Source organism: Mytilus edulis, chromosome 7 (assembly GCF_963676685.1).
Source record: "Mytilus edulis chromosome 7, xbMytEdul2.2, whole genome shotgun sequence".
Classification (NCBI taxonomy): domain Eukaryota; kingdom Metazoa; phylum Mollusca; class Bivalvia; order Mytilida; family Mytilidae; genus Mytilus; species Mytilus edulis.
The window spans coordinates 67,845,593-67,917,681 of record NC_092350.1 but is presented as its reverse complement, the minus strand read 5'-3'; the positions used below and the strand labels follow the sequence as shown (position 1 = coordinate 67,917,681).

At 31.7% G+C, this 72,089-nt stretch overlaps 2 protein-coding genes and 1 long non-coding RNA gene across 3 annotated transcripts; 2 read left to right on the top strand and 1 right to left on the bottom strand.

Annotated features, from left to right (window-relative positions):
- Nucleotides 1–23,271: 23,271 nt before the first annotated feature.
- Nucleotides 23,272–37,701, bottom strand: LOC139482056 (very low-density lipoprotein receptor-like). Its single transcript, XM_071265700.1, has 5 exons — nucleotides 37,589–37,701; nucleotides 29,847–30,021; nucleotides 28,365–28,583; nucleotides 26,427–26,548; nucleotides 23,272–23,781 (listed from the first exon to the last, which is right to left on the bottom strand). The coding sequence occupies exons 1-5, from the start codon at nucleotides 37,647–37,649 to the stop codon at nucleotides 23,444–23,446; spliced, it is 915 nt and encodes a 304-aa protein (XP_071121801.1). The 5' UTR covers nucleotides 37,650–37,701; the 3' UTR covers nucleotides 23,272–23,443.
- A 24,285-nt stretch (nucleotides 37,702–61,986) lies between these two features.
- On the top strand, nucleotides 61,987–65,955 carry LOC139483362 (uncharacterized). The gene is made up of 4 exons (XM_071267385.1): nucleotides 61,987–62,020; nucleotides 62,819–63,313; nucleotides 64,732–64,914; nucleotides 65,942–65,955. Exons 1-4 carry the CDS (start codon nucleotides 61,987–61,989, stop codon nucleotides 65,953–65,955), a joined length of 726 nt encoding a protein of 241 aa, XP_071123486.1.
- A 1,714-nt stretch (nucleotides 65,956–67,669) lies between these two features.
- LOC139482055 (uncharacterized) lies at nucleotides 67,670–70,792 on the top strand. Its single transcript, XR_011654758.1, has 3 exons — nucleotides 67,670–67,756; nucleotides 69,110–69,225; nucleotides 70,250–70,792. It is a non-coding gene; the product is annotated as an uncharacterized lncRNA (long non-coding RNA).
- Nucleotides 70,793–72,089: the final 1,297 nt, after the last annotated feature.

Genomic DNA, 72,089 nt, shown 5'->3' with positions numbered 1-72,089 from the left:
TTACTGCCAGGCTGTTACAACATTGTGTCGCAGGCATAATATTTAAACCTTGATATTTGCTGATTTTTCACAAAAGAGTAGGAGTAGAGTTTGATCAGTGCGGATTCAGAGTAATGTCTCAAGAAAAAGACATATTTGCCTGTCAATAGCACACCTGCGCTCTAGCTGGTTAAACTATTGCGTCGATTTAGTTCAAGGACGAGTCTTAATCATAACAAAACATGTTCATGTCCTAATAATGCATGTAGTATTTGATATAAGTCTTTCCTCAATTCGTACTGATGGTTATTCTCTCAAAAAGTATGCACAACATTTGAAAAATTATCACACTACATATCTACAATTACGTGTTAACAGTTGCTGAACTAATTGGCTATTATATATTTTAGTTGAGGATAACTTCACTGGGTATTTCAACAATTGTCAAGATCCTGACAAAAGAGCTGTACTTATGAGCCTGGGTGTTGTCTCTTCAACAAAATTCCGCTGTACTATGTTGTGTTCAAAACTAAAGACTTGTGCAGTTTTTAGTTACCATGATCAGAATAAGAGGTAAAATCCCTTTCAAATGTATATAGTGTTTAAACAAGTATTGGTTTATGTTTAATAACCTGCTAAGTTAAATAATTGTTTAAGGAGCTATTGCTCATATAGATATAATGTGTCAAAGATGAATACACCATATCCTTTATTTTTTTTCATATAGAGTTGTTGGTTGTTACTTTTAATTCAATTAAAGAAAAACAATTGTGAAGCATTAATATAAAACAATATGATACAGTATATTGACATTCGAGACATACTTAAAAATACAATCATAAAGAATTCGGAATTTTACTAATTTACAAACATGTTATCTGACACGTTAACCTTTTTTTGATAAGAAACACCATTCATACTGCTGTGACTTCATGCCTCAAAAATGTTAAAGGGCTGAATATATTATTCCTGAATATTTTATTTTACAGTTGTGAACTTCTGTCGTTTGGAATGGACCTTCTTACAGATTTCCCAACTGTCATTGCAACAGCATGGGAATACTTCACCAAATGTTATGAGGGAAGCGAGACATGTGTTGGTTGTTTCTTCTGACTTTATCAAGTTTCTTACCAATGTTAGAGTTCATATTGATTGTATTTAAAGCATGAATCCGGTTAAAGCTTTTGTACATGTATAATATTTATTTATAGCGTGTCTTTCTGTGTTGTGATGTTACACTATTGTTTCGGATAAGGGTGAAGGTTGGTACATAACAATTTTTCAAACCCGCTGTAAGTGTTTGCATCTGTTCTTAGTCATGAGTGTGATTTTCAGTAATTGTTGTTTGTTTATTACGTTTATGAGTGTTTCTCGATTCTCATTTTAAAACAGATTAGAACGTTGGTTTTACCGTTTGAATGGTTTTAAACTGGTAATTTTGGAGGTCCTTATAGCTGTCTTTGCGATGTCAGCCAAGGCTCCGTCTTGACCTATAATAGTTTAGTTTCACAAATTGTTACTTGGTTGTAGAGCTGTCTCATTGAAAATCATGTCATATCTTTTTTATATCTATATAATTATATAATAATTTCAGATTAAAGAAACTAGTTGAATGTCAGAACAAAAAGCAAAGATTAAAGACATTACTGGATCAAAATTAGTGAATTAAAATTACCTCATTAAAGTCAAATGCAACCTCTTATTATTTGATATCGTATGTGGCATTTGTTTGTATATCTTAAAATTAATTTGCAAACGTATTGCTGAATTGGGTTGATATTAAGTAGACAAAATACTATTTGAAAATGTGCGTTTCGTAATTAGAATATGTAAATATTTTGACTATATGAATATATGAACAAAATTATACTTTTATATGCTTCGTTTCATGTCACTGTTTTCTTGACGTTGAGCTCCAAAAGTGAAAAAATTAATCTCCCAAACTAGAGTAAAAAAACAGGGGGGAAAGATACCACAGGGAAAGACTGATCGAAAAGAAACTGACAACTCCATGGGCAAAAAAGAAAAAGACAAAGAGACAAATTATAGCACACAAGACACAACATAGAAAACTAAACAATACGATTTCCATCAAAAACTAGAGGTGATCTCAGATGCTCCAGAAGGGTTAACAGATCGTGTCGTGATGATCCAGTTAAACCCAGTAAATAGTCTAATCCGACTCAAAATATAAAATACAACCCTATTTTTAAAAAACATATATTTAAACCAGCGAACCCCTTTTAGTTGGTAGATAACTTCCAACGAAAAATTTAATTTTGTTTAATGTAGGGTTTGAAAGATTATAATTCATATATAACAGGATTGGAACTTTGTATTTGTGACATTTACGCTGGAATCAAATAGGGAAAATTAAGCATGAAGTTGAACAGCACTAAAGGACCAAAGTTTCGTAAAAATTTGCCAAACACAGCTAGAGTAATGTATCCCTGAGGTAGAACCACCTTATATTGTATTTTGAAAATGCAAAGTTTTGTAAACAGTAAATTCATAAAACAAAAATGACCATATCAATGATCATTCATCATCAGGGTAAAAGAAAGAGAGAAAAGGCACCAAAAAGCAGTTAAAAAAATCACCGGTACATTAAACTATATCAATGTTAACCTACATAAGGCAGATGCAGACAAATAATACAAGAATCGATATACGATAACACAGCCTTTCAACAACCGTCGACTGTGCTTCAAGCTTTGCTAAAACAAATTAATACTGTTGTACGTTGTACTTCTCAATTACACGGTATCATGCCTGTGCTGCGGCTCTATACATGTATGTGAGGAAAAGAGCTACAAATGGCAACTCTGATATTTCCACACTCCATTTGATCTGACACCCCGTTAGCAAGATAGCAGAATATTTGTAAGGGAACATATATTTATTCTAGCGAGCTTCCTCCAGGCATGCTTGGAGGATGCTCCGAGCATTTAGAGAAGCTAATATCGTTAATTCACCATTACACTCCCATTAATGTCAATCAAATATGAAAGTTTATAGTTAAGAGTTTGCATGAGCTTTTTCGGAGCCTTTTGTACGCCTGTAATAGTAAAGATTTACTACGTTGCCCTAGAAAATTAGTTAATTGACACAAAAATAGAGACATCAAAACTTGAGATAAAACAGTTTAGGGACATTTCATCAACATAAGATCGAAAAGCTTTAATATAACTAAAACATATTTATATAAAGCCGATAAAAATAAAACAGGGGTTGTAAATAAAGTCGATTACATCAAAACAAAAACAGGTCACCTTAACAGTTATCAATACATGAAAATAAATATTAACGTTTTTTGTCAAATCTATAAAACATAGTATTGAAAACTATAGAGGAAAAAAGAAATAGATTCACAAACTTATATTTTTTTTAAGAATAATAGCAAATGAAAACATGGACACATGAATCTTCTTCCGAAAATTCATAAAATCAATCTTGAAATAATTAATGAGGCATTTCGAACTGGTCAAATAGTTAGCATCATTAAGATTTCTTACCGACCAATCATCCATAAAACTACCACGAGACGCATTGAAAGATTACTTGATCTAATCCTAAAACCGTTATTGAAGAGTCATCACTTTTACATTTAAGATACGAAATACTTAATATATAAAATAGCGCCGCAAAAGGTCAAGAAAGAATGCATTCTTATTGCCTATGATGTAACGTCAATGTAAAAAATTATAAAGATTGATAACTAAGAAGAAATAATTAGCTAAAAGTAAAATCACAAAAATACTGAACTCAGAGGAAAATCAATTTGGAAAGTCCATCATCACATGGCAAAATCAAAAAACAAAACGCAACAAAAACGAATGGACAAGAACTGTCATATTCCTGACTTGGTACAGGCATTTTAAAATGTAGAAAATGGTGGATTAAACCTGGTTCTATAGCGCTAACCCTCTCACCTTAATAACAGTTTTGTCAAATTCCGCTACATTTACATGATGCGTTAAATAAACAGTCACAATTAATATAATAGTCAAAATATGGGTACATCAGTCATCATCGTATAACAATTTTAAAAGGAACAATTTAACAGGACACAAAAACATCTACTATCTACGAACACATGGATTGATTTGAGTGTCTGACGTCAGAAAAATTATATACGTCACATAAATTTGTCGTTCAATATGCATACAAACAATTTTAAAATTTACATAGGCAATGTATGCATACAGGGTTAAAAAATCAAAAGTATGTAAGAATAAATTACTGAAATAGACCGAGATTCAAATTAGTCCAAAAGTTATACATAGAATTTATGAGAATCCAAAACTTTTAAAAGGAACAATTTAACAGGACACAAAAACATCTACTATCTACGAACACATGGATTGATTTGAGTGTCTGACGTCAGAAAAATTATATACGTCACATAAATTTGTCGTTCAATATGCATACAAACAATTTTAAAATTTACATAGGCAATGTATGCATACAGGGTTAAAAAATCAAAAGTATGTAAGAATAAATTACTGAGATAGACCGAGATTCAAATTAGTCCAAAAGTTATACATAGAATTTATGAGAATCCAAAACTTTTAAAAGGAACAATTTAACAGGACACAAAAACAACTACTATCTACGAACACATGGATTGATTTGAGTGTCTGACGTCAGAAAAATTATATACGTCACATAAATTTGTCGTTCAATGTGCATACAAAATATTTTAAAATTTACATAGGCAATGTACGCATACAGGGTTAAAACATCAAAAGTATGTAAGAATAAATTACAGAAATATACCGAGATTCAAACTAGTCCAAAAGGTATACATAGAATTTATGAGAATCCAAAACTTTTAAAAGGAACAATTTAACAGGACACAAAAACATCTACTATCTACGAACACATGGATTGATTTGAGTGTCTGACGTCAGAAAAATTATAAACGTCACATAAATTTGTCGTTCAATGTGCATACAAACAATTTTAAAATTTACATAGGCAATGTACGCATACAGGGTTAAAAAATCAAAAGTATGTAAGAATAAATTACTGAAATAGACCGAGATTCAAACTAGTCCAAAAGTTATACATAGAATTTATGAGAATTCAAAAATTGTTAATTCCATTACGCCATTGATTGATTTTGACGTTTGTGGTTCAACGTATATAGTAATTCATAATAGAAATATATCATAATGACATATTATAGACAAATATCATACTGACGGGATCTTTTAAAGTACAGAGTCACGTTATAAGCACAAAAGAAATACAAAGAGTCACATATACAAAACAAATCACCAAAAAATGAAAGCCAATACAAACACATTGACTAGATGTATAAGTACCGAGCCACGTCAAACGAATACCGAGCCACGTCAAACGAATATCACATAAAACCATTCAACAGTAAAAGTAATCTTAATAATAGAACAAAAACAAATAAAAGAACAATAAACCATGTTGTTAAGATGAAACACAACATCAGTACGCAGAATCTATACATCAAGACCATCGTGTATTATTTGAGAAGTTGATACGGAATATTTATCAACAAGGTCTTGGTACCTTCCGATGAACTTTTTTTAGAAAAAGGACGAGACGTTCTTTGACATACCCCTGGTTCATCAACTTTCTACTCAGACACTGATGACGTTTTACAAAGTCTGAGTAGGAGCTGCATGCTCTTGAATATCGAATAAGTTGGGAAATATATATCCCATGTGCAGGTGAAGTTGGTATATTGCTACTAAGGTGGGGGAAATTTATAATTTCGAAATTAGAATCGTCTCGTTTGTCATAGATTCTGGTACTGAGATGACTGTGTAAGTCAAATTCGAGATATAAGTCTAAAAATGAGGCGGAGGAAGCCGTGTCTGTTGTTTCTTTAATCTCGAGTTCTGGGGGATATATTAATGGAACCCAATCAGAAAAGTTCGGATTGTTTAAGGAAAGAACATCATCAATATATCTGAAAGTGAAATTAAATAATCTGGCTTCTTTGATCCTCTTGTTTTTGACAAGTGTCTGGAGGAACTCCGATTCATATGAAAATAAGAGGATGTCGGCAAGCAGAGGCGCACAGTTTGTTCCCATAGGAATGCCGATAATTTGTTGGAAAAGTCTACCTCCAAACTCAACAAATATGTTGTCGATAAGAAACTCCAGCATACTGACTACTTGTTCTTCTGTGTAGCGTGATTTACCTTTTTGTTTGTCACTATTAACGAAATATGCTTTATGAAATCCCAAAATAATAAATTTATAGCATATGCTACCATTTTTATGTTGAAAGGCATTGTGGATAATTATTTTTAGGCGATTTTTCAATTTTACATGGGGAATGGTGGTATACAGGGTTGAAAAATCAAAAGTTTTAATGGAACTTATTTCAGAAAGAGACCGAGATTTGAAATTGTCTAGAAGTTCTTTAGAATTTTTAAGAATCCACATATGGTTAATACCACTACGCGAGTAAACAGTTTCACAGTATTTCTGAAGACCCTCTTTCACTGCGGACAGAATTTTAGTCAATCTAATAGACAATTCTTTAGTGGAACATGAAGATAAGCCAGCAATATACCGTTGTTTGTACGGATTTTTATGAAGCTTTGGTATCCAATACAAACAAGGTAAGTCCTCCGATTAGGTGTTCAATGTAATGTTTATTGAAGCCATGAAGGACTTATGATTTGCTAAAATCTCATCCTTGAGTGCTCCGTTATACCCAATTCTTTTACAAGACATTCGTAGTAATACGATTTACATACAAAGACAATATTATTTGAAGCTTTGTCCGCAGGAACAACAACATACTTATCTTGAAGAGTTGATATACATTTCATGACCTCTTTGTCTCTGAAAACGGACTTTGGTCGATCGTTCACACAGTTTTTCAACTTGTGAATGCGACGTTTTATCAGAGACCTGATAGTTTTAACCCATTCTGACAAAGTGTCCAGTTCAACTTCTTCTCGCTTAGCCCATGCTCTGGCGTAGTCCTCAATAGAATCCATAATTATTTTGAAGTTATGGTTCTAATTGATGTGTTGGGGTTCTCTAAACTTAGGACCATGAGAAATCACCTTTCGGAGATTTTCATGTTGAATTATATTTAGATCCCCAGTTATAACATGACCAGAGGGGCTGTAATTATAAGGCGAGTGAGAACAGTCACATGTCGGAGGGTTTTTGAGGTATTGTTCTAAGTCAAGGTCCTGCAATGCCTGTTTATAGTTAAATATTTTAGGTGCAATGGTTTTGGTGTAACTGTAGGATACAATAGGAACAGACTGATTTTGAAAATAAATAGGAATTTTAGATGTTACCTCCTTGTGATGTAGAACGTTGCAGATATTGATTGCATCGATTCCTCTATTGGCAAAATCAACAGGAAGGAATCTCCTCTTTTCTTCATGTAAAGGTTCAGATCTTACTGGTTTGAAAAGACGGAAAAGAGCTACATCACAAATAATACTGACTAGTCTGTATATTGCAGAAAATGTATTGGTGCCTCCTTTGTCAAGTGCATAATCTCTCAAACGTTTAAGAAAATTAACTGGCAGTGAAAAGAGAATAGTTCTTATGTAATGTAACCCTAGTGGATGATGAAGATGTGAAAGAAGGTCATCAAAGCTCCCAGATGGTGATCTAGATATGGAAGACTTTTTTACATTAGGCCGATGGTAATGTTTTTGCCCATGACTACGTTGTTGTCGTAAGGTAGTATTAAATAAACCCATTACATTAACATCACTGCAGGCAGGACTTGACAAATTTCCTACTCCTTTAATATTGTCATTGCAACCAAATGGCATTGCAGTCCCTAACTCCCTTATCCAAAAAGTTTCTCTATCTTTGCGGAAGGGAGTACTTAGTACAGGGCTATTTGTGTGGTGATAAATTTTCTCAATGATGCGTACTTTCATAGATAAAGAAGGATCATGGTCCGGTTGATTAAAATGGTTATAAAGAACCCTAAATTGAGGATCTTTATTATCAGACCGGTGTTGATTCATTCTTTTACGCAAAGTTTGACGAGTTTCACCAACATAAAGAAGTCCACACAAAGTACATTCGAATTTTTTCATTTTCATTAGTTGACAAACAAGAATATGCTTTAAAGATTTCAAATAATCAGAATAAACGGCATTTGTAAAGTTAAGAAACAATGAACTTGAATTTTATGGACAGTTATACAAACAAATTATAGGAGCGCCTATAGGTGGTATATTTTCTCCGACATGCAGATTTACATCTGTCTGTCCTATTAAAAATATTTTTGATATATTCGTGCTTTTTTATATTTGATTAAACATCAAGTAAGTTTACTTATTATTATTGAATCTATCACCTTTGTACACTTCGGTAAATTCTAAATAGGTCATACTAAATCTAGACACCTCAAATGTAATGTTAAGCAGAGAGTCAAGGTTGTTCGCTATGTTAAAGAAATATTCAACCTGCTTTAATGTGAATGTGAAGAACATAAAACTGTCGTCTTTGTATTGATAGTGCAATTTCTTTTTTGATCCATTGGAACTTAATATCTAATATCTATCAAATGATCAACTAATAAGATATTCTTATATTCTATTTAATAACATTAACGTAACTCACGAAAGGGTCGGGTGCGGAGGATATATAATTATATCCTGATTATCTTTAAAAACATGTATTGCTATTCAAAGGAAATCTTTCTGAATTTTTCGTTCAAGTAAAATTGTTAAAAAATAATAACCACTTTTCTGTGAAAGAAATAACATAACAAATAGTCCGGCGGCTACAATCATATTTCAGACGAATTGTGCACATCCTGTTACAAGCATGAAATTTGGCATAGAACTTCCTCAACTATCACTCTTTTATTTCAGATAGGGAGGCATTTGAAAAAAATGTCTCACTTCCGGTTAAATCCAAAATGGCGGACGTCATACTTAAATAAGCCAAATATCGAAGGCTAGCGTGTAAAAATGTGTTATTATCATGCTACTATCATAATTTTTGGTACAGACCTTTTTTTATATACTTTAGGAAAAATTAAATAGATAAGATGTCTTCAGAAACACCACTTCCGGTTAAAATCCAACATGGCGGACATTGTACTTAAATAAGCTTATTTTTTAGGAAGGGTAATTGAAATGTGTTTTAAGGTATTGCTACTATCATTACATTGTGAAGGATTCTTTCTTTGGTGCTTCTGATGGATACAATGTATAAGACATATGTCATAAAAACCCTTACTTCCGGTATTATCCAAAATGGCGGACATAGAAATATCATTTTTTTATTCAAATTTTCAACTTTTTTCAAAATGTAAAGAAAATGATTTTATTTTGTGTTGGTCATTAAACTTTTGGCTTAAGGTTATCCCCAAAACCACTTATTCTAGCATGTTGTAAATGTTTAGATATAAAGTTGACACTTCCGGTAAAAATATGACGTAAATTTCAAAGATGAGTTCTCAATCTATTTCTTCGATGTAGAGTTTTGGATAGATTGATTAAAACAAAATAAAATCACCATAATCCTAAAAAATATGTAAAGTTACTACTATTTGGCCAATAATTAATTTTTATTCACAGTCCCCTTGACATGCACACATCGCAGTGCACGGGATACCCGATTTTCAACATTAAAAATAAACGCGGTATCCTTTCTTACATCCACAATGTACAAGATTCTGACAAAATGATGAGGTCTCAAAAAGAGTTTTTAAAAAGCTATCCTCTTAGTCCTCGCCTGGAGTGGTTAGCATAAGAGCCAATCCCAAGCTCGTCTCCCTAAACACCTACCTAAGTATATTGCATGATTTACATGCTGGAAAAGTCATGACCAAGTTGAGGGATAGCATCAAAAAGCCTTCCCTTTTGCGCATATAGTTACTTTCTTGCTTCGTTAACAATGTTATACCCATCAGTTACGCTTGTACGATCTTACAGTAAAACCCCGGTGATTTAGTCTGATTAATCATCATTCTTTTTGTTAAAGTCACATCTTCAAATGCAATCAATGTTTCCCACATAGTCTTTTTTCCCCTTTCAATCAAAGAGAGAATCATATCACAACAGGTAAAGGCATGGATAACAATAAGTGGGTCAGATCACTCAGATCACTCATTGCCTAGTGCATTTTAAAGGCCATTGCTAGATATTAATCCAAAGTCTTTTGCCACCCCAAACACAATCCATAGTTAGTCTACCCCTATGTGACAGAAAAGCGAAACAGTAATGACAGCATCATCATTAACGACTGTTCGAATCATGACTCGTTTAAGTTCGTGTTTGACTGCATCAGATACATGTACCATGATTTTAGTGTCTGCCTCTAAATGTGAACTTGGTGCTGAACTTGAAATACATCACGTGGTGGATAAGATAGAATATCCTGACCATTTGTTGCTATAACTACCAGACGCATCCAAAACTTCATCCTCTCGTATTTCAGTGTCAAAGTATTTTTTAAGGTAAGGACACAATACCCAATCAGCATACTCGTTAAGCCGCAATTCACAATCGGAGAGCTGATTTCCAACATTTACAAAGACTGGTATTGTTTCTCACATCGTTAAATTCCAAAAACACATATTTTCTTGCCTTGTTAACCAAATCTGTTTCTTTTTTTCGATCTTACAACAGAACCACGTATCGTTTTTAATGACATTAAACTTATCAAATTCATATTCTGATGTTGGCTGGTCAATCATCATTCTAAATGCTATAGTCACATCTTCAAACTCTACTAATGTCACCAACGCAGTTCCTTTTCCAGCAAACGTGTTATCTTTTAATGCCTAGTGCATTTGAAAGGTCATTGATTGATATATATCTTATACTTTTCCCTTCCAAATACAAACCAAAGTTTGTCTGCCCCTATGTCACGGAATAGCGAAACAGCAATCACATCAGTATCTGTTTGAGTCATGACTTCTTTAAGTCTGTGTTTCACCGCATCAGATACATTGATCTTGATTCTAGTGTCAGCCTCTTCGTGTAAACATGGTGCTAAACTTGAAACATCATCAAGTGTTGGATAACACTGAACATCCTGAGCATTTGTTGCTTCAACTACCTTGTACTCAAAATTGTATTGAGCAAGCTGCTGTGAATGAAAACTTAAAAGTTCTGTCTTACTGTCGTCATTTCTCAGAACACTTTGCCAATTTTGAGGATGTTTTTAATCCTGGATTCGTCTGTGTATTCCCTTTCCCCTGAATGTTGCCCTTGCTTCTTTAAGCATTGCCTATGTTCACATCCGACACTACATCCACTGTTGTTACAGTTTAAAAGTGTTTCCTAACGAGTATGATGATTGGGTATTATGTCCTTACCTTAACAAAATACCTTGAAACTGTAACAAGAGTGGATGAAGTCTTTGATGAGTATGGTAGTTGTAGCAACAAATGCTCAGGATATTCTATCTTATCCACCACGTGATGTATTTTAAGTGTAGCACCATGTTCACATAAAGAGACTGACACTTAAGTCATGGTGCATATGTCTGATGCAGTAAAACACGAACTTAAACGATTCATGATTAACAGTCACTGATGATGCTGTCAATAATATTTCCCTATTCCGTGACATAGGGGCAGACAAACTATGGATTGTGTTTGGGAAGGCGAAAATCTTTGGATTAATATCTATCAATGGCCTTTCAAATGCACTAGGCAATGAGTGATCACACACAATTATTTCTGACCCATACGTCTACCGGTTGTGATACGGTTCTCTCTTTGCTTTAAAAGGAAAAAAAGACTGTGTGGGAGACATTGATGGTATTTCAAGATGTGTCTTTAACATAAATAATGATGATTGATCAGCCTTAATCACCAGGGTTTTACTGTAAGATCGCACAAACTTATCAGATGGAGCTAACATGATTAACGAAGCAAGAAAGACACTTTTTGCACAAAATGGAAAGCTCATTATAAGTGAGGCTATTCCCATGACTAGGCCTAGTATTTTCAAGCATGTAAAACGTGCAATATACTAATGCAGGTGTTTAGTGAGACGAGCTTGAGATTGACTCTTATGCTACCTAGTCTAGTCATTAATAGATTGCGAAGGGTCCCTTTAAAAAAAATCTTTCTGAGACCTCATCATTTTGTCAGAAGCTTGTACATTATGGATGTAAGAAAGGATGCAGCGGTTATTTTTAATGTGGAAAACTGGGTATTCCGTGCACTGCTATGTGTGCATGTGGTGGTGACTGAGAATAAACATGTATTCTTGGCCAAATAGTAGTAACTTTAAATATTTTTTAATACTATAGTGATTTTGTTTTGTTTTAATCAATCTATCCAAAACTCTACATCGAAGAAATAGATTGAGAACTTATTTTTGAAATTTACGTCATATTTTTACCGGAAGTGTCAACTTTATATCTAAACATTTACAACATGCTAGAATAAGTGGTTTTGGGGATAACTTAAAGCCAAAAGTGTAATGACCAACACAAAATAAAATCATTTTCTTTACATTTTGAAAAAAGTTGAAATTTGAATAAAAAAATGATATTTCTATGTCCCCCATTTTGGATATTACCGGAAGTAAGGGTTTTTAAGACATATGTCTAATACATTCTAGCCATCAAAAGAACAAAAGAAAGGTTCCTACACAATGTAATGATAGTAGCAATACGTTAAAACACATTTCAATTACCCTCACTAAAAAATTAGCTTATTTAAGTACAATGTCCGCCATGTTGGATTTTAACCGGACGTGGGGTTTCTGAAGACATCTTATCTATTTAATTTATCCAAAAGTAGTAAAAAACAAAGGTCTGTACCAAACATTATGATAGTAGCATGATAATAACACATTTTTACACGCTAGCCTTCGATATTTGGCTGATTTAAGTATGACGTCCGCCATTTTGGATTTTACCGGAAGTGAGACATTTTTTTCAAATGCTTCCCTATCTGAAATAAAAGAGTAATAGTTGAGGAAGGTCTATGCCAAATTTCATGCTTGTAACAGGATGTGCACAATTTTTCACAAAGCCGCCGGACTAAAATAGAAAAAAGAACTCTCGCCTCCCCCTTTTCCATAAGCTAGTTGATACACTAAATTACTTACAATGTGTCTTAAATTTGTCATCGGATCGGTTATAGGATGGTAACAATACATTTGTGTCTTACTTCATGCAGTTGCAGTAATATTTTTATTGTGTATTGATAATAAATTTTGATAGGTTAATATCTAAATTATTTAGTGAGTTTTATTCTTAATGAGCCACGGGGCGTATTAAAACATGAACGCATTAGAAAGGAATATCCCACTTTAGTGTTGTCGGTAATATAGGATACTAAACTTTACAAATCTTTATAAAATAAATATTTTTTTGACGGTATATTAGTCAGATGATGCATATTCTAAGGTTTTTTCTGCCGTAGAACACATCTCGGGGTGTCAGGATTGTTCAAAGAAAGACCTCCCTCCGGTCGGTCTTTCATTTGATCAATCCTTACACCCCTCGGTGTGTTCTAGGACAAGAAACACCTTAAAATATGCATTATATATATCATAATAGACCAGACAGATGTAAATCTGCATGTCGGAGAAAATATACCATCAATAGGCGCTCCTATAATTTGTATGTTTAAATGTCAAGTTAAATCATGTCAACTGATGGAAATGCATTGATAACTGTTACATCATAGGCATTAAGAATACATTCTTTCTTGACCTTGTGCGACTCTATTGTATAAATGAAGTCTGTCGTATCTTGAATGTAAAAGTGATGACTCTTCAATAACGGTTTTAGAATTTGATCCAGTAATCTTTCAATGGTTCTCGTGGTAGTTTTACACTTATGGATAATTGGCTATTATATATTTTAATTGAGGATAACTTCACTGGGTATTTCAACAATTGTCAAGATCCTGACAAAAGAGCTGTACTTATGAGCCTGGGTGTTGTCTCTTCAACAAAATTCCGCTGTACTATGTTGTGTTCAAAACTAAACACTTGTGTAGTTTTTAATTACCATGATCAGAATAAGAGGTACAATCCCTTTTAAAAGTATATAGTGTTTAAACAAGTATTGGTTTATGTTCATAACCTGCTAAGTTACTTTTAAAATAAGTGTTTAAGGAGCTATTGCTCATATAGTTATAATGTGTCAAAGACGAATACACCATATCCTGTGTTTGTTTATATACAGTTGTCGGTTGTTACTTTTAATTCAATGAAAGAAAAACAATTGTGAAGCCTTTATTTAAAACTATATGATACAGTATATTGACATTTCAGACATACTAAAAAATACAATCATAAAGAGTACTGCTAGGAATTTTAGTAATTTTACAAATATGTTATCTGACACGTTAATTTAAAAAAAAATATTCAAACTGTCGTAGGTTCATGCCTAAAAAATGTTAAAGGGCTGAATATATTCTTCCTGAATATTTTATTTTACAGTTGTGAACTTCTAGCGTTTGGGATGGACCCTCTTACAGATTTCCCAACTGTCATTGCAACAGGATGGGAATACTTCACCAAATGTTATGAGGGATCCGATAAATGTGTTGGGTGTTTTTTCTGACTCAATCATGTGGTTATACCAGTGAAGAAGTACATTTTGATTGTATTTAGAGCAAATACCATATAGCAGGTAATTTTTGCGGTTGTAAAATTTCAGAATTTTCATTAAAAAATGTATTCACTTTATTTTGACAGCTATATTTTTTGCGAAATTAAACTTTTATACAATACTAGTGCATGTGCATATTTAAATGAGCGGTATTTATTTTTACGATTCGGTTAAATCCACAAAAATAAGCGAAAATTTACATCCCGCGAAAAAAAAACGCTATACGGTATTTGGTTGAAGGTTTTGGACATGTGTATCCAACATTTCAGGTTAAAGAACCTTGTTGAATATCAGGGAAAAAATGGTTGTTAGCACATATTCGAACAAAAAGCTGTGTACTACGGTTACCTTATTGAGGTCAAATGCAACTTATATCTATTTGATAATCTATGAGACATTTTTTTGTGAATGTTTTACTAAATATACTAACACATTGCAAAATTTGATGGTTTTAAGTAGTTGCATATAGGCTGTTTTGTTTCCTTAGATTGTTTTTTCTGTATCGTTTTATGTCACTGTCTTCTTGACATTGAGCCCAAAAAGTAAAGACAATTAATCTCACAAACTAGAGTCAACGTATAAACTACTACCCTGGTTTTAGTTTAATAAAAACTGCACAAGTGTTGTGAACACATCATAGCACACTTTGTTTTCTTAAAGAATAAAATAACCTAACTTAACAACCCTTTTAACAGGCTCTTGGCAACTAATGTATGGATCAATGAAGGTTTTTCAAACAATCATTTCCATAAAGGTCTTCACTAAACAAGCGTTTATGTTAAATGTGCGTTTTGGTATGCGTTTACTTTTCTACATTGGCTAGATGTATAGGGGGAGGGTTGAGATCTCATAATCACGTTTAACCCCGCCGCATTTTTGCGCCTGTCCCAAGTCAGGAGCCTCTGGCCTTTGTAAGTCTTGTATTATTTCAATTTTAGTTTCTTGTGTACAATTTGGAAATTTGTATGGCGTTCATTATCAATGAACTAGTATATATTTGTTAAGGGGTCAGCTGAAGGACGCCTCCGGGTGCGATAATTTCTCGCTACACTGAAGACCTGTTGGTGACCTTCTGCTGTGGTTTTTTTCTATGGTCGGGTTGTTGTCTCTTTGACACATTCCCCATTTCCATTCTCGATTGTATTTACAATGTAATGTCACAAGTTCGAATTATTGATGACTGTGAACATGTTGAATTTCATAAGTACCAAAATAAATTATTAAGAAATAAACATTCAACGTGTTCAACATACTGAGAATGTTTGTGTTAATACAAAGTATCTGATTTTGTACTGTAAAATGCATTTGACTTAATCATTTAACGGAGTGAATTTTCTTCTTATCCCGATTTGGCTATATGAATGAGCATTGATTTATATAGTGAGTGATGCATGCATCTCAGGTGACGTAACTATGTCGACGCACCAATTCTTGCTCTTTTTTGGAGTTATTCCGATTCCGGAATCCCTCAGTTTTTATTTGTTGTACTGGTTTTGTATTCTGCGGTTTTAACATCTGTAAACTACCATATATTAATGACAAACAAGAATACAATGGAATTACTCCCAAATACGTTAAAGGTAAATTGTACAAGTACGATACGGTACATGTGACAAAAGAGTCACAATTGTGTTTGAAGTATCCTTTTTCAGCCACATACGAATGAGAAGAAACTCTACTATTATAAGATTGTACAACAAAGTTGTGTAAAATGTGTTTATTATTTCGACACTTATTACTGTTATCAATTAATCAATACACCTCCTGCTTTTCAATTTTCAAAGGTTATTTTTGAAAGTAAATCCAAAAAGTATAGCAGCTCTGAATTACCGTCTGTTTGTCAGAATGTTAAACATCTTTGAAAATAGATTTTGCCATGGCTTTATAATAAGATCATTTGCAATGAATTGGTGTATTTTACATTAAAGGGGCACTAGCTGTCAAATTCATGGTCACAGATTTGACTCAAATTTTCATATTTGATTTATAACAATGTAAAATATTTATCCAAACTACCAAAAGTCCAAAAGAAACAGTTTACAGCGCATGCGGTAGAGAATATGTAGGTTCGTTTCGTGTGAATTTTAGTCCAGACGCCATCTAATTAACTATCGATTTGACCTCAAATGACCATATAATCGATGTAAACATAATAAAGATATCAATAGATTAAACTAACACGTGCAATTAGATTTTTATAGGTCTGTTTGATTTTATTTTATAGATTAAACATATATGTTTCTCATTGTTTTTAACCGTATAAGAATGATTTTATATGGATCGAATAAGTAATCAAATGGTCTACCGTAGTTCAATTTCATTGTTGACATTCTTTTTCTTTAAAAATAACCAGTACACGTACAATGCATGCGTTGTCAATCTCTAGCTAGGGGTTAAACAGAAGTTCACATGAATACGGATTTAATGAGGTCGACTGATTCACTTGCAAATGAATTAGAAAATATCAATGTTTCTTCGCTTAATTTGACAAAATTAAACTATTTTTGCTGCTAAAAGCGAATTATTATTTTACTATTTCACTTTCATTATTGATTTAACAAAATAAAATCTTACTTTAGATTGTTTATATATCTCGTAGCTAGTACCCCTTTAATAATTTGAAATGCAGCAATTGTTGTATTACAAATAACTTTTGATTTTAGATGATCAACTTTTTTCAATATAAGGATAAAAGTATAGCTTTTTGTATGTTTTAACATACTTAACCCTAAAATTACACAAACCGTATCGTAAGCTTTGAAATATACTGCCGTGGAAAATTGGAAACATGTTAACTTTAAATGAACGGCCTGCCTTACCTGGAACAATATTGAAACGAAGAACAAATATGACAGACGGCATCTTGATTTGAGAAATATACATGGCAAATTGTGCGGAGTTACACATGTTTGTTGGCGAAATACACTCCACTTATCTCGGACAGTGATATATAAAAAAAAAACATTACGGAAGGATTTAACTCTTCAGAATAATATTAATAAACAGCGACTACAAAAAAACAATCACAAATAAACATTCAAAAAGGCAAAATCTCAAAACACTGAGCCAAGCCTAAAGTAACTAAAACCTCGTTCCAACCCAAACAAATCTTTAAAACAAATCACACTACTGTACTGATCAATACACCCCATTACAGATTTAATATAAAGAGGTCATAAACAAACTGGGAAAAGCATGACTCGAAATGCCAAATTATAATTATTGTCATTGTTATAGAAACGCGCGTCTGGCGTATAAAAATAAAACCCTGGTACTTTTGATAACTATTATTGACCGTAGGGATAATCATAATGTTCCATAGATAATTGTTTGATATTTCCAGTACTGTGAATTAATAATTTTTTTTATCTTATTTTCTGTTTAAACTTACTCTTTAACATTTATAGATAACGAGAACACACCAAAACAATAATAAGTCGTTTGATGATGTCGGTCTTAGCTTGTTGACCAAATTGTACTCCATATTTTATTAGTTGTTCTTTTCTGTAAATAGTTTCTATCGATCTACTTTAGTGTAAAATGGGTAAATATTCTCCATGAAGAGCAATAAGTTCTATAAGGAATCCATTGCTGATTCTGGTCATTTGAAGTTTTGAGGATCTGGTAAACTGATGATTTTCGTGATTAAGTTGTTTTTTTTATGTTTCTTTTCGTGTTATCGATTTCGACAATAGCCAAAAAAATGTATAACATTGTAATTTAAGAGCGTTACATAATACTCCCGTTAGAAATGGACTAAAGGTTTTTGTCTATGGTCATTTAACTTGTATAATGATCCTGATGAAGTTTACATTTCTATTAATGAACTATATTCTTAGGTAAAAGTACAAGGCAACAACTCCAAACAGAGGATTCTAAACATCCTATGAACGTTAAAATATCCAAATAACTTGACGTTACTTCTCGTAACGAGAACAATATTTATTTATTTCATATTGGACTATCAACTGTGCACTTCCCTTAAACATGTTAAAAATGTTTTTATAAATAATATACATGCAGGTTTTTATAAACCATCTGGATTTCAAGACATATATAATTGACTAGATATACAGTATACAATAAATGATAAACATGATATACATCTCAATCAACACAGTAGTGTATCTAATGTATTAATTTAATGTTTGCAAAGAATATGAAGTATTTGTTTCAAGGACAATAATCGTACAAGTGATTTTGATAAACATGACAACATCATGTCGATTGTTTAGTAGAAACACGTGAAACAGGGTAAATATAGCACTTTGCTATGGGAATAAGTAAAATCATAAAAATATTAACCTCGAAGGAAAATTCCAATCGAAAAGTCCTAATCAAATAGCCAAATTAAAAGCACAAACACATTAAACAAATGGATAACAACGGTCATATTACGGACTTGGTACAGGCATTTTTGTATGTAGAAAATGGTGGATTGAACCTATTTTTATAGCTTGATAAACCTCTCACTTGTATGACTTTGGTATGGGAGAGCTACGAATCTTTTTGAAACTTATTTAGGATCATATCAAAGTCCTGCTCAAAAATATTGTGTCTAATACTGCAGATGTCTATACATTTGTTTCAAAAACTTAAAGATTAATATGTGAACTAACCAAACTCAATTTGTAAAAATAGCAAATGTTGTATTAGACATTTGTGACCGAATGTAATGTTTCTTTCATTGTATATCTCTGCCTTTCCTATCATTCCTGGCAATAGAAATAACATGTTTTCTCACCATAAGTTCATAAAAACTGAAAACGCATTAAGTGAAGCAGCATAACACATAGTTTTAGAGATTTTATATCGATTGTCCATCTTTACTTTATTAGCGACGCTTCATTGTTCCCTTTTATTCTGGAACCTGTCTTTTAAATAAAATACTCCAGTTCTAAATGTAGTCTTCTAATTTCAGATCTAAAGGTGTCATTTTCTTGCTAAGCTTGTCCGTTTGTTTTTTGTAAAAGAAAGAGAAAAGAGGCATCAAAAATGAAATTGAAATAAGATAAACAAAAATGGTAAATTTAACATGCTTAACTCTAAGCTATACGAACATCATCATGATCACAAAAATGTCGTGGTGGAGTCAGTTGCTCCTGTTCATGCTTCACATATGACAAGTTTTGAAAGAGTGTGTATGTTTCTATTTGATTAGAGTTCATGACCACTGATGAGTAAATGAGTAAGATTAAGTCTTTGTATGCCAATTATCCGTTGGACGTACATTTTTTAGTAATGTATTTTATTTTAGCAATGTACTTTGTAGATATTTTTAAAATATATAGTGTAAACTTGTTATAAAGTTGTCGGCATTTGCGTTTCAATTAGTTTTTTGTCCAAAAACATACTCCTATTTATATTATGCTTCTAATGATTTGAGATCGAACGATTAATTTTGGAGCACATGGTAATGCTAACGTTGCATACTTGTTGGAAACGCGTCCATAATTCTGATTTGCATAGTGGCATTCATCTTGCAAAGGCACTCAACAAATTATGTTATATCTTAATTAACATTTGAATGCATACTATATTACTGCACGTGCTATTTTAAACGTTAATAAAAGAAAAAGGCGAGATGAAAGGAAAAGTTTAATATTTAAAGACAAAATATTAACTGTTTGTCAATTGACAACAGACTACAAAAAGACAAACAAGACCACAAAATACACAAAAAATCATGGTGGTGATAACAGTTTTCCGTATCTTTTTATATTCTTGAAATGACTAGGTCCCAACACCTTATTCAAATGTTATTGCTCAAATAGTTTTAAAAAGAAAACAAACAAAAAATGTTTTAATAATCAGGTTTTTTTTGGAGCACCTTAAAATTTTTATTCATAAAATATTGAAAAAATATGAGTCGTAAATAAAATCAGTCTATTTTTGTCGTTATTTTCCTTAAAAACATGGTCATGTCGATTTTTTGGGAAAATACATAATTTTGTTGAAAGTTAAAAGTGTTTTTATTATTGTATATTAGTAATAAATAAGTGCGGTATGATGTTATGAACTTAAAATAACCCAAAGGAAGACGGCTTTAGTGCGTTTACAGCTTTCTTTAAATATTTAAAGACAAAATACAACTCTGTGGCATTTGACAACAGACGATAAAAAATGCATACAAGTCCACCTAATATACATACTAAGCTAAAAAGTTATCATGACAATCCGTATCAAAACAAGGGCTTATCTAAGATGATCTGTAAGGAAAAGAGAAAGCTCAACAATAAGTGGCGAGACTCATTTTACTCTGGGTGTGTCTAAACAAGTGAATTTCTCAAAAAAAATTACTATCTCTAACAATTCAATCAGTATTAAGAACTGTAATTAGGAATATAACAAAGACACATAAACCGGACTAAAGAGCAGAAAATATCACAAAGCCAACAATACAAGTTTTCGACATAAATATAACTCAGTATGAAGTAAAAACGGTATCACTTACCTTTGACAGATTTGTTTATTATCTCCAGAAAGATTGTTTGGTACAATACTGCATGGATATTCGTTTTTATTGGCAAAAAATGCTGAAGTTTATGCTTATTTTCTATTAAAGAGTACCATATAGGCATGATAGGTAAACAAAATAAGAATAAATTTAAAAAACTATGTATCGCAGATCAAATTTATTCGTTCTTTGTGTAATCATACGTTTTTTGATTGAGTTAAGTCTGCTAATTGATATTTTATCGTATGTTTTTATATGTTGTGATGATATGCTATTGTTTCAGAAAAAGGGAGAAGGTTTGGGCCCATTAAAACGTTTAATCCCGCTGCAAATGTTTGCACCTGTCCTAAGTCAGGAATCTGATGTACAGTAGTTGTCGTTTGTTTATGTAATATATACGTGTTTCTCGTTTCTCGTTTTGTTTATATAGATTAGACCGTTGGTTTTCCCGTTTGAATGGTTTTACACTAGTAATTTTGGGGCCCTTTATAGCTTGTTGTTCGGTGTGAGCCAAGGCTCCGTGTTGAAGGCCGTACTTTAACCTATAATGGTTTAATTTTTAAATTGTTATTTGGATGGAGAGTTGTCTCATTGGCACTCACACCACATCTTCCTATATCTAATTACAATAAATATGAAATAAAGACAAAACAAATATATAACAAGAATATTAAGCATATCCATATTTGGCATGCAACACCCGCTTCATTGCTTAAAGGAAAGAAAGAACCAACAAAAAGTAAAAGTCAGAAACAGGTTGGGAGTATGACAACGGACGCATACGCATAACCATGCATTTTTCGAAATCGTTCAGGTTATTGACTTTTTTTTTTAAATTTGATTAAATAACACCATCATCTGGCATAAAGATTAAACGTATAAGATGTGCCATTTTTAGCGGCGATGTTGTCACGCTATAGTGCACTGTTATCCAGAAAAACTACTTAATAATCAAAATCCTTAATACATTTTGAGAAAAACAAAAACTCCAATAGTTTATGATTTGTATGACGTCGCACGTGCTATACATGTGAAATCTGCTGTAGATCTGAAATCCGCCATAGTTTGCAGTACAACAAATATAAGATATGCATATGACTATTTCGGATGACTTGTCCTAAATCTCGATTATTATATGGAATCTTTTACAAACTGAACCTTTACTTGATGAGGATATATATGCGTCTACATATGGATTTGTAGAAAAATCTGCGACTGTCCAATACGAAATCAACAAGTACAGTATTTCAAATATTTGTATTACACAGTTCATTTTGATTTTGTATCACAATTATTTCTTTTTTGAATAGTCTTAACTACTTGGTGTATTTATATAAAATAGATTTCCTTTTGTATATGTGAGGTTAAGTATTGTTTTTAACGCAGGATGTCTTTTCAATATTGTTGTTTTTTTAGTGTAATATCATTTCAAAATTGTTACTCACATTACAAGCATAGTTTGCATTTTTTTCAATTTGATTCTGGTTTTTTTTTCAAAAAAACTTTTCATCTTTTGATTGGATTCGTCCATCCATTCATACATCAATAAGAAGTAAACATATTATACAAAAGATATTACGTATCATGTATAAATAAATTTTCATTTGTTTCCGGTAGTGCTTGCTTTTTAACTTTGAAAATAAAATACAGATATGGTAAAATTAGTGGTGACAAAATATTGAAAACGAAACGAATTTAAAACATAATTATAAGCATAATACATACGTTTATGTCGTTATATTTTATAAAAGTTTATAAATTTACCTCCATTTACACTTTGTATTATTCATAATCGTTATAAGAATACAAACGCAATACTATTATATATTTTTCTTATCTTAAAACAGCCAAGTCTTAAAAAACATGACTTTGAATACACGTAATGAAATGCAGACACACATTTTGTTATTTTATATGAATACAGTAGTTAAGTTTAACGTTAAGTGAAAACAAAAGAATGATAGCCGCCGCCCGTTATATCAATAGTTAGAGAAGATAGACTATAGTACAATGGTGAATAAAGTAATGTGAATATAAAACAATTGATAATATCAAAAAGCAGTACTGTAATAAAGCCATTTGTAATGCACAAATTAAAAATAGTTATAGTGAAGCTTAAGCTAAAAAAAGCTATCAATAAAACATATACAAAAATATAATACAATATGAATACGAAAGAATGATAACTGTACATATACTTCATAACTATTCACAATCTTTAAATGAAAGCATATTTCAAGAAATAAGTAGTGTATAGAATTGCATCAAAAACACTCCAGTATCCGTAGTTACGGAAAATAAGATACAAACTGTAATTATATTACTTTCTACTTTTTGTATAATTTGCTTGCTTAGTCTGTAATTTATCATTTTGTGTCTTCTGTACTATTATTTGTCTGTTTGTCTTTTTCATTTTTAGCTATAACATTGTCAGTTTATTGTCGATCTATGAGTTTGACTGTCCCTCTCGCATCTTTCGTCCCTCTTTTTAAATAACATACCTGTAGATTTAAACACATATATGCCTTTAATCCAGTTGGTGCTATTATATAGAACAATAGGCGTGGATCCTTGTGATTTGTTCCTCATAACTAACTGCTTGCTATCATCAGTATAGTAAAAAATGTAACTTTCAAATACTTCTAAAGCATAGTACTCTAAAGAAGGAAAACTTGTTGAAATGACTGTTCTAACATCAGACCCATCCACATTCACAGATTTTATATGACCATAATAATTTATCCAATAAATTCTTTGTTCAGTCAGATCTAAAATTAAACAATTGCATTAACTATCATACTATCGCTTATATTGACGGCATATTTTTTTACGCCTTTTCAACGAACATTTGTATTTTATTTGAGAAAAACTGTGTCCCTCTTCTTGTGGACTTGTTTCTAAATTCAATTGACATTAACTTCATACAGGAACTTCTAACGAATAAAATAAGTTAGAGAATCCTTATACTTTACCTTTTGCGATATAAATGATTTTCCTACACTAGATCATTAAGAACTGTGATTTTGTTGAACGAATCTTTCCAATAGAATGAAATAAAGATTCAACAGATACAATTAAATGTGCCTTATATTTTAACTTTCATCCAGGATCTGACAATAAGGTTCGAATGAAATACAAACTGCATGATATAATAACTGATTTAATCTTCCAAATTGTGAGTTTTCCAATTCTAAGTAGCATCATTCCAGCAGCGCCTGAATACGCAGTATATATCCCTTAGTTGATGCGATATTTCAGGGCTTGAATTTCTTAACATGATTTCCTTAAAAAAGGTTTGTTGCTTACAAGATAGTTGCTGAATGTGACCCTACAAACTAGACTTATTACTGGATTTTAACTACCATGAGTAACACGACAGGCGCCATGTGTGGAGCAGGATATGATCATCCTTTCGGTGATCAATCCCAGATTCTTGTTGGGTTCCTGTCACTAGAACTCTGCTTATTGTTGTTGTGTTTTGTGTACTTTTGTTCATCTGTTAGTCTCTTAATTTTAAGCAGAGCCGTTGCCAGTTTATTTCAAATTATCATTTTGTATGTCCATCTGGTATGTTTCACGTCTCTTTCATGATGTATTAATTCATTAATAATAGATAAGTTCCTCCCTAGCATAATCGGTGGCTGAGTGTCTAAGAATCGGAATTACTACATCACTATACAGTCAACAATGAGGTCCGACTCCTGCACGAGGTAGGTGCAATGGACTCTTATCCTTATTGACTAGGATTTCCAGTTCTCTCCGGGCACTCCGGCTTCATCAATCAATAAAAAACTTAACACAATCGTGTTGTTGAAAATGACATTTAACAACAAGCAATCAATCAATATTGTTGTATTCGCTCGAGCTGTCTGCATAAAAGTGAATTTATTTATCAATGTATTCTGTATTTATGTATTCGTCTATTCGTTTGTCTATTTCTATTTATATATCTATTTACTATTGTGTTCAATCAATTATCAATTGATTAAGTTGCCATAGAAAATTTTTTTTTTTTTTAGAAAGTCAATGACCGTCAACGCCAAAATGGAAGAAATAATGTTGGTAGCAGGAATGACCCAAATGCAGGTTGCCAAACATTTGGATGTCTCTAGAACTACTATTGTACGGCTTATGATTCTTCTAAGAGATACTGACTCGACAAACCATGGCAGGCTACGTGAAATTTTTTGTCAGGACAGGCACATCCGCATTATTTATCTCCGGAATCTATTTGTAAGCTCGTCACAAACAGCATTACAAATCCACGAAAGAAATAACAAATGAATTTCTGCCTAAACAGTTCGTAACCGATTGCGTCAAGTTGGTATAAGCGTTCGTCGGCCATTGAACGGAATTATCCTAACACAGCGTCACAGGGTGGTGCAACTTAAAACGACTCGGATACGGGTTCGATCAACTAGACTAACATATTCATTTTTCCTATTGAAATTTACCGAAGGCGGAATGCGCGATTTTCTGATGTGATATATAAATTTGGTGGTGCATGGCAACATTATTGTATGTTGATTAATAACCTACCCGGAACGCACCTATCTTTGATTATCATTGATGGTTACATCAATGCAACAAGGTGTAGGCATGACATTCTGGATCCAATTGTTCTCTGTATTTTTCGAAGGAATCGTATTAACCACATTTTTTGGGAGCAAACATTTTGATAAACCTTCTAAAGAATAATCACAATCGTGAGCTGCTATGACCAGCATAACTTATCTTCTTTGTATTTGTGTGTATAAAATGTAACGTGTGAGATATATCAAGTATAACAATTTTTCAACTAATTTTGACAATTTAAAAAAAAAAATGGACGGAAGTTTACTTTTCTTTATTATATGTCCTCTAAATTTCTGATTTTCATATATTACAATCCTGATCTGATGGAGACATTATATATTGCAGGTATGCATTTAGCTATAATTCCAACTGTGAACTTTCCATTTCTATATGCGAACATTCCTGCAGAGCTTTTATTTTCAAATATTCGAAATAAATATATGGAATCTACTTAGATTGTTATTTATGTAGTTAACAACCCTAGTAACAAAAGGAGAAATCCATAGTTGTTCTATCTTTTCCTTTTATGTGACTCTGTTTCCCAAATTTATGCGTTTAATTTGTCATCACATCTTGAATAATTTGCCTATTATTTTTAGAAATTCACGATGTATTTTCTGGAAATTTATAGTATTATTTCCGTTTTATGCTAATTATTCGATGGATTGGCTCACATCCAAATATATTTGTATATTGCAGTGTATGTATTGATAGTATATGCCTAAACCTATCATATAGACGTACATAACAGTAGTACATCTGAAGGTCTTTTAAGAAAATCAAACGTGTAGTGTTACATCAATTCATATACTATAAGACAAATATTCATGACTCATACCTATGTCCATTCCGACTGTACGTACACGAGAGTTCGATTGAAAGTTTGCAATCATACTAGTTTCAGTTAAATTGAATCTGGACTTTGATATTCCTTTGTTGAAGTAGCCAATATACATCCATCTGAAAGATAATTATTATCAATTGAAAGATCAACTAGCTGTGTTTGGCTGTGCGTATCTTGTTTTTGTGTGTGTTTGTGTGTTTATGTGTATGAATGATATTACCTAATACGAGGATACCTTCGGGAAAGATAACTATGAAAATAGAAATACAATAACAATTTTGTCATTTTATACAATTTGAACATTGTCCCCTCGTCTTTCATACAACATATAAAATATTCCATTAGTACAATTTTGGAATACCTCTAAGATAAAAAGTGTACTATCACTGGTTTTCTGTTCAAGCAAGCACAACCATCGTATGACATAAACAATGACGAGTACATTTTTTAACTTAAGTATTACACGAAAAGAAAAACAAAGATATCCACTAGGTAAAAAATCCAAAATCATTTTCAATCCGCAAAAAAGTATAGACTCATACAATACACTCATGGATATCACATGACCATAAGCGAGGTCAACTGTATTGACAGTGTAAGAGTCTCCTTCTATCCATTTATTAGTAATTTAACAAATCTTAACTCGGTTTTAATCAGGCTTCAAAAACAATCGAGCATACCCTTAGTCTCATGATCATGATGATAATGTTATTTTTAGATAAATGAATAAAATAAGGTATTTCTCCTTAAATGATACACCTACACGCAGTGACGATTTCATCAATATATTTACGTGAAATTCATGATTTTTTTCATATTGCACAGCTTTCTTTAATAGAATTGACAATAGAAATGGGTAATGTGTCAAAGAGATATTCTATGAATATATTTATTATGATGTTCAGATCATACTCCTTTGTCATTTGCTTTCTTTCGAATGAGATACTCGACGATATGAACGATGACGTAAGAATATCAGCATTTCACAGGAAATTACACGATTGTGAATCCGAAAGTTATCATTACAAGTAAACATAAAAAAACTATGATAAAATGTGTAATAAGACAATTTGTTTGTCTAAACCTTACAAATACGTCATTGAAAATAGTTGTAGCATGTCACTAATTAAGTTTGCAAAGATCTTTTACGTGAATATAATAATAGGTTTTGTTTACCAGAACGGCGATTATCTGCATTCACCTTGAACGCTTCGATCCAAAATGATTGCCGTATTTGTCATAATATAATTGAAATCATTGCTGATATGTTATCACGGGTTTGACCTTTATGCTGACACTTTACCGCTCGTTATCGCTCGACGTCAAATATATACAATAAAGAGCCAGTCCGTGATACAAAAACAGCATAAATTCAAACCCCCAAATTCTCAAACAACACATCGAAAATCATGAAATAACCCAACGACACCAGTGGGTCTTCAACACAGCGGAAAAATCCCGCATTCGAAGGTTTCAAAAAGTTTGTGCTGGATAATCAATTATTTAGATCAACTGGTGACAAAATATGACTTTCCTGAAAAAAGTAGATAAATTATAATAAATAGATTGGGTATTTTTTAAATTGTGTAAAAAAAATTGTGTTTAAAATTGTAACATTGACAAGGGGAGATGATGTTTTATTGATTTATACAATATATTGGTTATGAACAAGAAAACTAAGTAAACTGAAGAAAAAAATCAAAAAAGAACCATCATACATTACAAACAAAACCATAAATAAGCAAATCCTACCCAACAGATAAAAAATAAATTGCTCCAAGTTTAACTCATATGACTAATGTGATTAAACAATGCAATACATTATTTATCAATTTGTTGCAAATGACTGGTCTCTGTATTATTCGGTTAGATTGAACTTGTAAATTACAACATGTACATAAGATACTGTCACAATATATAGATATAGTATACCTGTTTTTAACATCTAGTCGTAGCATTAAAGCGTAATTAAAAGTTGTAAATATAACCACTACGTTCGTTCCGTCTAAATTGCATCTTGAAAGTTTGTTACTTTGATCATCATTTATCCAGTAGATATGACCATTTGCAGAATCAACAGCTATACTTGCTGGATAGGACGATGTATTTACAACATGTTGCAAGGTTATGTTCTGTGAAGGGTATGGGAATCTAAAAAAGAAATTAAAGTTGATTTACTGCACTAACGATGCCTTATTTAAATCATTTCAAGTATTTTATAATATCATATCTCATTATATTATAACTTATACACAAAAATCATTTAACCTATTATGACAGGCTGCATATAGAAAATTAATTATGTTCTCCAAAACGACAAACATTATTTTTTAATAAATCATCTTTGCAACTATAAAGTAATATCTTTGGAATCATCCATTCTAAAGATTAAAAGAAGGTAATTCATTTAACCATTACTGAAAATCAAAATATCTGTTAGCGATATTTAACAGAAATATGTTCTAATTGATCAAGCCATAATCCTGTGCTTAAAATTACAATATTGAACATTAAAACATGATGATAAATATAGGGGTTTTATGAATTATTGGCGAGTACTTTAAATGGTCAAAAATAGATAACATGATTTCTCGTACAATAATGTGTGATGTTGTCATTTATTTACAGGTGTTGTTTATATATTTAGAGTATGTTCATCAATCAAATATTTCAAGATTTTTCTGGGGGAAATCCTTTCTTGTTACACAATTTTTAATTTTCAAAAAATGATAACTGATAACTCTGTAAATGAAACATTTTAAAATGTTATCTTTAATTGTCAGCTTATCACTTTTTCGTTATAGGTTTTTAATTTTTAATACTGTAAATTTCCAAATTATTCATTAATCAAATAAAATAAAATGTAATAAATAAACATGTACATACATTTTTTTTGGTTAAGAACAATTTATGCAGACTAAAATTGTATAAAATGCATTTTGACCTACAGTTGTTTGCTTTTACAAATTGTGACTTGGATAGAGAGTCGTCACATTGGCACTCATTCCACGGATTCTTATTTTTGGTTTTATTCTTTTAAAATACCACCTTTATCTCTGCACTACTTTTACAATATACTGAAAGTCAATTTACATACATTTTGCACATTTAGCCTGGTACGGAAGAATTCTGAGTATTATCATGATAGTTTTAACCACAGAATACATCTTTTCCATATCAAGTAAAGAAACAAATTATTTTAAGAAATGCACAATCACACGGAATTATTACTGTCAAACATCAAAAATATTTCGAAAGATTTTGTATCAAGTTTTGGTAAGTTAAAGAATTAAACCTCGTCAGTTGCTTCGTTTACATTTTTGTCCATTTTGAATATTGTATGTAATGTTGGTGTCTTCAGATATCTAAAAAGTTAGGGTAAAGGTATTTAACAAAGTTAAAACGAAAACTTACCGCACAATGTCCTTAAAAGTAAATCTTGGAAAATAAACGTATCCATTTTCGTAATCGTAGTCAAATGAATACACAACACTTCCACCATGACCAACCAGTACAGTCAATTTATGTGTATTCACATCAACTTCCATTATTGATTGGGAATTTGCAAACAGAAGTTTTTCATGTAATGCTAAAAAATACTACTTTAAATATCTAGAAATGAATAAATACTTGTGAAATATCTCAATAACCTTGCATAATGCAATATAGTATTTATCACTGCAACAAGTGTGTAACGACATTTCTACACTCGACTTACTTACAATGTATGCACGAGGTTTGCAGAACCTTTTGAATAAATAAAATGTAACTGTTGAGAGAATATCGTATACACAAGTTATATTATAGAACTATGTTTCTCTGATGATTTTATCCTTCCTTTTTGAAAGTTTTGTAGAAAGTTGTGTTCTTTGTATGTGACGTCATTTCGACCAATCATTTGCCGTAAACAGATATTAAGTGATGAGACATATTTTCTCACAACGATCAAGGAATGAGAAATAGCATTAAGATAACATATTTCATTTGTCTTTGTTCTGTTATCAATGTTACTTTACTGTTTGGTCTGTTTTCTGTGATATTCATTTGACGTACCTCGGTACTTAAGCATCCCGTCAATGTGTTTGTATTATCTTTCATTTTTGCTGCTGTATTTTGTATGTGCTATGTTTGTGGTTCTTTGGTTCATATGACGTGACTGTGTATTTTAAAAGATCCCGTCAATGTGTTATTGTTCTATTATATGTCATGTGATTGTTCTATTATAAATGTATTAAGTTGAAAATACTATGAACGAAACAAAAATAGTTTACACGCGTAGGGGTATAGACCATATGCGGATTCTTTAAATTTCTTAAGAACTTCAGGATAATTATAAATCTAGGTCTGTTTCTGATCATGAAAAAAGTTCTAACATAATTTTGATTTTTAACCCTTTATACCAACATTCCCTATGTGAAATTATATTTTTTTGGAAAAATAAAATGAACGGCAAAATTATTGTATGTGTCTGCCATGTGACGTTTACATTCTATGACGTCAAACACGCAAGGCAATGCATGTGGTTTCGAAATTTGGAAGTTTTTTTTTTTGATTTTTTGTTAAATATGTGTTTGTTCTAAGATTGTAACACTGTGATGACTGCTGTACCCATATTCTGACTATTTTACCTATTATGTCTATTTTGTTCATCCGTCGTGTTAAATATAATGAAACTTGATGCAACTGTCACACAAGTGAGAGGTTTAACGCTATAAAACCAGATTCAATCCACCATATTCTACATTTGAAAATACCTGTACCAAATCAGGAATATGACAGTTTTCGTCCAATCGTTTGATTTGTTTATCATTTGATTTTGCCATTTGATTAGGGACTTTCCGATTTGAATTTCCTCGGAGTTCAGTATTTTTGTGATTTTACGTTTAAGTTAAAATATCAGTAAACTTAGTATTGTAGGTTTATTTTAATATTAAAATACAGTGGAGATCACTTCTAACCTCTCATTAGAACTGTCAGAATAATCTGTCATAGAACTGTTCTAACCTGTCCTAGAACAGTTCTAGCTAGAACAGTTCTACCCTAGAACTGTTCTAAGTAGAACTGTCAGAATCAGTTCTAGGTAGAGCTGTCAGGATCAGTTCTAGGTAGAACTGTCAGGATCAGTTCTAGGGTAGAACTGTCTAAAACTGTTCTGGGTAGAACTGTCCAAATCAGTTCTAACCGTAGAACTGTCAGCAGAACTGAATTAATCAGTCAGGACTGTAGAACAGTTCTAAATGACGTCACTGCAGTAAGGGCACTTTAGAATTTAGAAGAAATAAATCACTTCCAATTACTTTGCTATATAATAGCAGATTTTCTATATTTTTTACTGATCAAACGTTACATGTACAAATATCGAAGTGAATAGAAGGTAATCCAACTCATCGGAAAACATTTTTATAAGATTGCATAGGAAACATCATTGTTTACGTTTCTTCGTTCCCCGTTTTTAACAGTCTCTTCATAAAACTCTGCATTTAATTCATGGAAGTTTAATCTTAATTTACCTTGTTTGCCTTGGATTCACATTCATGATTTAAGATTCTGTTTTGACAAATGTTAAAACGAAAATTGTACAGTGGATGAATTATGGGATATTTTAATGAAAAAAGTGTTATTAAACGTAAAAAAACTATATAGGCTACATTTGCATTATCTTGTAGATAATCTGGGAGTCTGGAAGTTTGAACGTCAGAAAAATATACTCAATGTGAACATGAATGAAACATTTGCCACTGGAATTTAGGCTACAAACAAAACCAATCATTTTCCTCCTTCAAATTATTTCAAGAAGAGAACTTATCATACATGTACTTTTTATTTTGAAATAAAGTATATGAATCAGTCATGTGAGTGTTGGATGATGCCGTTAAATAGTTTTGTTTAAAAAAAACACATCATGAACTATACTGACTTAAAAAGTAATTTTTGTGACGATTCATTATTTATTATTTAATTTTGGATGTAACGGGTCTTCTGATTGACTGACATTATTTTATGATCAGCCCATAGAAAAAAGTTAGTCATGTGACCGTATCGTCATCAACATTTTTTTATGGTTTGCCAAGGTTTAAATAGGAATTTAGAATTAAATTATAAGAAATGACTAATATTTTTTTCTGACTATTCGAAATAACATAATAAGATGTGGTGCATGCACACTGTTAACAAATTTGCTACTCACGTTATTCAGTGTGCACCAATTTTTTTGTTTTATTTCTTCATAGACAGAAAAAAATATTACAGTCATTCCTTAAATAACAATATTATCGATACAGAGAGGAAATAATGGCGCGCTAAATTGATTTTGAAATTTGGTATCGTCTTTTTCATGCAATATCTATCCTGACTTAGAAATATTATTGGTTTACAATGAGGCCATACATGTATATATTTACATGATAAAGTATATATGTTCAGTTTTGGTTGATGCGGTCAAATAATGTTGTTATTAAAACAACTCAGTCTGATATATAGAAACTACTGAAATTTGTAAGCAATTCAATATTTTGAATATATTGAAAGAGGAAATGCTGTCTTGTGAACTATACAATCCATCGTGATTGGTTGTTGTCTGCTCTTTGGTCGGGTTGTTGTCACTTTGACACCTTTCGCCATTTCCTTTCTCAATTTTATAAGTGTTTTACTATGCAGCTATATAATTATCTATATATTAAGATTTACATAATAAAGTGTAAATATGGTCAGTTTTGGTTGATGCGGTCAAAAGATTTTATTACACAACTAAGTCTGAAGTATGAAAACTACTGATATTTGTTTACGATTAAGTAAATTCTTTGAATTAAAAGAGGACATGCTGGCACTATAAATTCATGCGAACAAAGTTTTGAGGTCATTTTTTTCCAATATTGCTGTAACTTGTATATAACAGTCCCTCTTGATCTAAAATTATATCTGAATTACTGTGCAGCTATATAGATTTGCAGAAAAAAGAGCAAATAAGGTCAGTTTATATATAAAAAAGAAGATGTGGTATGATTGCCAATGAGACAACTATCTACAAAAGACCAAAATGACACAAACATTAATGACTATAGGTCACCGTACGGCCTTCAACAATGAGCAGAGCCCATACTGCATAGTCAGCTTAGGTTGATGCGGTCAAAATATTTCATAACCTGACTCAGTCTGAAGTATGAAAACTACTGATATTTGTTTACGATTCAATATTTTAAATAAAAAGAGGACATGCTGGCACTTTAAATTAATGTGAACAAAATTTTGAGGTCATTGTTTTCAATATTGCTGTAACTTGTATATTACAGTCCCTCTTAACCTAAAATTATAACTGAATTACTATGCAGCTATATAGATTTGCAGGAAGAAAGAGCAAATAAGGTCAGTTTAGATTGATGCGGTCAAAATATTTTATTGCATGACTCAGTCCACTGTGTCTAAACCACACCGGCAAAATTTGTTCGGACTCGATGGTATCTAACATCCGGCACAATGACGGAACATTAATAGACAGAAGAAAGCTAGGTTTCTCCTTATTTTTTTATTTTTTTTATGATATCGAAGAATATATATACATATACAACTATTTTCTATTGTGATATGCAATATTTTCTACAACCGTTCTATATTAACGAATAAATAAATAAAAATGCATGTCAAAATGACGAATTGAGTGAACCTTGCCTCGAAATTGTTTAATTTCTCGTAAATTGTTCACATTGTACGGAAAGAAAGGTACGGGACGATAGATACTGACACAGAGATTGCAAAACTAGTCATTATGAGCATCTCAATACTTGTATTTCTGTGTATGGAACGAAAGAAATGGGTCATGTCAAATTAAAATACACCGGTTTCGTCATTGTTGTTAATTATGTTTATTATAAAGTAAACTTGGCGTGTTCACATTTATTTATATAGGTTATTATAGTACTAAACATTTTTCTAATGAAAGGCATATCCGTTATAACACTGATCTCCAAACTAATTTTAAATTGAATTTAAATACTCAATAGTAAACACTGATATCTAATTACTTTTTTAACATTAACATTATGATATTTTTATGCCCCACCTACGATAGTAGAAGGGCATTATGTTTTCTGGTCTGTGCGTCCGTTCGTCCGTTCGTCCGTCCGTTCGTCCATCTGTCCCGCTTCCGGTTAAAGTTTTTGGTCAAGGTAGTTTTTGATGAAGTTGAAGTCCAATCAACTTCAAACTTAGTACACATGTTACCTATGATATGATCTTTCTAATTTTAATGCCAAATTAGAGTTTTTATTGCAATGTCACGGTCCACTGAACATAGAAAATGAAAGTGCGAGTGGGACATTGGTGTACTGAGGACACATTCTTGTTTATATAGGTTTTGAGATACATCGCAATATGTGAACCCCTTATTTTTACAAAAAAAAAAACACTAAATAACGCTTAAGTGCCAGTCTGCCTAAGAATCAGGCAGTGGTGAAAACATGACCAAAAAAACCCATCCAATTTGACATTGATTTCAATTCATAATATGTAGTTATGCACAACAATAACATTCATTTCCATTTTCGGTTCTGGTAATAGAAGATATAATTTTGTTGAAATGCACTAGAAATTAACGAATAAGGGGAGATAACTCTGTAATTTGCTATCATTCTAACCAATGTTCTAACCAAGTTATTTGTTATTACCAGACACACACAAACGAAAGACTAATACTTTTTAACTTAGGATGATGGTTAGTATTAAATAGCATGATTAGCTTGGTGGGTTTTTTCTAATCATGTTTTAATTTTTACCTAAATTGCCTGATTCTTACAAAGACTGGCACTTAATAAACAAAGTATGCAGAAGATTTATATTACTAAGAAGTGTGTAAAGTGTGATGCAATAATGATAAATCGTTTTGAGATATGGCGCGACATGTTAAAAAAAGCACTCCTGTTTTATTTACAGGAACTGTAACTCAAAAAGATTAAATTTGATTTTCACTAAACAAGTTTATAGATCGTTTGACCATTTCACAAAATAACTGTGTTCAGTTTCATGAAAACTAGATAGCTGTTCTCAAGTAACGGTGCGACATGTTTACGCTGGACAGAGGGATAGACGGACGGACGGACAGAATGACTGATAGATGGAGGAACGGACAGGTGGAAGGAAGGACAGACGGACGGACGGGTGTGCTCAATAATACTTGCTGTCAAAATTTTGACGGGCGTGTTAAAACGCAATGAAATGAAAAAAAAACTCTAAATTAAAGGTCAATAAGTTTTATTAGGATATCGGCCAAGTCGATCTATTTGTATATCTTCTATTTTTGCTATATGACTTTTATATATATGTTTGAAAATAAAAGAATTAAAAAGAACTTCAAATTCGTCATTTAAGGGTTATGCAATAATTCATTTAAGAACTAATGTGAGAATTTTATAGTAAATGGACAAGTGGTAGAGCTCAACATTATGAAAATAATAATCTGGCCCTTTCGAAATGTCTATGTCTACGGCTGTTTTTAATTACTTGACATCATGCACTTGCATGCCCCCCCCCCCCCCCCCCTTTGTTTGTTTTTTGGTTGACAAGCGGGGTCACAGTAAACTTTTAAAACTAGATACCCTAATTATAATTAAAAAAGACATATGATTTTAAAACATTTGTCAAATGCAGCCTAGTAATTTTTATGTACAAAAATTGTATTGAAAGATAATGAACGACGGTCGTCCGGTGCCAAGTGATGAAAAAAAAATTCCTGTTGGGCCAAGTGAGCTAAAAACAATCAAGAATTCCAAACAAAATAACACCGTTCTTGAATTTAGAAAAAAAAGTGTAACAACTGAAAATTTCAAATTTCACGAACCGGATCGGACATAGCAAACAACTTCACTGGCGTTTTTTTTTTTTCAATAAAAAAAATAAGACGTATTATCTATATTTAAGTGTACGCACTGACATGCCACAAATGCTTAGATGGTCGCAATTCAATTTCTGATGAATGTCTGTGGCCGAAGGAACAATAATATAGAAATGAGGTCAAGGGCAAGAGTATTGAACATATGGCAAATAGGGGGAAATTCGTTATATCTGTGTTCAATACTTGAATATGTTTCAGTCAAACTTTCCAACTTTTGACATATGCAGCTTTATACAAATAGTTCAAAACGCTATGAATTCGAATCACTTAGTGTCGCTTGTTTAAAAATATCAATGATAATGTTTATAATAAACATAATTAAACTCACATAATCCGATTTCGCGGGTGTCACTGTTTTCTTATTTCTTACAATATTTTAATTCGGTATACACTTTATAAGATAAGTGGCGAATCTAGAAGACGTATAGATTGCACCCCCGACCCCACCTTTGATGCATTGTAGTTGTAATCCTTTTCTTCCTATAATCATTAATTTTCCATGTCGATTATGCACGAATATATACTTTTGTCTTATCATTGACGTTTATCCTTAAGAAGATTTATTTTCAACGATCATAGAAAAGATAACTTACATAGAATGATTAGATTACTTATAAAGGAATTCTAGTGTTTGCTTATTTATTTTTTTGAATCTGAGACGAATCATATAAATAATAAGCCATTGTCCTGTGAAAGAACTTGTTTTCCAACGACCCGGTCACAAAACTCCTTTTTAACACTGAAGTTATATTATCAATTATAATGGAATGCGATTATGATTTTTTTTATTTGACCAAACCGGGTTATGCATTGTCAAATCTATGACCAAACCGGGTGGTAAACATTGACGAAACCGGCCAGTTCCATTTTGACATGACCTATTTCTTTCGTTCCATACTCAGATATATAAGTATTGAGATGTTCATAAAATCATTAGAAAATAAGGAGAAACCTAGCTTTCTTCTGTCTATTAATATTTCGTCATCGTGCCGGATGTTAGATACCATCGAGTCCGAACACATTTTGCCGGTGTGGTTTAGATACAGTGAATACGACCAAAAATCATATGAAGTATCATAGAACACATGCCAAAAAAAAACCACGATATAAATATTATATAACTGTAAACACTGACCGTTGAGATAGTGAAGTGACACTGGTACAAACACTTTGACATCAAATTTGCCAAAGGAACTTAGTAGTAAAGTTTAGATTACAATGCAACGTGTAGTTTACCGTTTTGTTTCTATATTTACTTAATATATTAACTTACATTCCACAGCTGACAAATAAAACAATATTAAACTTATTCTGAACCATACTAGCACGTCCATGTTTCTCTTCTTGTAAGTTGGCCGAGAAAAAAGAAAAATAGCACATCTGTTGTGGAAAACAAATTCCTAACTAACCTTGAAATGTTAAACAGGATGTAGGAAAAGTCTTATTTAAATACCCGTTGTGAACAAAGACATTCAAAATTAAAGTTTTTACTATGAATATTTAATAACATACATTTAAGTGACATTTATGACATAATAAATATACGTCATGCGTTTTTTGGTTTGACATATCCTGTATTATGCATATACAAAAGGATAAAAAAAGAATGAACAAAGCTACGGGGATTTTGATATATTAATACAATATGTTCGTTTTGTCATGCAGGACAAGAATAATTAACTGTTAAAATTACAATCTGAATAAAATTCTCATCTAGAAACGACGAAAAACGAATTCAAAGGTATCTATTTCAATCCAATTTGGTAGACACCATTAATATGAACATTAATATGACAAACCATTGTTATTTATGCAGACAAATAGTTTTAAAATATATTACAAATCGTTGACAGTAATTTAAGTTGAAAGTTAATTTAAAATAATTTCTCAGTTTCATGAAATACTGTTTATGCTACGTTCCTTTACGTCCGTTATCCTATATGCCCGACTTTGTAATACTGAAATATGTGTATATAAAACAAACCCATCATAAATACCAGGACTACAGTTTGCATTTACGCCAGATACGCTTTTGTCTACAAACGACTCATCAGTAACTGTCGAATCTAAAACAAGTTTTAAAAAGGCCAAGTGAAGTACAAAGTTATAGAGCATTGAGTACCACAATTCCTACAAGTTTAGCCAAATACAGCTACGAAGGTCTATTTATAATAAGATAGAAAAGCCTTAGTATTTCTTAAATTCATAAGATTTGTAAACAGTTAATTTATAAATATGACCATATCAATGATAATTCATGTCGACAACTGGGTTGGTAACACCCTCGGGAAATTAAAACTCCAACGGCAGTGGCATCGACTCGGTGGTTGTAAATAAACTCATCGTTGATACCAGGATTAAATTTTGAAAATGAAATTCAATGATAGTTGGTCTTTTTGTTGAGCAATACCGTGACCCTTTGGTTTGTTACACGTGAGAAAAACACTTGAAATATGCATTTCCTGACTTTATACCGTAAAACTCATTTATTTTGTGCAAAGATTTGCCGGAATTATATTCCATTTTACCGATCACATTTTCGCATATGATATCATTTTAGTCTGTCATAACTCTTTTTTAAGAAGAATAAGGATATAATGTCATTTAATTTATCTCGTAAAATTGTGATCAAGATCCGTGTTATTGCACTAGTATGTCAATTTAAAAACTAGAGTAATCGGTTGTTTGTGTATAACTCTTTTGAATATTTAAAAGAAGAATGGTATAGAAAACCCCCGATTGACAATAACGAGCGATTTTAATCCAAATACTTTATTAACAAATTGTAGTAACTTGATTCCTCAAAATAATGATAAATCGTTCTGAAATAAATACAATATATATTTTAATTAATCATCTTAACTTGTTCGGTTGAAAGTATTTGCATCCGGTTGCCAAATGGTGGCTAATTTCAAAACTGATGTATCAACCAGTGAAGTGTTTGCACTTTTATTTTCACCAAAGGCTTTTTGAACAGGCATTCACAATTAATTGTTTCGAATCTTAATTAGAAATTCTTTAAAACCTTGCATTTAACTGTGCATCAGTGAAATAGTCGACAGACCATTTCCCTGTTTTACCGTTGTCACTGATTTGAAATGCAGTTAAAGACATTTCCTATAGCAGTTTTGTAAGTGTCTTCTGATTTGAAAAGCAGTATCATAATTATTTATTATAACAGTTATGGGAGTGTCTTTTTATCCTATGCAATTGATTCATTTTAACTAAATCGTGCTTCACCTAGATGCATGTGGATCAGGACGCTTACTTTTTATGTCAATGTTACCTGTTTCGCTTGATTTTCGAGTTCGTGCGATTTCCTCCTTTTTTGTTTTCTCATTAGATATTTTTTTTCATTTTAACATAGGTTAACTACAATTGCCATTATCATAATTGTTCTTTTTTTCTTTAAGTTTAATAAACACTGATAAAAAAAAACCATTAGACTGTTGAATGGTTTTACACTAGTAGTTTTGGGGACCTTTATAGCTTTTTTGTTCGGTGTGTAGGCCGTACATTGACCTATAATGGGTTACTTTGGTTTTTGAATGGAGAGTTGTATCATTGGTACTCACACAACATCTTCCTATATTTATTGTCTTATATCATAACATTTTCGAATTAAGAATTTTGGCATTTTTACAAGTATCAAATTGACATGTGCGACACCGTTGGCTTTCGATATAAAGAAAGGCTTATATCATAGTACACATAATGTAAAGTTACCTTGTCAAACAAAATTGTAAATCAAAGCTGTGTAAAATATGTAAACATGTGTGCATTTATTACTTTGATCAATAAATATCGAACCATAAGGACTATTATAGCATTTCAATATGTGGTTAACGACCTGTATTATTATTTCATTCATAGGATTTGAAACACTATTCTGGAAATGTTCTCATACATAAACACGTTTTTGTTTTATTAGTATGTATCTGTATCTTTGATAGCTATTTGAATAATTGCACGTCTTCGTTGACCCGAATACAGCACCCGGATACAAATTCAAGACCGATTTAAAGTCCTAAAATGATAATAAAACATTGAAATATAAGTAGTCTGAAGAGAATTTGAAATTTGAACGGCCATAAAGTTATTTTTTAATGAATTGAATGATTTATCTAGCTAATTTTAAATGCATATACTTTAGATTCATAAAAAAAGATATTTCATTCTCAATTTTATTGTATAACACATTTGGAGTTATTATGTTGATTTCAGAACAATCAAATCACTAGTCTTTTTTAAACCATAAATTAACTGGAATGTAAGCTATACAAATGAAACCTTCATTACCTTGTCAAAAACGCCCATTCTAATTATAGTTACGGCTTGAAAGTAATAAGACTGCATTAATCTCCTTAAGAAATAATCTATGACCTGTTTTGTCAGGTTTCGTTAAAAAAGAGTATACGACGGTGCGAAAACCTTGAGGGGGCTTGCGGGCATACATTCTTTATATATATATATTTTGGAGCAGATCAGAAGAAGATTTATACAAATTTAAAGATCTTATCAACTCCTTACATCCGTCAATTAAATTTACCATGGAAACCAGTGGTACACAACTACCATTTTTGGATATCCTCATTTTAAAATCAGGCATGCAAATAACAACGGACATTTATTATAAATCCACAGACACCCATCAATACTTAAATTTTCATTCTTCTCATCCGTCCCATACAAAACGAAATATACCTTACTGTATGGCTAGACGAATTTGTGCTATAGTGTCGGACAAAAACATTCGAGAAGTATGTTTGAAGGAATTAAAAGGTTATTTGACACAACAGTTGTACCCGGAGGGACTAATTGAAAGTGGAATACAAAAATCAAAACTTCTCACACTTCAAGAATTAAGAACCCCGAAAGTAAAATACACGGATGAAAACTTAAAGAAAATACCGTTCGTCAGTACACATGACCCGTATCTACCGAACGTTTTTAAAACAATAAAATCAAACCTTCCGATTCTACATGAAAGTAAAACAATGACAAAATTGATACCGGAAGGAAACTTGATCTACAGCCGCAGACAACCTAAAAATTTAAAGAAACACTTAACCAGAGCTCGATTCGAACCGAAGGTTAGTGAGTTTGAAATAAAATATTGCGGAGATTCAAGATGCGGTGTTTGCGGTCAAGAAATAAAATATTTGGAAACGGGAAAAATAAAAACATTTAAAGATGGCAGAATATTTCATGTGAACGCCAATATGACTTGTAAGACAACAAACCTTATTTATTGCGTCACATGTCCTGGTTGTCATGAAAATTATATTGGACAGACCGGGAATAGTCTCTGTGAACGGGTGGGAGTTCATAAAGAACAAATAAAACACCCACAATACAGAAATTCGCCAATTAGCGCCCATCTAGACACTTGTGGTAAAAAACGTTTTCAAATCATACCCATGATTAAATGTAGACGGGATGAAGCCTATCGAAAGGAGATGGAACGTTATTTTATCGCAACGTTCCGGTCAAAATTAAATCCCGAAAACTTTTAATTATAAACAATGACGGAACGTCACAAACTTCATTAACGACGTCGCCCATATCGACGCCATATCAGTTATCCTGAAGAGTCCCAATGGAAGGATGAAATCGATTGAATGGAACTGTTAACTTTTTAACTTATTTTACTATTTTATTTAATGAATATATATATATATATATATAGGATTTCGCTGTATTTTTTTATAAATAAACTTTATTATATACCTAAGAGAAAAATGAAACAAAAAATGTGGTCACTGTTCATTTAAGCTCACAATCTGCCCCCAAAAAAGCATGCCTTTCTGTTTATGTCTGTTGAACTAATAGAGCTTTCGTACAAATTGACGAAAGGTACGTATGCGTGACGAATCATACGTAAGACTCGTTTAAGGGATCCTTTATTGTGACATATTTAAATTATAGTCGTGGAACTTCGGACAATTATCGTGCATGCAACGACACTTATTAAATTGGATTCTCTAGAGATACATTTGGGATTTCAGGACGTAAGATAGGTTAGAATATGATTATTGATACCACCAGTTCGGAGGAGATAACATACAAAATGTTCTAATTATAGAGTAGTCAGATGAAAAAAATGCCCGTAGAAGACTAAAATTGCCCCTCCCGCACTCTTTTTGAAATATTACAATATTGCACTGTTTAACCTAAGAAAATGTCAAAGCAAATACATTGTTTTCTACCCTAACAGAAACTCAAATACTTCCTTGATTCAAAATAAGCAACGCTCAAAATAATAAAATGAAAATGAAGAAAATAAGATGATCTTCATACTATGACATATGCTTGTGCTCGTTTCATATCTTTGAATCATCTCCTCTCCCCTAGTAATATTCATTGCCCATCCTAAATGTTTTTTTATGATACACCGGAGCAATGGAACAGTTATTTAAGCGTATAACTGCCTTTTGCCTATAGTCCTGAACATTCATGAAATATTAGCCACTGGACGATAGGTGACAACTTCGCGTCTATCTTCCAAACATGTTTACTGTTAAATCGTCATTATAAAATCCACAATATATATGTTGCAAAATTGTAGATTCATTTTCTTGATATACAAAGTCTTTTTTTCTATATTAATTCAACATTACCTTTTAAAAACATTGTAGCATCATTTTATAGCAAATCTCGATATTCCACTTTGACAATTTACTGAATGTGTACTGTAACAAATAAAAAAAGATATGAACATTGTCGTTAAATTTAGAATAACGTACTTTAATAATGTCATTGAAAGGTTAAGAACTTGTGCTTAAAAAAATTCCCGCGGAAATGTGTGTACTCGTGGTTTACGTAAGTAACATATCGGACGTAAGTGTATTTGACACTATTTTTCTCTGTTTCATTATATCAAAATCGTGTATTATATGCGATATTATTTTATTTTTTAAATAATTTTTTTTTAGAAAAGAATGCTGTTTTACTGGATAAAACAAAGACTTTTTTAACTGTTATTGAAGAAATGAAATAAGCGTCTCTTTACGTTCGTTCGTACCTTTCGTCAATTTGTAAGAAAGCTCTAATAGGAGAAATAGAGGTAATATTGAAAGAAAAAAAACCTCTCAATTATCTAGTTTATGTACAGACTATTTGAAAACAATAAAAAAAAATATAAAGGTCACCGATGAGTAAAATAAGATATTTCAATTTTAATGCCAAACAAATGTCATTTTTGAAACAAAGGGAGATAATTTGGAGCTTTTACAAAGATATAAACATCTTGTACGTCATCTGGGGCCAAACCGAATCTACCTTTTTTGTAGATTTTTGTACCATATAATAAACGAATAACTAAAAGTGAAATAGATAAAATTTGTAATGAAAAACAAATGTTTTATCTTTTGCTGAACATTTTGTACCCACGAGCTTAAATTAATCACTCCTTTTTTTTTTACCAATATTCACTTTATTTCTTTATAAAATATACCAAAAAATTAGCTTGTTAGATAAATAGTATTTAAAAATTAACTATAAAATTAATGTATTGTCTCAAACAACGCATATAAAAAGAACTGGTTCGAAACACTCTAAATACTTCAAGTTGATCTAGTATGTCTTCGAAAATGTTTGTTATATTAATCTGAGCGTAGTCATGTATACAAAGATATGTAATCATGGGTACATGTATTGATAAAATCGGACAAATTTAGAATTGTAGGGTTTTAAAAAAGTAGATTTCTTGTTTAATGTATGAACAAATGTAGAAAATAAATTATTGATACACGTAAGGTGTTAAAACAATTTTCACGACGCTCAAGAAAGGTTAATACTATATATAATACATACAACTCATTGTTTAAACTATAGCAATACAATAATTTGATAAATGTCTTCGGATGTATTTATATATTCATTCTTGGTGAAATGATGTAGACATTGTTATGCAAATATGAATACTCATTGATTTGTCTTAAATATCGGATACTTATTAATGTTTTAAAGTTTACATTAAATACTAGTAGTCAAATGTTTAAAATGAAGGAAATTATCATTGGACTTCATGAATTCAAATGAACGCAGGATTTTATTAATTTGTCTTTAAAGATGGTTTTTCATACAGAAATAGTAATGTTATGTCTACATATTTTGAACACTAGAGGTAAGACCAGGGTTTCATTCATTTTCATGGCTTTTCAGTATTGTACAATGTTGTAAGCGGACGATTTATGTGATTTTTGTGAACATCTTATATTTATGGCAAGGCTTTATCAAAGTTGCACACTGCCAGGTCGAAAATTTGAACTTGTTTGAACATTTCCATTTGTGCTTCACATATACATCTTTTGCAATCGTTTGTCATCAATGCTTTTGAACTTCGTATTCAGATTTTTAACCTTTTAATTTGTAGCATTTTGAAAACGGAATGTTCGTCTTGCGAAAAGCCAATTTAAAAATCACTTCAAGTTGTTTTTTAGTAAAAAATCCGAATTGAGCTTACCTTTTGGTATGGATTTGCCTTAAACTATAGGTGTAAATAAAGGCAACAGATAACTATGGGAATTTTATAGGTACAGTGCATCATAAGCCTATGAAGGCTGGCTGACATAAAATATTGTTTCATAATTGTATTATAATGTTATATCAGGCTGCACTTTAATAAAACATTATATATATAGTAGTATACCGCTGTTCAAAACTCATAAATCCATGGACAAAAAACAAAATCGGGGTAACAAACCAAAACCGAGCGTAACGCATTAAATATAAGAGGAGAACAACGACACAACACCGACACGCAACACACACAGAAACGGACCAAGCATCAGACAAAACACCACGAGAATAACAAATATAACATGAAAACCAAATACATGAATTTGGGATAGACAAGTACGTGCCACGTCTTATCTCAATACCTCAAAAATAAGAGAAAACACAAACGACTCAACGTTAAAATGCAACACACAGAGAAACGAACAATAATATAACAATGACCATCTTCCTGACTTGGTACAGGACACTTTTAATACCACCATTGATTTTCCCCTATTAGTCTTTGTTAAATTTGCACTTTCAAAAAATTGTGCAGAATTTATCTTTGTTTCAAATGAAGAAATACTTGGCATGAGTAAAGTTTCATCCTGTCCAGTTCTATAGAAAAAGTTTCACATAACATTTCATTGCATATAAGAAAATAACCATCATTGGAAGTTAACCAATCAAATTCCTCCCCTTATTCTATCTGTGTACAAGGTTTAGTCTCCATGTAACTTCAAGATTACAAAATTTTCTATAGAAATCACAAATAAGAAATAATGTTTTTTTGAAAAACCCAAGAATTATGTTTATGACACAGAAATAGTTTTACTGCAATAAAATGTAGGATTAATTACCTACAACGGTCAAATTCAAGGGAATATGTTTTAGACCTACTTTCGTATGCAACCGGATGTGACGTACCATGATTTGGTGGTATTACAGCTATACCATTAAATATAGTATCAGCAGGAGTTTATCATGATTTCTACTTTTAGCCATTTAAATGTTGGTATTTGGAGAACTATTGGGCGTGAAAGGGTATATAAGTTATCGCAGATCAAACTTTTTCGTCCATTGTGTGATAATTTGCGTATTTTGATTGAGGTTAGCCTTCCAATTGATATTTTATAGTGTGATATTATACTATTGTTCAGACAAGAGAGAAGGTTTGGTATCATTAAACGTTTAATCAATCTTCAAAGGTTTGCACCGGTCCTAAGTCAGAACTCTGATGAACAGTAGTTGTCCTCTGTTTATGTAGGTCCTTCGAAATTCTCGTTGCTCGTTTTTATATAGATTAGACCGTTGGTTTTTTTTTCGTTTGAATGGTTCTACACTAGTTATATTTAGGGCCCTTTATAGCTCGCTGTTCTGTGTGCTGTGTGAGCCAAGGCTCTGTATTTCAGGTCGTACATTAAACTATAATGGTTTACTTTTATTGGTTGTCACTTGGACGGAGATATGTCTCATTGGCACTCATACCACATTCCTAAATAAAAATTTACGGTCAACTCGACTTTTAGAGATAGATGATCCATGTCGTTTAAATTCTCGTTAATTTCATGTCTTCATATTAATATTGTTTATGATGTTATTATTATGTATTTCATTTTTGTTCGGTTATTTATTATTTGTATGTAATGGAGAAGACGTTCTAAGTTGCAAAACTTGTGTCTAATCCTATTGTCAATGTTTTGGACAATAAAATATGTTTAAACTACCACATTCCTATATCCATTGACGATAAAATTGGGGAATATCACATCTGAAGGACTTTATATGTATATGAGTTCAAAATAGACTATTATCTATTATCTTCTACGAAGTCTTATGATATTTGAAATGATATTGTTTCATGTTCTCATAACTTCCTGTCATATAGAAATCCTTTAAATTATTTAAGCGAATATTTTATTTCGCTTATAGCCATTTTTTACGATGTCGCAGCGATTTGTTTTTACGACTCTCAGTTTTACTTGCGTTCGTTCTGAACTTACTACCATTAAGTAAAATTCTCAAGTGATATTTATTGCCAATTTCTGGAGGTTATTAGATATGAATGATATTTCAAATTTAATAATTCGTTGGATACAAAATATCGTCATCAGGAATTGATAAGTTCAATGATGTACACCTTTTTTACCGGCTTGTTTGCAGACTTTGACTAACCATGAAATTGAATATCCACTTTAACACGATTTTCCCCAATTCATGAAATGTGAAACTACTAAATTATTTTTTTTTTAAATTGAATAGATGGTATCCTTTATTTCAAGTTCGATGAGATAGATTGTACATGTGGGAAGGCGCCAATCAATGGTAGAACTTTTTTTTTCGACGACGGACAAGGTCAATGATCTCCTAATTTCTTTACTTGGATATATTGTAGGTGTACATATCATGAACACTGTATCGACCCCAAATAGTGGCCAAGGAATGTCTTCAAAAAGAACACATGATATTATGACGTATAGTACGGACATCAATAAGTATAACCTTGACCTTAGTGGAATAACGTCCATTATGTATGAAGTTAAGGCATGTCAAGACGCATTTGTTCTTCTGTCGAATTCCGATGACAAAAATTCATCATATCCATTATATGAGATTCAGTTAGGTAATTTCTTGAACAGAAAGTCGCGTATTTTATATCGAATAAACGATTCGTTTGATGCCGGAAGTCGATATGAGCAATATAAAAATACTCTGATTATTCTTAACTGCAACATGTATCTTCCATTTTGGATAAGTTGGGCCGGTGGAAAAATAACATATGGAACTGGCCTTGTCGTTGCCGAAAATATATTGGATAGTTAGATCAGTACGAATCAGTTTGCAGTGAGAGGGATTGAAGTATATACAAGTTTTTCCGCAACAGGAGATTGGAACATTCATTTAGAAGGTAATGTAAATATATATGTTTTTTTGTCATTTATTGAAAAGGAGTAAGTTCGGTAAGGGACATGTTTTTCCCAAATTATAAAGTTCATAGTTACAAAGCAATACATGCTTTAAGTTGATTTAAAGACATGTGAGAAAGTTAAACAGAACTGTTTTGGTCAAAGTATAATTCTAAAATATTGATTTTTATATCCCAAAAAGGTCAAGATAAGGATTTTAGTGAAAAGTGACAAAATCACCTTTATTTCAACAACATTAAGGACCAGGAAACATAAAGCGCAACTTTATTTCAACCACATTAGGGACCAGGAAACATAAAGCGCAACTTTATTTCAACCGCATTAGGAACAGGAAACATAAAACGCATGCGTCAACAAACTGAATATTCAAATAAGACACGTGAAATGTCTTCACACACATTATTTAAAAAAAATCTTTGTTTTCGACGCATGCGCTCTATGTTTCCTGTCCATTTACCCATTTTCATTGGTTTTTTGGTAAAAATCAATGAGTACAACTTGTGACTTCATAATAAAACGCAGAAACGTACAATTTTCAACAAAATGGCATATTTCCTATGTAGTCCCTGTATTAGCTATAATGTTTTGTGATATTGGTAAAAAAAATCCGAATTTAAAATTTACGCTAAAAAAGGGGCCGTTACCGAACATACTCCTTTAACTCCCTCGTGCGAAATTGAAGTTAAATCATATTAACTATTTTAGTCTCTTTTTGACAAAAATGAATAACTCTAAACGCTAAAGGGTCTTATATATCATGGGTTTTAATTGGTTTAAGTTCGAAAATTTCTAATGAAAGTAAATCAAGATAACTGCTTCAGACACACGAAACTAATAAAGTGTGATATAATTTAAGGTTTATAGTTGCTTTCTAAATGACACTATATAACTTAATAAATACTAACTTAGAGATTGCCTACATAGAATTATATACGGTATACATGTTAGTTAGCATGCTTCAGACACACGAAGCTTATAAACGATGATATAGTTTAATACTGTGTAAGGTTCTATGTCGCTTTCTGAAAGAGAAAAGATTGTCATTATCAAAATATGTACTTAATGCCTGTTATTTATTATTACGTGATGTATGATTTTCGCCAAATTAAATGTCAATTTGTCAAAATCATTGTTTTAGAGAAAAATTCAGAATTATTTAAATTCAGTTTCAGATAAATTTGCTGGACGTTTTGATGACTGTAGTATGGTTAATAACAAGGGTGATATGGTTGTAGTCGATGACGTTCAATTCCTTTCACACATAGAATGTGCTTCACGATGTGGACTGTTCCATATTTGTATGGGTTATAATTTCAACAATGCATTGAACAGGTTAGTGTTAGAAAATCTTTAATCAGACGACGCCATTGTATATGAACAAGAGATGACCTTGACCTCATTGAAAATACTATTTCAATGCTCGAACAAAATATGTATTCTTGTCTTTCAATTGTGCTTATGTGCTTTTTCTGTATGCCATTTGGTTACTTTTTTGGAAATAATTGTTTGATTTATAGTGAATAGTTGATAGTTGTATATACAAAATTAACTGTTGAACTATCTTTTTTGTTGACATTTTTACCTAATATGAATGTTTGTTCAGTCCACACATTGTTGTCAATACAAAGGCATGTTTATGCGTCTGTCACATGATTCAGAGTTTTAGCGAGTTATATAACCAGGTATAGTCCACTATCTTATACATAAGGAAATGCCTGTATAAAGTCGGGAATATGATAGTTTTTTCACTTTGTTTCAATTCGTTTAATTTGTTAAACTTTTTAATTTACTATTTGATTTGGTTATGTTTTCATACCTGAATACACAAATTGTACAAACAAATTTAAAGCAGTATGGAAAACTATTTAACCTTACAATAAGTGAACAAAACGTATTAGTATGGGGAAGTTAGTAATTTGTTGACGTTCTTGGACGTTGTATTATTGTTTTGATTTTCTAGCATTTAAAACCTCATAGCTCATACAAATAGTTATATACACCCAGACACATTCCGAGTATTATTCAGCAAAACAGTCAATTCTCCATTTCAGATGTGAAATACTATCATTTGGGTCAGAAGTCGTGACGGACATACAACATCACACCGATGTTGGATGGATATCTTACAGTAAATGCTACAACGGGGACACTGCATGTCTTGGCTGTTACTTTTAGTTGTAAAATGAACGGAAACCAGAATAAGATACGTCTTATAGTTGTGATGCAATTGTTCCAAAAAAAAAGATTTAATTAAAGCATGACATTAAAAGAAATTATGTTACATATTTAATTGTTTGTTTAGAATAATTTCACAAGTAACATATGCTTAGATTAATGAACTTAAAAATTAACCATGTATTTCTTTAATATCAGTACACAACGTTCGGAAATAAAAAAGAAAACAACAAAAAAACATTTACTTTTAAAATGTTTAAATAGTTCAATCAAATCAGTTGTATCTGTCTGAATTAATTGTTCCATCATTATTTTAACGAGAGACTCAATGGTTTATTATTTGTCAATGTTATCAAATTAAGGCAATAGCAACTTAGTTGCAACTTAGTTGAAGGTATCCATGGTATCTTCGATAAATGATAGTTAAACAAAATTGGTACCTATTTATAATGCAAACAAAACGTACAAAAACAAAATATTGATCATTTTCTATGCTCGATACCATAACGAACAAAGTTTTCTGTGTTGTCCTAAATATAAACAACATATATACGTATTACATCAATGAACAGGGCAACTTTAGTCATTATATATCTTACTTCTTCTTTTATATCAAACACTATCCACTAGCCGGTAAACAAAACACTTCTGGTGGCAAATATCGGGAATTATTTGTCTTCTTGTGCTTTAGTTGACATCAATTTTTAACGCATAAAAGTTACGGCTGTACACCAACTGCTTTATTTATATAATTAAATGAAAGGTGATTCATTTCTTCAAAATATCTGAGGCCCAATGGGTTTTGTTTTATTCGTAAGATTCCAGAAAATCCTTACGTATAAATAAGCATTTACAAAAACCTTATACTAGCAAAAAGACGTTTATCGATGACAAATTTGCTAGCGCTCAAACATCATTTTGCATAGTGGGTCAACAGGGATGAATGGATTTTCTTTTCCGCCACAAACGGTATGATTCAAGTGGAAAGGAATAATTTTGTGTTCACTTACGCACCCATGAAAGAGTTGTGGGAAATTGTTTTAATGTGTAGAGTTTGAAACGGGGCATTCGATTTATTCCTCTCATTCTGGTTGCCAATTTCTACAAAACACACTACTTAACAGACGTTCTTCTTTGTGTCATCTTTGATTTACAAAAAGAGAATATTGTATACGATGCTAAGCATTAAACTGTAGAGAAAAAAGGAAAGTACATATGAGATTTCGTGGATATTTTTTTAATTTGGCATCAAATTCGATCCTGCGGAACTGCATATGGGCACTTCAAAGTAGCTTTACATGGTCTGCGTATTCTCTCTGAGATACAGTTAATTAAATATTAGAAACATACTAGTGCGAGTTAGTAGAAACAAGTTAAAAAGGGTATATAGCTATATTTTGAAATGCTGTCGAACGATATTCTTTCGACGTATTTACTGCTTCTCAAAGTTTTATTCATTTGTCATTGAATTCATTGCGCGGACGTGAAAACGGTGCTAAAAAATGTACTCATGACGTCAATACGTTTTGACCAATTGACAAAACGTCTGTCTTTTTTTTCATCTGCATATGCAGTTCCACAAATGTTCTTGTTTGATATCGAAATTTCACTTATATCCGTGATATACTTACCTGTAAAAGTAAGTAAAACTTTATTTTTTTTATTCGGCATATTCATGAACATACTACAGCATAACCTCTAATGATCTTTTCATCATCTATATCATCTTTCGTCCCTCTTCTATAACCTTAAAACATGTGTAACCTAAAATGTATCTCCCATTTCTTTTCTATTACAATATAACAGTGCGAACAAAACATCTTTTTTTTAAATAAAACATACTAGTAAACTTATCTACAAACTAAGGTTGCAACTTACTCAGCAAAGTTGACCTCCGATGGAGTAGGATAGCATTGTTGTTTCCTTTGTTTTTCTTTTGTTCTTCAACTGTTTCAGATCTGATTCATCTGATGCTTTCAAATGTTCGGTTCTTTAGCGTTCCAAATGAAGTCAAATTTGAAAAAGAGCCTCAGACGCTTACATTTTTTGTAAGTGTTGTTTTCATTATCAAAACCATGTGAAGTGTTTGACGAACGTCATGAACGTAGGACTTCAGTTAATCTATTCCTAAATACATCAAATATCATAAAAGAAATTAATATTTTTAAATAAGTCAGTACAGAAACACTGACTGTAAAGCTGATGATACCGTCTTTGATTTGCATTTCAACAGCAGCGTAATAAAATGAAAATAAAATGAAAATACATTCTGTTAAATGTGGTTTGTTTACATTTCTTTTCTTGATATATATTCTCCAAAACCCCTGATAACCATAACTAAAAGAAAAAACATGTCTAGAAGCATGATCACTTGATTACGATGCAAGCTGCATAAACAAAAAGGGACCCCAAAATTTGCAAATCAATCATTGACAAGTGATTAATTTTACATGAGATTGTTCAAAACTTGATATATACAAAAATTATGTCGGTAATGGTACTAGTGAACTTACTCAATGCCATGGCGATACTCTCGGTGACTAGTAAAATGAAGAATCACAAAAATACTGAACCCGGAGGAAAATGCAAAAAGAAAAGTGCCTAATCCATTGACAAAACACATCAAACGAATGGATAACAACTGTCATATTTCTGACTTGGTACTTACATTTTCTAATGTAAAAAATGGTGGGTTGAACCTGGTTTAACAGCTAACTAAACCTTTTTGCGTTTTTTTAATCATGATGTTGTCAGTTTTTTTTCTACTAATGAGCTTGAAAGTCCCTTTAATACATGTATCTTTCAACTCTCTATTGATATACATAATGTCAGTATCAGAGTACTGCTGACAGATTTTATGATACATCATGACACCGACCAAGTGGTAGAGTTATTGCAATAACACTTCACTAAACATGAATCAACGCGAATTCTCCTAGTAATAATGGATAATCTGACCACATATCTCAGTTATAGATTTTATTTTGTATAAGTTATATAAAAGATGGACGAAAGATACCAAATGGACAGTCACACTAATTAATCGAAAATAAACTAACAACGCCACGGCTAAAAATGAAGTTATGCTACGGTACACAAAATATGACATTTACTTGATGACATCAACAAATCAGTGAACCCATGGAGTTAATCTTGGTAAGGGAATCATACTACTTGAAAATGTTTTGTTAGTTTCAAACCATGGTAATCCATTGTATTTTTTACGTATTTTGTTCACTGATGCTTTCACTATGGTTCATTAAACATTTTAGACTAGACGAAACTTTTAATTAGATACTTTAAAATTAAATGGAGAGTGGTATAAAAGATATATAAATGAACTCATCATAGAAACCAGGACTTAATTTAGTATGTACGCCAGACGCGCGTTTCGTCTACAAAAGACCCATCAGTGACGCTTGAATCAAAAAAAGTTAAAAAGGCCAAATAAAGTGCGAATATTTTGGTAAACAGTAAATTCATAAATATAACCAGATCAATGACAATTCATGTCAACACAAAAGTATGTCTATCAATATTGACGCATCACGTCTTACTATGTTGCAGTTAAATTGACGTTTTCAAACTTGTGTGTTGATGTACGGAATAATAATGGTATGACAGACCACTAGACTTCAAAATTAAATGAAGATTGGTATTTGTATAGATTATGTCTATTACGGTTATGAGTACGGTCTTACGACTTTGTAGGTCAATTAATTTTGATTGTATTCAGACTTGTGTTAAATTACGGTATAATAATCTTATGACTAAATAAAGTCAACAGTAGTGTATCGGTGTTCAGAAGTCATAAATCGATTGAGAAAAAAACAATTCGGGTTACGAATCAAAATCAAGGGAAACGTATCAACTATAAGAGGAAAACGGAGGAATAACAGAAACGACGAAGTGCAACAAAAACAAACGTCAAATCACATATAAACGAACTATTTGATAACAATTTTCATATTACTAATTGGTACAGGATATTTTGATCATACCAATACTAAGTCATTTGCTTTTGTTTGAATGGTGCCCATTGATTAGTTTTACAGGAAAATATTGTGTATTTCTCTAATTGTTCGTTTATTTATCCCTTTCTGCACTTATTGTGTTAAAAATTTTAATAAACGTGTGACTCGTTTAATCGCATTGGTTTAAATCCTATTATGATGTCGATTGTTTTGCTTTCTTCTGAATTCCTTATTGTGACCATGCCTGATGACGTCACATAGAAAGAACACATCTTTTTGCAGATCATTTATTTTAGTTTTGGGGTTATAGCGTCAATCAAGTCATATACAATTTGTCGTTGTGGTTTAATTTAGAAATTCTTTTTCTTTCTTTTCGTTAACTGCAATACTGTCAGTTGCTTTAACTAATATATATGCTATGATTGATCCTTTGAGTTCAGTTAAGGAAACCATGACTAATTGAAATGATTGTTTTTCTTTGTCATATTGTAAAAACCATGCTTTTCAAATTAAGTTCCAGTCATCCTTTGGGATATGTATTTATCAGAGCAAAACGACAAGCATAAGTATTTCAACCTAGTTTAAAGTAAATAAGTGATATGATAGAATCCAGCGTTAGTGATTATATCAATTGTACTGTCGTATGGTATTAGGGATTTAAGGATTCATTGTTCTTCAAAAGGTTCAATTAAGATGTAACATTTTATTTGTGAGCTTTCCGATTATTGTCAATTCACAAAATTGGTTCATTCTTGCAAAAGGTAAGACATTAACGTTTTACAATGATTTTTTTTTAGTTTATAATTGTTTGCGTCAGGAGATGCTTTCCTATGTGTTACAGTAATCTGATACTATGACCACCCCCTTGCCAAAAAAGGATAGGTATTAAAAAAGGAATACTCTTAAGAGAGATATAACAAAAATCTACTTCAACCCTTTTTCTAAGTCAACTAATTTTTCCTAAATAGGCTGGAAAAATCTACTTCAACCCTTTTTCTAAGTCAACTAATTTTTCCTATATAGGCTGGAACGTATGTTCTTTTTACAGGTAGTGTATGTTATACATCATGTTAGTACAGAAGCATTGACTACTATGGACCAAAATTCTTTTTAACAGAACATGGCATGGTAGAATCATTTCCGTATCTAACTGTCGCGGTCATTAAGGAAATTTTTAAATTCAATTCTATAGCATTAATTGTCGATTGCTTACTTATGAAAAGTAAAGTGCTAAATAGATTAAACGATCAAAACGTTTTTGTTACATGAATTGTACATAAAACTTTATAAGAGTTAATAAATTTTATTTTTACAATTAAAATATTTTTAGTTTCAGTTTAGAAATATGATAACCTGCTTCAAATTAAGTTTAAAAATTGAGGTGATATGTTTACACAGCCTTCGTTGACATCTACTTTAAAACTCGATTAGTTGCAATCGGGCCTTCTTTTAGAGTTAATTTTCACATCTCATTTTCTTATCCCAGGCATAGATTATTTAAGCCGTATTTGGCACATCTTTTTGGAATTTTGGATCCTCAATGCTCTTCAACTTTGTATTTGTTTGGCTTTATAAATATTTTGATATGAGCGTCACTGATGAGTCTTATGTAGACGACACGCGCGTATGGCGTACTGAATTATAACTCTGGTACCTTAACTGGAAATCCCTCTAACATGTCTAGCTCATAATAAGATTGACAATTCATTCTTCTAAATTAAATCTAAAACCAATTAGGTTAATTAACCAACACTGTTGGCCACTTTCACACGAAAATCTATGTCAAACAGGACGGCTTCAACTTCCAACTTATCAATTTCCTATTTTTCAGCATTCGTATTGAGTGTACTTATCTCAGTTGATACCTATATTCGTGTCAGTTTACACTATACGACTTCATATACATGAGTGTGATAATTACGCAGAAACAGCTCCAACAAAATATGACGAGGACAGATTAAAAATAACATTCCTTAAATTGTAAGGACACCATCATGAATTGGTTCATCCATACGATGAGCTTTGTACAAACAAACTTAGAACATTTTTATCACGTCTTATATTGTGGTTTGCCATTATGACGTTTGATCTTTTATTTACCGAACGTGACTTATTCATTATTTTATGTTAAAAATGATTGTAAATTTCATTGATATTAATACATATGATATCAGTATTGCAAACCTAATCTTGAACTCTACTCTTTATTTTTTTGAAAATGTGTAAACATTTAAATGTTACGTCACTTTTGTGCGTCTATCTATTCGGTTAACATATAATACGTTGTTCGGCTGTGTTGTTTCTACCTTCTGATTTAGGTTGCTTTTATGTGTTCGTTTTTATTATGTAGTTAGTCACCACGTTAGTGTAAACATGTATATCAACTGTATTGTCATATATTTTTTTAATTTACTGCTAACAAAAGTATGAATTAATCGAAATACTAAGGGCTTTCAGATTCCAGGTAGATAACCTCCCCCGTATTTGACACAAGTTTTCTGAATTTTTGGTCATTAATCAATGCTTTCATCTTTGTTTGGCTTTCTTTGCTATTTTGACCTGAGCGTCACTGATGAGTCAAGTAAAGACGAACAACGCGTCTGACATATTACATTATAAGTCTGGTATCTTTAATAACTATTAGCTTGTTGTAATGGATTATTGTATTGTTTATTTGTGTGTTTCTCTGTCCTGTGTGTTCTTCCATTTATGTGTATTGCAGTCCTGTCATTTAACTTTGTCATATAAATTTTATATTTAACATTGCCATAAAAGCGGGAGGTTTGGCTAGCCACAAAACCAGGTTCAACCCACCGTTTTCTCTTAAAATGTCCTGTACCAAGTCATCTCCGCTAGCCAAGGGTTACGATTTACTCTCGCTCTCTTCACCCTTGGCGGATTTGTGATAAAAATGTTGCGCCATCAATCGGAAAATCACGCCCATTCCGAATGTATTATTATTGACCAATGGAAGCATTTTGGAGGTAAACACACGGTAGCGTCTAGATTCTACACACTTGGTAAAGCCGGAAATGAAAATATACGTCAACATTCATGCATTTGTGCATGAAACATACACAGGAACTTCTATTGGTTGATTAAACACATTCAAGTTGTCACTTAATATAGTTGCATGTTTAGGGATGTAAAGACTTGTTGCATAATAAACACGTGTTAATTGTTTACAAATACTTTCTACGTTTACACGTGATCATGATATAGGCGCTTTTTGATTGGATGCAGCGAGGTTTGACTGCAACCAATAAAAATCCTTACCTTGTGTCTCCGAAATTTTATCTCAATCCGCCAAGGGTTAAGAGAGCGGGAGTGGATCGTTACCCTTGGCTACCGAAGATGGTACCAAGTAAGGAAAAGGGCCACTGTTTTATCATAGTGTGTTTCTATGCGTGTTGCATTTTGGTGTTTCGATTGTGTCATTGTCCTCCTCTTATATTTGATGTGTTTCTTCCCTAATCGAAGTGTCTGCGGACATTTTGTGTAGACAAAAATTTTAAAAAAAATAGAACTGATTTTGAATATTTTCAATAGAGGTTATGCTGAGTGCTTGTGAAGAACAAGTCCAAATCAATAAATGTAATTAATATTACTCCATAGATTCCCTGGATCAATATTATTCATGTTATTTCGGGCTTAATTTACTTGATCACCATGATTATTTTTTTTAAATCTAGTCTTAATTGGTATTGTTGACATTGCTCTACAATTCATTAAATACCCTTTATTAATCATAAATAAAACCATCTAGTAATATCATGAAAATTATATCGTCTCTTTACAATACAAATACTTAAAAGAATTGAAATCTAAATTAACGACTGTTCATTTTCTTTTTTAAACGTTTGTGTCTGAATCAACTTTTTTGATAAGGGAAATTTAACTTTCTGTTAGACTAACATCATACAACCACATACAGCTTGAAATGCCAGGAGGGTATCCACTGAGTAAGAAGTTTTGCCCTTTACCACTACTTTAACAGTAGCAATGTATTGAATTGGACAGATAATACTCGAGTCTATGACAGAATCTAAACAATTGAACTACGAATGAAATCAGACTAATGATACAGCGGATTTTTTTACTTCGAAGTGGTAATACATAATTGTATTTTTAAAGTTCATACATAAAAATCATATTTTTTTTAACCATTTTATTTAATTAAATTATTTGATGACTTGTAATCGAGGGTCTTAATATGTAATTGTCCGAAGCAGGTGTTTAACAAAATGAAATAAATAGGATTCATTCTTTATGTTAAGATCCCCAATCTTTGTACGCCAATTTCTTTTAAATTGCATCATGTCAGGCATGTGACGAGTTACATTGCAATGTATTTTATTTCATTACAATTACTTTGACAAAACATTACAATTACATTCATTTATCAAAGTAATGGAATGAATTACACATTGCATTTGCAAATTTTATTATTGGGTGAAAACAAATCAAAACATTTTGAAAAACAAAACGAAGTAACAAAATATTCTAGCATATGCATATACATATAAAATTTAAGTATCAATTAAAAAGTCTATTCAATACAACTATTACATTTCAACATCACAAGGCTTTTCTCTAAAAAGAAAATACAGAAATGAAGTTTAATATCTATTGCAACTAATGTTAACTTCACTTTTATGAATATACATTTTTTAAATTAATTCCAGTTAAAAGTATTTAATGGGAATTTCTTACCTAATTAAACAAGAAACAAACAGCTTGATTTATAACCAAGTGTCAAAATAATGAAAAAGATTGATTGTAAAACAAAGTAATTAGTGTTTTATGACAATAAAATTGAGAAAGGAAATGGTGAATATGTCAAAGCGACAACCACCCGACCATAGAGCAAACAACAGCCGAAGGCAACCAATGGGTCTTCAATGTAGCGAGAATTCCCGCACCCGTAGGTGTCCTTCAGCTGGCCCCTAAAATATGCATAATAGTACAGTGATAATGGACGTCATACTAAACTCCGAATTATACACAAGAAACTAAAATTTAAAATCATACAAGACTAACAAAGACCAGAGGCTCCTGACTTGGGACAGGCGCAAAATTGCGGCGGGGTTAAACATGTTTATGAGATCTCAACCCTCCCCCTATACCTCTAGCCAATGTAGAAAAGTAAAAGAATAACAATACGCACATTAAAATTCAGTTCAAGAGAAGTCCGAGTCTGATGTCAAAAGATGTAACAAAAGAAAATAAATAAAATGACAATAATACATAAATAACAACAGACTACTAGCAGTTAACTGACATGCCAGCTCCAGACCTCAATTAAACTGATTGAAAGATTATGTCTTCATCATATGAATATCAGGTACAATCCCTCCCGTTAGGGGTTTAGTATCATACTATCATGGTCATTTTTCCATTTATACAAGGTATTCATTGATGTGTTGACAACAATAACACACTTTTACAGTCATGCTTTTCAAATAAAAAAATAAATCAATATCCAAATTAGTGTGTTCTTAATTTATCCAGCAATATGCATTTTACTTTGACTAATTCTCTAACAATCTGGGAAATATATAGTACGCAAAAAAAGTAATGCCATGTAATGCAATATAATGCATAAAATTACACAACTTTTTTCTCAAGTAATGCATTAACTCAATTACATGTAATGTAAAAATTTCTGCATTACGCATTACATGGAATTACTTGGAAAAATGTAATGTATTACCTTGCATTACAATTACAAATTTGCATTACCCTATGCATGCATTATGTTGTACCTTATGCAGCATAACCTATCTGTAGAATTCTATTTAAAATGTACACACAATTACAGAGATAAAAACTTATAACAGGTTTAAAAACACATACAAGAGACGCAATATTTTTCTCGGTTCATACCACTATTTCTCTTTCTCTTTTTCTCTTTCACCTTTCTCTGAACATCTTTGTATACAAGTTTTTGGCATAGATTTTGATAAAGCTTTGCAAAAGTATGCTCATATTATTTCGATATATTACTGTTATTATTCTATACAGTAGCAGATATCAGAAACACAATATGTCTGTTACTGGTGATTTGAAAAGCTTTAACGAAATATTATAGGTTTAAATAAAGGTAACAGTAGTATACCGCTGTTTAAGATGGTACCTAACACTACAGGGAGATAACTCTGTAAAATCAGCTAAACGTTTTAATTACGTTGTGTTGTTAAGGGAATATTAAGCTTCTCAATGATCAAAATAAGTGTTTGTCAAAATGTTATATAACCAGTGCAATTTTTCTGATAAATTGGTTGGCTCAATTTTTTTGAAATTTTTATCTTTTGTCAAAGTGTCAAAGTTAATATTTTGTCAAAATTTTATGAAAATTAAAGGAGCCAAATAAATGTTAGTCAAGGTGTTGGGTACCACCTTAATAGTCTGAAATCGATTGATGATAATTAACACTAAAATAAACCTGTCAAAATAACAAGTTAAAATAGAATATCCGACTTCAGAATGCCACCAAAAACGCGCACATTAGAGTGTTAAAAAGTTATTTAATTTCAAAATATTACTTGTAAAATTGTAAGCTTTGGAATGAAACAAGTTGCGATAAAATAATTGTTCCAAATTTTAGGCAAATTTATTTATACTTTTTACGAATTAAATGTGTCGAGTCGAGTTTATATATAACATTTAAATTAGATAAGTTGCATTTATCAAGATTTTTCGATAACATATGATCAAATCGCTGACACACCCATACTAATATTTTGGAAACCATCATTTTACTATGGCAATATTCATATAAAATAAGGTTCACTAATCCATCCGTCTTTTTCATGTTTTTATAATAGACATTAATAACATAATTTTGAAAGGAAAACAGAATGCTAAGACACTTGCAGGTACCAGCAAAGATAAAAAAAAATGTTTTGTTGAGCTGCAATCTCATCCACCTGTCCCTTGTTATGTTTAACATGTTTAATGGCTTGTTCAAAGTGACTTGCTATCGTATATTACCTAACATTTACAATACTAAAGATTTTATACCCAAGAAATAGATGACCTGAGTTGTCTTTGGCGAAACCTATCGGAATTTCGGATTCACTATTACTCAGTTGGCACTTTATTCTAGCGTCACTGATTTTTCTTTTGTAAGCAAAACGTACGTCTTGCATACAAAATCAAAAGCCTTGTATCGTTGATGAGATTATTGTTGCAACGAGGGATAAAACATAAATAATCATTGCTTGTATTCATATTATTCATTTTTGCTTATGAACTTTGTTCATAGAGTTTTGATATGCCATTTAGTTTTCCTACGCTTGTATAAAGATTAGACCGTTGGTTTTGCCCATTTAAATGGTGTTACACTAGTAATATTTGGGGCCCTTAATTGCTTGCTGTTCGGTGTGAGCCAAGGCTCTGGGTTGAAAGCCGTACTTTGGTCTATAATGGTTGACTTTTTATAGATTGTTACTCGGATGCAGAATTATCTCATTGGTACTCATACCACATCTTTATATATCTATTGACATAGTTGTTTGTTTTCAAAGTTATTAAGACTATAATAGCAAAAAATTTACTGCTGAACCCCAATACTTCATGAAAAAGTGGTAGAATGAAATCACAATAAAAACAATTTAGAAATACAAGCACCTTTGTATACCAGGATAATAAGTGTGTGTTTGTTTGTAATTCATTGTATTACAAAATAGTAAAACATGTACTATTCACTTTTCGTGTTGTTGGTTTTCTTTTCTCTGTTAATTTCCTAATTATATAGTTGATGTTGAAAACCGTACCGTTGAATTTGGTAAAATGTGATGTTGTCATATTGTTTGTTGTAATATTATTTCAATTAGTCTTCCTGAACAAACATTAATTGTTTGCCACGTGTCATAATGCAAACAACAACCATACAGTGTGTGTTCTCGTGAGAAATTCGCCGACAGTTATACTTCTGATTTAACGACGAATGATTGATTTTAAGCAGTATTGACTTGAGAACCTTTATTTATTGTGATTCTTAAATTATTTTTCCTCGCGTATTTTTTTTAAGGTAAAGTCCGGCAATCTAAAGAATGTGTATCCCGCTATTGTTGGTTATTATATGCATGATGTCAGCTATTATACAGTATTCAGAAGGATATAGTGAGTATTTCTTTGTTTTAAAGTCAAACGTGTTGAAAGTGGTGTTAATCAGCAACAGTAAAACAATCAATCATTCAAAACATCTTCATTAAACAACAGGTAAGAAAACCAAACTACAATGGCGCCAGAATATATGGCGAACCTCTTCATCTATACATGACCCCTTATATATATCTTAAAATGGAAATATCCCGATGTAAACATTATGATTAATTGAACATGAAACATCCTTCCGAAAAAAGAGAGGATTAGGATTCCAAAGGATATTTGAACTCAAACACGAATTTACAATACAATGTAATAAATCTATTAATTTTTGTGAATCAATGTCCGGATACATTTGGAAATAGTGTTATAAATATTCAATAGGTATGTTTAAATATGTTTTAAGGATTTATAAAAGAGAGGGATAGGAGATAGTAAAGGGATAGTTAACTATAAGACTAGCTGAAAATGCCATGACAGAAACGAAAAACTTAAAACATACACATTCTACACAAAACACAAAATAAAAAAAAGAACTAAAGTCTTAGCAAAATGACCGCACGAATAATCAAGATGATCTCGGGTTCTGCAAAAGGTAAACAGAATCCTGCTCCATATGGAACTCATTGCGTTGCTCTTGTAAATACAAACAAGGTATCAATTTAACATCGGTAAGACACATGAGCAAAATGAATAGGCATGTAGTTTTGTTTTGTAAGTTCTTACCGTTACCCGTAGTTGTTTGTAGCATGTCCAAAATGAACTTTATTATGTAGACATTGTATTTAATTTTCAAATATTTAAACATTCTAGGTTCATGTCAGGAGATATACCAGGCAAACAACCGATATCAGAGTGGAGAATATACAGTTTATCATAATGATAAATCAATCAGAGTATACTGTTCTTTTGAAGAAAGTTGGGGGTATACATATATTTCAAAGGCATCATATGGGACAGCAGTTAACATGTCAAAGTTGTACTCGACCAGAACATTTGCTAAAACTCGTATCCGATTGAGTAGCGGTACACAGAAAGAAGTTACTGTAGAAAACTTATTATCATATCAAAGTTCGACAACTCTTTACTTCGGTTATAACAGTTATTCGAACTACCAAGGACCAGAACTTACCAATGTTAACATAATGTCACCATACATCTTTCTTGGATTTTTACCGATGAGTTTAGCCACAAACTACAATACACAAGGATACCGTACTGCCGGACAAGACTACACGTTTAAAAATTGTGACACTATTCCAAGCAGCTACATAACGTTCTATTATAACCCGAATAATGCATACCCTGGTAAATAGTGTAGATATTTGAAATAAGGGATTTATGGGATCATATTGAATGAAATAGATAACCAACAGAGAAACACATTCTTTATAAAGATATATAGTAAATGTGCAAATTTCCTCTATAATCGAAAAATTGTGCAGAATTTTTTAATTTGTTTCCAAAAAAGAAATACTTGGCATGAGTAACGCTTTGTCCTGTTCAGTGCTATAGACATAAGTTCACATAACATTACATTGCATTGCATATAAGACAATAACCATCCCTGGAATTTTATCTATACAATGCTCCCCTCTTTTTTTACCTTTGTGCAAGCTAAAGTAACCATGTAACCTCTAGTTTTCAAAATTTTCTATGCCCCCCTCCCCCTAAAAACAAAATAAATAAATAAAATAACTGTGCTTTAAAAGATCCCTAGATATATGTGTAATTTAATTTGAATAAATAACCTACAGCTGTCAAATTTAAAGGAATCTTTTTACGACCCTTTTTCGAATGCAATCGGATGTTACGTACTATAATTTGGTGGTATTACACTTACTAGTATATGTTTAACAGAATAAGCACACTACCCTATTATGATACTTGTACTGGTTCGTTCTGTTTTGAAGAATATTTAGTAAATTAATTATTTATATCGATTTAAATTGAAATGGTTGATTTTTCATTGCTATATTGTTTTATAACATATTAACACAGCATGGCATCCTTTTACAATAATAAAAGCTTAAGATCAATAATTATCAAGTTGCATAATAATTCGGGTGAGAAATTGAAATTATATGCACAGGAAACGCAATAATTAATAAAAGAAAAATAGTTACTACACAAGTGTTATCTTAATGCTCGTCGTATATACGGGTTTTGCTTTAAAATATTAATTTTTTTCATTTTGTTGTACAAAATTATTTAACAATTTGGATGAAGAAGATGATGGCTGCTTAACGTCCATTGGAAAATTCATTGATATACATACCAACATACCAACAACAAGTAAATATAAATGTAATATGAATATTACCCTGTTTTGTACTTTACTGTATTGTTGAACTTGTGTATTCACATGGCAACAATTCACAATCCACGGACATGTCACCTCTCTCTTACACATTATTGATCATTATTCTGAAATTGAGGCGAACAGTCTTTACTCTTACTTCTTAATGCCGCGTGCTTTGCGGAGAAGAAGCAAATATTAATTTCAAGGTCTTTAATTTTACATGGACGAGGTTTGGTCCCTCGACCTCTTACACTCGAGACAACAAGGGCTGTTCAACTTTAAAAGAACTAAAGTTTACCAATCTACGAATATGTTTGTGGTGATCCCTCAAAGATATTTCGTCTTCAAATATTTTACAAGTAAGATGAAAACGTCATTTTTTAGCACTCTAAAACACATTATTTTATCTTTTTATATTGCATAGACATCGTGGGTATTTCCAACTCTTTCATGACTGGGTGGATTGATCGTTCGTCCCCGTTAGCTTCAAATAGAAACATGGATGCAGAATTTTATTTTGATTGGGAGATGCACATGGGAGGTTGTGGTGGCTACATGACATCACATTCAGTATCAAATACAAGGGCAGCTTTGGGTTTACCTTTTGGTAAGTGTCATGTATTGTTCTATATGTATGTATGCATCATGTACCATAGTTACGCCCCTATAGTTATTATAGTATTGTTAGTCAAAAGTAAAATCACAAAAATACTGAACTCCGAGGAAAATTCAAAAAGGAAAGTCAATAATCACATGGCAAAATCAAATAACAAAACGTATCAAAAACGAATGGAGAAGAACTGTCATATTCCTGACTTGGTACAGGCATTTTCAAATGTAGAAAATGGTGGATTAAACCTGGTTCTATAGCGCTAACCCTCTCACTTTAATGACAATATCATCAAATTCCGATATATTTACATAGTCAGCAATTGTTGTTTTCCTGGCGTACCCCACAGTAAGACCTTAATAATACGTTTCTATACATTGCTGTTACCTATTTTTATTTATACTGCACTCGTTCTATTTGAGCAGTCAAAATGCGCTGACTTTATATTTCTATGTCATATACAGTCACTGACCCGATATCACTTTTCCTCATGAATATTTAAATAGAAATTGCCGAAATAATATTGAATTATTCATACGACCTCTTCAACCTGTTCTTGTTTCAAATGAATACAACGATGCGTGGAACAACTCAACATTGTTTCTTTTGCAATTCTTGGAAAAACATATTCAATTTGTTAATATATTTTGTTTGCAATCTATAAATCATTATGTTTTATGCTTATGGTTGGTATTTAAGTCCATACTTGATTTCGTTCACCATCGAGTGTTAGTTTCAACAGGTAAATGTAAATTTCATTGTGTTGTATATTTTTTCCGCGAGCATGATGTGAGGCCTTTTTAAAGGGTATTTCCCCCAATATTTAAATCAAATAAATAACCTTAACACATTAAACAACAATTGAAAATATTTTTTTTAGATTGCAGTATATAGACAATAATAGTGCATTGACTTGACATATCAACGATATGTCAAGTCAATGCACTATTATTGTCTATATATGTATGTCACAGCTAATTTAAAATGGAATTAAGACTCAAACTGTTTATATCCCTTCTTACAGATATAATATGTTAGGTTAATGTTTACATAATTAAACTTTGTATTTATATCAAAACACAAGTTAATTCATAACAGATATCTATCATAACAAACAACATATATATCTGAAAAGTAATTGTACATGATTTATACACAATACAATCAAACTTCATGACATAATACTGTAACCCCTTTGAAAACCCATATATCATTATTGTTTGACGTAAATTTTATATAGAGGTTCTGCAAAAGGAAATCACGAATTCACCAACATTCCAACTGACTTCATTTTCAGGAAACGACATCTGTAACAAACATAAACTTTTAGCTACTTCTTTACAAGCAGAACCAAACACAATGAAAGTCCCAACTATGTACTGGCTTCCGAAGCTGCACAAAAAACCTTACAAATATAAATTTATTTCATCTTCCAGCCATTGTTCAACTACTAAATTGTCTGTTTTACTTACTAGTACACTTGGTACAATAAAAAACCTGATAATAAATTGTTCAAATAAGGCCTTTGAAAATAGTGGAATTAATTACTTTTGGAGTGTCAAAAACTCGTTGGAAGTACTTGATAAATTGCATGCATATATTGGTGATTTTGAATCTGTTCAAAGTTTTGATTTTTCTACCCTATATACCACTTTGCCTCATATTCTTATTAAGAAAAAATTCACATCCCTAATTAACTGGGCATTTAAAAAGTCGGAATGCGAGTACATATGTTCAAACTCTTTTAGATCATTTTTTAGTAGCAATAAACAAAAGAACTATGTCAATTGGACATGCTTTGATACTATTTATGCACTTGAATTTTTACTTGATAACATTTTTGTTCGCTTTGGAGATTCCGTATATCGTCAAGTTATTGGAATTCCAATGGAGACTAACTGTGCACCACTTATTGCGGACCTGTTTTTGTATTGTTATGAGTTACAATTTATGACTAAAATTAGCAAAGACCCATCAAAACAACATTTGATACAAAAATTTAACAATACTTTTAGATATTTGGATGATATATTGGCTCTAAATAATGACGACTTCAGTATGTATACTAAAGAAATTTATCCTGTAGAACTTACTTTAAATAAAGCTAATGATAACAATGACCACTGCCCTTTCCTCGATCTTGATATCTATATCATAAACGGGAAGCTTCCCAGTAAACACACGACGTACTCCCGACGTCGGTTAATGGTCGTCTGAACGTCATGTCGTGAGTTTACGTCGTACCAACGTTGTGGGAACGTAAAAATCCAACGTTGGATGCAGACGTACAGACGACGTTATAAAATTACGTCGGATTCACGTAAATTTACTACCTTGTCAGGACGTAACATTTTGTTACGTCGTATCGACATTATAAGAACGTAGTAAATACATTGTAAAAATCTGGTTTTATTGGACGAATTTTTTGGGTATGTCCTAATGAGTATTCCTGGATATATCGATCATTCACCTTCACTAGAATATATTTACGATTTTTTCGATTTAAAAAAAAACTCCCCCTTTTTTCCCGCAGACATAATTTGCACCAAAATGTCAAAGAAAATATTACAAATCCAATTTTAATGTTCTAATATATGTATTTTATATGAATATTTATTGTTTAATATATATCATTAAAATTTTGTCATCATTTATCACTTGGATTTCATAGATCGTTTTTTACGATTTGATTAGTGTAACGTTCAGCATTACTCGGGGTTTTACCGCTGCATACTATGAAAAGTCTGAGCATGCGCACTTTTGCCGCTTGATTTTTGAAAACAGTGAGAAATTTGCTGTGGAAATTTAGCTTGATCCAGATTCCAGAACAAAGAAAAAGGTAAAATAATGATTGCACATTACACCAAATAGGTTCTCCATGATAAAAACAAGTTTGATTAATGAAAATAAAACAGCTGTTACCGTGTTGGGCGCCTCTTTCAAGTCTGTTATACGTGACCGTGTTGAAATATGATACTTTTTCTTATACTGTCAATATATTGCACTGATACAAGATATTTTAGCCATAATGTGTGTTATTTTAATCCATTTATCAAATTGCTTGACTAACTTGTGTTGTTTCTGAAGATATATGCAATTAATAATAAGTAATAACTGTAGAAAGTAAAAAAAAGGGGGAGGGGTGCACAGCCACAAGTACTTGTTTTCTATCTGTGACAAGAGCTACTATCCATATATAATAAGGCTACAAGTGTCTTTTGCTCTGTTATTTTTTGATAATCATTGAAGCATAAAAGTCTTATCCATGTTATCAATATCAGAAAATGTGAAGCTAAACATCTCAGCACTTTAGATATCTGGGTCCATTACAAACTCCGCACATTTCAAACTTGGCATATTACCAACTCGGCCTATTAATGATAATACTGCATATATCACTGGGGGTCGTCGCTAACATGCATGAAATATTTGCCACAGGATGTTGATCAACAAACGATCAATCATTGTATCACTGGGTCTGACATGGAAATAGACAATTGTGCCAATAAAGATGTTGTAAAATATACACAAATGTAGGCGTCACAGAAAAAAATTAAGATAGCCATCAAAGTTGTCGTATGTCATTGTAGGAAGGCGTCCACGAAAAAATAAAAAACAGCCTTCCAAGTCTTGAAAGTGTCATAATGATTTAGACTAGGATCTAGCCTTGTAAGTTGGGTAAAATTTTCTTGTTTTCAGGGTAAAACCAGTTTACAGGTGTTAAAAAAGAGTACATAGAGACATCTTTTTTGCTGTACAATTTATAGTATGAAATCTACATATTTATCAATGACGAGCTACATGTACAATCACTAAATATGTGATCAGAAACAATGTTGTAATCAATCATAAAACATATGCATTTTGGAATGCATTTAAATTTGTCACTTTGTTCTAAAGATTTGTTGGACTAACATGCATACATTTTTCTTTTATATAAATAAGGCGGTGAATTTTCTCGTTTGAATTGTTTCACATTGTCATTTCGGGGCCTTTCATAGCTGGCTATGCGGTATGGGCTTTGCTCATTGTTGGAGACCGTACGGTTACCTATAAATGTTAATTTCTGTGTCATTTTGGTCTCTTGTAAAGATATGTCTCATTGGCAATCATACCACATCTTCTTTTTTATATGAAACAGACAGAAGAATATAAAAGATAATTGAATGTATTTTTAATTTTTTTTTTCCAGAGTCTTGTACATAAATCCACAGTTCCAATGTGTCGGAAGTTGAGGAAATCATTGCAGTAACCATGTAACAGTTAAGCATGCACCAGCTCAAAAATTTGGACCAAGATTTTAAAAAGGTAAACATCAGTTGATCAGCTCTTTTTATGTCCTCCTTAACTGAGTGATATAGTTTAACTCTTGTACTGTACGTACATACATGTACATTGAACTCAAAATTGGATTCTGTTATCTAAAGTTTGCCTAAACCACATGTTATGCAACCAATACACAACGCTTATTATCATAAAACACAGAGTTTGAATTTGGAGAGCATCTGCTTTACTGTTCTCTAGATATGTCCTTTAAATTAAGTTTGATAAGATCATTTGTGACTCATGGACACATTCTTCTTATATTAATTTTATTTATCAAATTATAATTTGTTGATTTTATAGATTGCGTTCATTGGCATATGCTATGAGGTTTTGTTGTATCGATGTACATTCTAAATTTATTAAGGTAGAATCCTTTGCATATCTTAAATTAATTGAAAAATGACAATATTGTGAAACCAAACTTCCTTTATTAATTATTTTGACTCATTATTATTTGTAGAATAACCACTGGTTGCTCAAGAAAATATTATGTCCCCTCTCCCCCAGGGAAAGCTCCTTTCTTAAATTTTATTTGGGGGTGGTTGTGTATGAAATACCAAAATGCAAAGGGAGTGTTGTTCTTATTAATTTTTAATTCTGTCGGTGCTGGGATTTTTTTTTTTTTTAAAGGGCTTAGGGCTGTCCCTTAGGGGCGGACATAGTATTTTCTGGAACAGACATAATTTTATTAACACATGTTCAATTTAACAACAAATTTATTTTTTAAATAAGAACAAAGGTTAATCATAAGTTATGAATAATTATATACTGTTGAAATTGTGTTAAATTTCTAACATACATCATCAAAATGTGTATAATTGGCAAAGATACAAACATCTCAGTAACAACACAAAATAATTATGAATCTGCTGTTTATTATAGGACCAGCAATAGAAAAAATATTGATTATGTTTAAACACAGGATCATTTTTAAGAACTGCTGTAATTCATAAGTTCGGATCAATTTATGTTTTTGTATTTTATAATTTATGATTTTTTTTTTCAGAGATCTGAAACCAACACAAGACCAGCTGGGTCAATATTCCTACTGCGCCTCCAAATGAGTAACTAATGCGCCATCAAATGAGGAACACAAAAGTTGTGTGTAAACAAAAATTGTCTCTAGTGATATTGAACATGTTTCATTTTTAAAAAGTGACGGAGCTTTACCATTTGTGTTGATCTGGAAAGTAGAGGATCATAGTATAAATATGTAAAACTATGGAGTTTTTTAATGTATTCAAAGTATTAAATTTTCAAAGAAATTGTTGTGTGAAAAAAAGTCGCACTTCGTATTCCGAAAATTTAACCACATATATGTGAAAATGTCTTAGCTTCGAAACAAGCCATCCTACATATCCAGTGTACTACATTCACTGCGCTAGAGTAGAAAACATTACCAATACCAACTACATGTATGCAGAAACAATTGCGCAAATTGCCCAGCTGATTATAGGGCAGAAAACCAACATTTGGAATGACATGTACAATGTATACAACCAACACAAGACTAAAATTTGGAATAAAAATTAAAAATTCAGAAACAAACTATTATTTTTTTTATTGGTTCATGCAGCTACATGTACATTGTAAGAAAAAAGAAGTCTTAACTTTTGGATGGGTCTATCATTTTGGTCTCTTGTGGACAGTTGTCTCATTGGCAATCATACCACATCTTCTTTTTTATACTATCTCTAGTTGGTCAATGGAAAAAAAGCAATAGTTAGTTGAATTGAATTTCAGGTATTTTCTTCATTTGGGATATTTTTAGAAGTGTGTATGAAAATATATATATTTATAAATTAGACAGTCAGATTTTGGGCCAATTTTCCTAGCTTGTAATCGTGTAGTGAATCCAGCTGAATGAATTTTCAGTAAATATAAAGGTAAATGTGGTAGTTTGTTGTAGTTCTGAATAATTTATTAAAAATGGTTTTCCATCGTCAAAGTGAAACCTACATTCTAGAATTTCCGCCATCATAGTGAAATCTATATTCTAGGCCACTGAAACACTAAACATTCAGAATTTGAAGCATGTACCAAGATGTCATGTTGAAGGCTGTACATGTACCTATAATTGCTAACATCATCAATATTTGATTTTAGGATAGAGGGTTGTCTTATTGCCCATCATACACAATCTCCTTTTTTTGAAAAGTATTATCTGTTAAAAGAAAGAAAAGTTGCATTTGTTAAATGGAAATGTGTAATTCTTGTACTTCAGTATTGCAAAAGTTAAAAACTTAAGACTTTATAAACCTTAAACAACTATTTTTGGGAAAACTAGATATTTATACATTTCAGACTGAAACCTGCCAAAAAGATTAAAAAAAAGAACTTTTTGACAATTTTATATACAGCTGGCAGTTTGGAAATAGAGTACATATCAGTCCATCTTTCCCACATAGAAAAATTTACAACTTAAAACGGATCAAGAGAAAAAATAAAGACCCTGTTTACATAATTCTTCAATGGAATTGCATTGATTCTATCAATTAAATGAGGACAAGGGACATTTATAGTTGTGCTGTGACGTTGTTACAACGTTTTATGATGGTAATAAATTACGTCACAAATTACGTTGTGCCAACGTTGTGTGGATGGTTGTCAGCACGTGCCATGGAGTTCACAAAATTACGTTGTACCAACGTAATTTTACTACGTTGTCACAACGATAGTATTACGTTGTCACAACGTAATGTCAACGTTGGATTGTTTACTGGGTTAATACAAAAATTTATGATAAAAGAGATGATTTTTCATTTCCTATTGTTAATTATCCATTTTTAGATGGTGACGTTCCCTTGTCACCATCTTATGGTGTTTATATATCTCAACTTGTACGA

Bases quoted from the DNA above. Each gene is read 5' to 3' on its own strand.
- LOC139482056 (XM_071265700.1), bottom strand. From the start codon at position 37,649: ATGGACGTGCTAGTATGGTTCAGAATAAGTTTAATATTGTTTTATTTG. The intron at 28,584-29,846 runs GTAAGTTTTCGT...TTTCTTTTTTAG, and splicing joins ACTTTTAAGGACATTGTGCG to ATTCCCATACCCTTCACAGA. The intron at 26,549-28,364 runs GTATACTATATC...ATTATCTTTCAG, and splicing joins CGACTAGATGTTAAAAACAG to ATGGATGTATATTGGCTACT.
- LOC139483362 (XM_071267385.1), top strand. From the start codon at position 61,987: ATGTCAGCTATTATACAGTATTCAGAAGGATATA. The intron at 62,021-62,818 runs GTGAGTATTTCT...TAAACATTCTAG, and splicing joins ACAGTATTCAGAAGGATATA to GTTCATGTCAGGAGATATAC. The intron at 63,314-64,731 runs GTAAATAGTGTA...TATATTGCATAG, and splicing joins CCCGAATAATGCATACCCTG to ACATCGTGGGTATTTCCAAC.